Source organism: Rissa tridactyla, chromosome 25, assembly GCF_028500815.1.
Source record: "Rissa tridactyla isolate bRisTri1 chromosome 25, bRisTri1.patW.cur.20221130, whole genome shotgun sequence".
NCBI lineage: Eukaryota > Metazoa > Chordata > Aves > Charadriiformes > Laridae > Rissa > Rissa tridactyla.
Window position 1 is genome coordinate 1698277 of NC_071490.1, and position 70777 is coordinate 1769053.

The following is a 70777-nucleotide window of genomic DNA, read 5'->3' on the forward strand; positions in this document are numbered from 1 at the left end:
CTCTCTCAGGAGAACCACTGGCTGTGTTACTCCCTGACCAGTTGTGCAGAGGAGCTGCTGGAGGTCTTCTCTCTTGAGCCCCATGGCCCCTGGCTCTGCTCTGGTGTCAGCCCGTGGGTACCACCGCAGTTCCTCTGTGCTGGGCTGTGCTGTCCTTTCGTATCTCCACAGGCGCTCCTCTGGGACCGTGCGGGGACCCCCGGTGCATATCATAGAATCATAGAATCATAGGGTGGGAAGGGACCTCTGGAGATCAGCTAGTCCGACCCCTTGCCAGAGCAGGGTCACCCAGAGCAGGTGGCACAGGAACGCGTCCAGGCGGGTTTGGAATGTCTCCAGAGTTGGAGACTCCACCACCTCTCTGGGCAGCCTCTGCCAGGGCTCTGCCACCCTCAAAGGAAAGAAGTTCCTCCTCATGTTTAAGTGGAACTTCCTATGCTCAGGTTTGTGCCCATTACCTCTTGGCCTGTCCCCGGGCACCACTGAAAAGAGCCTGGCCCCATCCTCCTGACACCCACCCTCTAAGTATTTATAAGTGTTGATAAGGTCCCCCCTCTGCCGTCTTTTTTCCAGACTGAAGAGACCCAAATCCCTCAGCCTTTCCTCATAAGAGAGGTGTTCCAGTCCCCTAATCATCTTGGTAGCCCTATCTATGCTTGGAGGGGACCACCTGGCTACCCCATCACAGGGCATCCCATCGAGGACACACTTGGACACCGTTATGGCAGGTTGACCTTGTGCAGCAGCCCAAAACCCACCCTGCTTTTCAGCCGCTGCCCTCTCCTGGAGGACTGGGAGAGAATGGAAGGCAAAAAGTCTCATGGATCGAGATAAGGACAGCTTAAACAGAAAATAAATACATGAATAAATAAATAAGGTGTGCATGGATGCAAAGCCAAAAGAGGAATTCACGCACTAATTCCCATTGGAGGGAGATGTCTAGACACTTCTTGAAAGCAGGCCCTCAACGTCTCACGGGAAGACATACGCCATAACCCTGCGCGACTTACGGCATGGAACGTCCCCTTGCTCTGTTCAGGCTGGCTGTCGTGGCTGTGCCTCTGAGCGCTGCCTTGCCCACTCCCAGCCTCCTGACTTTTGGGGCAGGGAGTGTTTGAGAGACAAGGCCTTGACACTGTGTGAGCACTGCTCAGCACTAACCAGAACACCCGTGTGTTAATAGCACGATTTTAGCCACCAATGCAAAGCACAGCACTGTACGGGCTGCTGTAAGAGCTCCATCCCAGCCGTACCAGTACAATTCTGCTTGGTGTGAGGATCTGGCCTGGGGATAGGGAGGGGTGGAAAGGATAAAAGACAATGAGGACAAGACAAAGAGAGGCAGAAAGGAGCTTTTCTAAAGAGTTTTAGGGGTGGAGGGGAAGGGGGAAATCGCCATGACAGTGGATCAGCGCTAGATCAGGAGAAAGCACTGACCAATCTGACCTAACCGTAAAGTTCTCCCTGCTCAGGGCAGACCATGATGCTCAAGACCTCCAGAGGTCACTTCCACGCCATACCCCTGTAGGGGGAGAGAATGGACGGTGGGTGCGATGGTAGTGAACACTGGTGCGTGTTGAGGATTTGCTGACATTTGTAATCCCTGGTCAACCCTGTCCTCAGGATTACACAGTGACTGAGTTCATCCCCAAAAGGAGGATGGGCACGAGGCACCAGGAGTCCAACTAGCACAGGGGTACCACAGAAAATTTCTCAGAAATACTGCCGGGCATGCCAGAATCACAGGGTAAGGAGTGTTGGAAGAGGCCTGCGTAGACAGCCTAGTCCAATCTCTTGTTAAGCGAGCTTGGCCACCTGGGGCAGGTTGTCCAGGACTGGGATTGAATATCTCCACGGAGGGAGACACCACAATCTCTCTGGGCAACCAGTTCCCGTGATCAGCCACCCACAGTCAAGAAGTGTTTTCTTACGTTCAGATGAAATGTCATGTCTTTCAGTTTGTGCCCGTGGCCTCTTGTCTTGTTGCTGGGTATCCCTGAGAGCCTGACTCCCTCTTCTCCATGTCCTCCCATCAGATATTGATGGACTTTGACAAGAACCCTCTTGGAGCCGGCTCTTCTCTAGGCTGAACAGTCCCAGCTCGCTCAGCCTCGATTCACGTGAAGGGTGCTCCGGTCCATTAACCATCTTTGTGGCTCTTCATCGGACACACTCCTCTAAGCCCATGTCCCTCCTGTTCTGGGGAGTCCAGCACTGGACACGGCACTGCAGAAGTGGTGTTACCAGCGCTGAGGAAAGAGGAAGGCTCACCATCCTCATCCTGCTGGGAATGCTATTCCTAATGCACCCCAGGAAGCTGTTGATCTTCTGTGCCACAAGGCCACACTGGGGAGAATGACCTCCCTTGACCTGCTGGCCACACTCTTCCCTGTGCAGCCCACAATTCCATTGGCCTTCTTGGCGACAAGGGCACATTGCTTGCTCATGGATAATTTACCGTCTACCAAGACCCCCAGATCCTTTTCTTCAGCTGCTTTCCAGCAGGTCCACCCCTAACCTATACTGGTGCCTGACGTTCTTCCCATAGAAGCTGAAAGGAGCCTAGACAGAACGATGAAATGGCCAACGGAAAATCCCGTACCACAGATGTCATGCTCAGGGTACAAATGGGGTTAGCCGGGGGGTGGGTACCCACTATCGCTGCTCGGAAAGGTACTGAATTGCACCAGCAGCTGCATGGCCCTGGCTGCTGGCTGGGGTTAAACCACACCACCTCTGCTGTTTTTGTGGTAATGAGCCCTCAGGTGCCAAATTCCCGAACCGCAGATCTCTAAAGACTGAGCCAGCCTCGAGAGAAGTCCAAGTCAGAAGCAAACCTCCAGCTTTCTGAGGGTGTTTAGCAGGCCCTGCTGAACTCCCTCACTGGAGGGGCCATGGAGGGAACGAGCTGTCAAGGGTCCTGTCCCCGGGGGCTGGAGAAGCAGGAACTTGGAGACACTTGGTACAGGAGGAAATGTAAATGTGGAGATCACTGATGTGATCTGATGTGCCCTGATGTGCTTCCCCAAGCAGGATGGCTTACCCACCTCCCCTAGAGATGGGGCTCTTCTGACTTTTTTCGGAAGAAATAAACCATCCATCTTCTTCTGCAAATTACTCCTAATGTAACTCCTTATTGGCGCAGCCTATTTCCTGCCATTTTTCCTGGGATATTTTTGTTGTTTGCTTTAATCCTGTCTTGTTTTTATTCCATTTTTTTTCTACTTGTGATAATGATTTCCAAACCCAAACGTCATTAGTCGTACCACTTCTACATCGGTCCCTACCAGTCTTGTATGACCCAGAAACTTTGAGAAGCCATAATCTTTGTGCATTTCAATAAAATAAATTACCCTGCACTGACTTGTCTGTCCAAAATGCTTCCTCTGAGGCCTTCTACGGAGCTGCAGGGGCAGTGCCTGTCTCCAGAGGAGGACAGGAAAAGAGTGCCAAGCACAGCCCCGTGGCCAAGGAGGATGCCCCTTGCTCTTTCCAAATTTGCTCTTTCCTCCTCCACGCTCTCCGTCTGAGCCCTTCTGTTAGTTTAAGGCTTGAGCGCTCTTTTAGCTTGCCGACAGTCCTGCTGCACGGCAGCAACAGGCGCTGGGTCCTTCTGTGACAGAGATGGACTCCAGAAGAGAATTTCCATCATGAAATGGGATTTCCTTCGCGCAGCGCCTGAAGGCTTCCGTCTTCTGCCAGAGTTGCTCTCCAGAACATGCTCTAGAAAGTGCCCCGGCGAGGAAAACACCAGGCAAGTGCCAAAGTGTGTGTGTGTGAAGGGTGTAGGCACAGAGCAGTGTCCTCGCACACCCACACCTCCGGGGAGAGGGGTGAAGGAGCGGCAGAGCAGGGTCTGGTCTGTGCCTTTGTTGGCTAGCCACAGCGGGGAAGGTGCCCCATGGTGGTGGTCACAGCCCAGCCCCTTGCAGCCACTGTTGGCAGCGCGGGGCTCCCCCCGGCTCAGAGAGGCGGTTTGTCCCCCCGAGAAGGGCCACCAAATGCCTGGCTCAGAAGTCCGTCTTTGCCTCGTAAAGAGGAGACTTAAGCACGGACACGGTGTGCATGGGGGGAGATGAACCCGAGCAAGCGCAAACGCAAAGGCGGGGTGGGGGTCGCCGTCCTCTCCCCTCCAGACGCCGGGGTCCTCTCCAGCTGCTAGGGAAGGGGAGGGCCCAGACACCTGGGCTCCCTCCCCCAAGCTTGACCATACTCCTCTGCCCCCCCAGTTAAAAGCAGCTGTTAATTACTTGGGGGGGAGGGTGTGTGTGTCACCAGGAGTGCCCCCCCCAATACCTCCTGGGGGTCCTGCTGTGTAGGGGAGGTGGGGGGTGTGTGTCCTGGGGGGACCCAGGCAGGGGGGGCGAATCCCCACCATGGGGCTGAAGGGACATTGGTGAGGTGTAAGGGGACATATGGGTCTCAGAGGCCCTTTGGGGGGGCTATGGGGGGACTGAGGAGGCATTGAGGGGGGTCTAAGGGAACCCAGCAGGGACTGAGGTGACATTTGGGGGGACTGAAGGAGCATGTGGGGGCTGAAGGGGACATTGTGGGGGGCTGAGGGGACCCAGAATGAGTTTAATGGGACACGGTGGGGGCTGAGGGCACATTAGTGGGGGGCTCTGGAGGGCTGAGGGGACACTGGGGTGCTGAGGGGGACCCAGGGGGGTTGAGAGGATGTGGGGGGACACTGTGGGGGCTGTGGGTGCCTGGGGATGTGATGGTACCCAGGGGGGCATGAGGAGGAGGGGACCCAGGCGTCCAGGGGGGACCCAGGCATCCAGGGAGTGACTCCTCCTCCCCCTGCAAGGGAAACTGAGGCACACACAAGCCCTGGGGGTGGGGTGGGGGTGTGTGTCCTGGAGGGACCCAGGTGTCCGGGCATCCCCCTGTCCCGGTTTGGGGATTGCCATGGGGTGAGGGACAAATTTGGGGGATCCCAAAATTTAGGGGGGGGGCACAATTGAGGGCAGCCGTACATGAGGGGGGTGTCCCAGAGATTGAAGGGTGGCCCTACTTGGGGGGTACCCCAGGGTTTTGGGTGGGTAAAGGGTCCTGTAGGGGCTGGGGCCATGTTTTATGAACGTAACCCAGCAATTTATCAAAGTCAGTGGTGAATGTGGCAGCGCTTTACGAGATGGGCCATGGAGGTGATCCGAGGGCGGGAGCCCCTCTCCTAGGAAGACAGGCTGAGAGAGCTGGGGGTGTTCGGCCTGGAGAAGAGAAGGCCCTGGGGAGACCTTCGAGCCCCTTCCAGTCCCTAAAGTGGCTCCAGGAGAGCTGGGGGGGCTGTTTTCGAGGGCACGGAGCCATAGGACGAGGGGTGATGGCTTTAAACTAGAGCGGGGCAGGTCTGGATTAGCCGTGAGGAGGAAGTTCTTCACGCTGAGTGTCCTGTAGAGCAGGTATTCTTTATTAGCAGCGCTGGGGTCCCACTGGGGATTCTCCACCGTAAGTGCTCCCACAACGATCTTATTCTGAGCGGTTTAGATTTACAAAACTGTTACCTAGTCATTCGTTTTCCCTAAAGCATTAACATAAGCACGCCCACTCCCAGAACCAATTGCACAAGCATGAGGCAAGTTATTTCGCGGTCTTTGCTTCCACCTAGTATCCATTTTCAGGAATTGCAGTCACTCTGGTGGCCATATACTTCATCTGCTGGTTGTATCTTCCTCTTTGTCAGTTGCCCTCCCGATGAACTTTCCTCTTTAGCAATCCTCGATGCATGCCTGCTACTGATTTGTTTACATAGGTGACTGATTACTACCCGTTTGGCAGCACTTGCCTAAACCATCACCTAAACCCATCACCTTGACAGGCTGCAGGATTGAGCCTTGGTTCCTGACTCTAGGGCACGCGTTTTTCCAATGTCCTCACTCTTTGCAGATCACGCCCTGATCTTCTGCTAAACGAGTTCCCCTCCCAATTCCTCTGTAGCCTCCTCTACTTCCCCGGGCGCCGTTCATTCTTCCCGCAGCAGCTCCGGTCTACGCGGCAATTAATCTCCCTTCTCTTTGATGCTCCCTCTCCTTTTCTCTGTTATTCTAGATGGTCCAAGCTACTTACAGCAGTGTTCCCAAGTCCCTCGAATCTGCTCCTTCTAAATTTTGGTGTTTCATTCATATATCTGGGGCAGATTGTCCCATAAAAATAGAGGCCAATCGCACAGCCTCCTCCGACTTCTTGGGGTCCAAGTTCGTCTATTTCCTAGCAGTATTCTTTAATTGTTCCATAAATGCAGGTGGCGATTCATTTGGTTCTTGTTTAACCTCAAATAATGTCTTTTGGCATAGCATGTCTCATTTCAAATAACAAGCATCTCTGATACGTGGTTAAGAGCCCCCGGGGTCCCGGTTGATTTGGGTCCCAGCCCGGGTCCGTAGTAGGAAAATTCTGATCCACTGTTCCCTGCAAGTCTCCATTAGTGTGTGCTCCAGCGGCAGCGGGAAGTCGCAGCCTCTGCCAGTCGTCTCTCCCAGTGCCAGAGCTCAAGGGGGGGCACCAGGCTCTGATGTGCACCTTCCTCCAGAAAGAGCAGAAACTCCTACCCGGAGCTCAGAGCGGGACACTGCAGACAGAGGCAATGCAGGCTTCCCGGGATGGCGGGGAACCCCATCCAAAGCCATAGCTGCCTCAGGATTTGGGGACAGGACCAGAGGACCACAGCTATGCTGGGCTGGAGGTGTCAGGAGAAGGGAGAAAGCAGACAACAGCAGCCCAGAGCTGTGTCACAGAGGGGTAGAGAGTTGGGCCATCCATACCTCACGCTCAGTTTTCCCTACGAGCTCTCTTGCACGGCTACAGGAGGGGAGGGGAGGGGAGGGCAGCCATCCTTACTCTTGAGGTCTTGGATGAAGGCCACTGGCTTCATCATGTTGCCGCTGGTGGCAAAATCCTGGATCATGTCGTTCTGAATAATGCACAACATGCAAAAGCCTCCTTGGTGACCGGGAGCAGGAGAGGAGAAGCTAGGATGTTGGGGACAAACCCAGTGTCGTCCTCCAACCAGGACGCCCAGGAGAGATGGAGGCAGTACAGGGGCCAGGGGATCTCTGGTCCCACACAGCTCAGCCACGCTCAGTTTTCCCTACGAGCTCTGTGCTACCGTAGAGCTCTGGGGCATCCTGGGTACCCAGGGACCAGCACACGCCACTCACCCCAGTCGCAGTCCCAGCCACTGCAACCTCCCCAGAGGAGACAGCATCCACGGGGATGGAAACCGTGTCACCAGCACTCGCTGGAGGAGCCCACAGCTCGGCCCTGAGGGGCACATCCCACCGGAGCGCTACAGATGCCGCTGCAAGTCCCGCGTGCTCCCCTTGATCACAGCTTGGAGCAGTGCCCACCAGACCCCTTTCAAAGCCACCCATCAACAGCACCACCTGCCTGTACGCAGCCTTCTGCCCTGCCCTCAGGCAGTCCCCACAGACAGGGGCTCTTTGGGACCCCCAACTCAGCCCCCAGCAAGCCAGCAAACCCCCATGGCCCCATGTTAGTCCTGCCTACACCCAGCAGAGTCAAAGCCTCCCCACACACAAGGACGCAGAGCTCAGGAACACTGCTACAGCCCGGAAAAGCGAGCCGTATGCAGGAACGACCTCTCCATGGAGAAAGGGGCAGGAGGGAACAAGGAAGGCGCATCCTGACACCCACACAGCCCTCGGCAGGGCCCCCTGCAGAGGTGCTGAGTGCGGCACTGGCAGCAGGACAGGCGGGTGCTTCTCGTCCCTCCTCACCACCGGCATGGCCCCCCGGCCCTGCCGCCCACCGAGCCAGCCCTCCCCACTCACGGCTGCCGCTGTGCTCCTTGGAGAGCAGGGAGTCGGGGAGCGGTGGCGTGGGGGTCAGGCACGGCACCGTGGAGCTGAGGGAGCTGGTGTTTCCTCTGCTCTAGGCTGCTCTGTGGTCTCAGGGCCCCATATGTTGGATCTGCTCTGGTGTCTCCTGTCAGTGAGGACAGAGGGATGCTCTCCGAGCACACTGTGCTCTTCACACAAGTTTTCATGGCTCGCACATGCCTACACTCCGTGAGCGATGTTTACTTGCATAGGACAATTTGTCTTGTCACTCCAAACTAAGCCCTGGAAACCCTCCCTCAGCTTTTGGCTGCAATAGAAAAGGCTGGAAACACTGGAAAAAGGTGCTCAGTCCTCAGCACTAGAAGCTGCATGGGATCAAAATCCCAAAGAAGCCAAGAGTTTGTCTCCAGCACAAAGACACTTGACAGCACTTTGTCTTCACAGGCTGAGGTGTCCTGGACAGACACAACCATCTGAAAGCCTTGGAAACAAAACTCTTCAGTACAGGTTTGATACATGGTCCCCTGAAAGGCAGGACATAGATGGAAACCAGGGAAACAGCTGCTCTCAGAGAGAAATACAGATCAATGCTGCCATGCGGCACTTTACATCCTCAGGACAATTCCTGTTGATAGCTAGGAAGTGGAGAGAATGAAGAATTAGCGTTGTTCCAGCAGGAACACCAGGACCTTGAGGAAGCTGGGGTTGCCTCTCACCCCACCCAAAATGACTGTCCAGAGCTCCTCCGCACTGCAGCTCCCCACTGCATATGGGACGTGGCTTTTGACTGCTGGGCATAGGAGTTATTTCAGTTGACAACTTCATAGCTAGGAAGGTTCACCACCTCCAGGGTAGACAACAGCAGGAACAGAATTCTCCTGTGAGCTAACGTCTGCACTTCTCAAAGCCTTCCAAATATTTCATCAAAAAGAAAAAATTACTTGCTTAGAAACAAATGGACACTTTTCCAAATGCTGGGTGATTCAAGGGTATGGCAAGGAAAGAAAAAAAGAAACAAACAAACAAAAAGGTAAAAATAAAGAAAAAGCATCAGTTTCATGATGGTGTGAAGAAACAGGAAGATGCAAGGCTCTCATAAAAGTCACTTCTACACAGCTGTGGAAAACCTTCAAGAAAATTCTTTCAGTTAGAGGTGCAATCTCCACTATCCACTCTACATCGTCTTCTTCCCAGGTGCCAATATCCTGACAGCCCTGCGGGACATGCCCAGCTCCAGATCAGCCCGGTGACGCAACAACACAGATTCCATTCCCCAGGCTCCCACGGCCTCTAGGATGTCATTGTGCGTTTCCACGACGACCCTGTGGTCTCTCCAAGGCCAGCTGGCAGCTGGCACCACACCCTGTCTTGCCGGGTTTCTGCCTGCCATCGAGGTACGGCAGCAGCTCCCGCTCCTCCTGGTGCTCCTACCCTGCGGGTAACCCCCCAGCCGGCTCTGCCCGCCAGTGTCCCCCCCATCACCCCTCTTGGCTTCCCCCAACAGAGAGGTTGCCTCTGCGGCTGCTGATGGCATCGCAAGTGCCCAGCGTGAGCTTCACCGCCCCCGCCACGCCGTCACCGGTCACTGCCAGCGTGCTGCCGGGGCACTCCAAGCCTGCCCAGGCCCAGCCCAGCACCCACCAGCTGGCGCGCGCCAGCGTCTGGCAGGGGGTGCGCGGGCCCCTGGGTGTCCTAGGGCAGCTGGGGCACATCCCCCACGGGGTGCCACTTCCCCCTGTGGCTGCTCCCTGTCCTCGTGCCTGCAGCTGGGGACAGCAGGTGGTGACAGGGATGCTGGTGCCCCACCAGCCCATGGGGTTGGGGCCATGGGCCGTGGCCCACCAGGAGCCCCTGTCCACCATGGCTCAGCATTGGGGGCAGGGCCTTCCTATGGCCCACACCCTGAGCAGCAGCATCAAGAAGCCGCTGGAGGCCTCTGAGAATGATGTGGTGGTCATCAAGGGCAGTGGCCCCGACACCAGAACAAAGCCTAAAGGTGAGTTTTGGGGGGTGGCAGAGCCCGTGGGCGGGCATCCGATGCCCAGGAAATCTTGCATCGCCATGGGGTCTGGCTGGTTTTGATTGCTCTGTCAGCAGGGGTGACCATCCTGGACACCCCGGAGAAGCCCCTGGTCCTGCCTGAGCTGGGGCCACACAGCTTTGCCGAGGCCTTTCCCGAGCTGGCAGGGGACAACCTGCACTTTCAGGATGAGCACAAGCACTTTCAGGAGTTCAACGTGGACATCACCGACATGCTCGCCTGGCTCGACACCCTGGAGGGCGAGGACACCGTCCCCGATGCCCTCGACATCTCCACCGGTCTCACCAGCACTGCCTTCCCCAACCAGCCCTGCCAGTTCTCCGAGTACGGGGCAGAGGGTGACTGCCCTGAGGAGCAAGTGGTGGTGGCGATGCTGGGAGAGGCCTACCCCTTCTTAGGGGTGGCAACGTCCCCCTTGATGGACCCCAAGGGGACACAGGGCGGGCTGGGAGCGGTCCTCCCCGCCTGGCTGCCACTTTGTCCTGTAGAGACTTGTGGGGACAGTCCCATGGAGAGTCCCGTGAAGGATCGTCCAGAGGGTCCTCCAGAGAGTCCTCTGCTGAACTCCATAGCTGCCCCCCAGCACCATCCGCCCCGCAAGGCCCAGCTGGTGGAGGAGGCACTGCACAGACAGCCCCGGGTGCTTTTGAGCCGCTTGCCGCTGCCGCCGGGCATCGTCCCCCACGGGGTAGTGCCCAGATCAGGGAAGGCGGGCAGAAAGCAGGCGAAGCGCCCCGTGCCAGAGGGCACCCCAAGAATGGAAGAGACCTCCTCACGGGACAATATCCCACCCAAGAAGAGAAAGAAGATGGTGGTGTGCCAGGTGCTCAAACACTCAAAAACCCTGGGCGAGGGAAAGCTGATGGGGGACGGTGCTGCAGCTGGTAGCAGCAGGCAGCACGTGGGCAGCAGCAAGAGGAAGGCATGCCACGGCAACAACGTGCCCACCAGGCGATCCCGAACCCTGGGGGATAAGCGAAGTGCCCCACACCCCCCCAACCGCTGTTGATGGGTTGATAGGGAAGGTGGGGAGCACAAATCCCTGTGGCATGCGACCCGCACCCAGCCACTCCAGCCCCAGCCCTCTACCACGTCTCGCTTTCCTTCTTAAGTCATTAAAGGTTTGGTGTTTGTTTCACATTGCTTCTACCTGCGGCCATTCGTGCAGCGGGAGGTGGGGGGGTTAACGCAGCCCCTGCCCCACACGTAGAGCTGCCCCTCCACCTCTTCACCCCAGGATATGAGGAACCCCCCCAAGATTCCAGAGGGAAAACCAGCAATGTGCTTCAGGACAGAGACAGAGGAAGAGAAAAAGAGGAGCAGGGACAGAGGGAGAGCAAGGGGAAACACAAAAGGGCCAGGAAGAACGGCAGAGAAAGAGAGGGGCTTGGAAACTAGAGCAGGGGCAGGGAGCAGGATACAAGAACAGCCCGAAGAGAGGCACAGGCAAGCAAAAAAGCGAGACCAGTGAGGCAAAGGCTGTGGGGGCACAGGCACGGGGAGGGACCTGCACGCAGCAGAGGGGTGACACGGCCCCCAGGCCCCAGGACTCAACGCAGTTCCCACTCTTGGTGCCGCCAGGAGAATGTTACAGTTCAGACGCTTCTGTCTCTGCCTCTCTCAGCTCTTACGATGGTCAAGCTTCCCAGACACACAGCCTCACACGCCCGCACACACACTGCATGGCCGTGCCGCACCTTTGGTTCCACATACAGACCCTGCGGTGCGTGGTGGCCAGCTGGCCTGCTGAGGACTGCTCGCAGGGACCCTTCCTCACCCGCAGGGGCCGGCGGCCTCTTGTCTCCGGCTGGGGGCAGCTTCCAGATGGATGCCCTTTCTGTCCTTCTCCAGCCGCTTTACCTTTTCCTGATCCTTCAACTGCAGCCTCAGCTGCAGGCAGCCAACGACATCCCTGGGGGACGTCATCAGTGTTTTCCCATGCGATGAAAATAAAGAGATTTCTGGACGTGCATGAATAGCAAGCAGAGAGCTATTGACCTTCCAAACCAGCAGAACTCGATTTGCATTTTTTCAGTGCTCCCTCTCAGGCTGTGCATTTAATCTCCCTCATCTTTCATGAATTTCCACATCTCCTAACTAAACCGACCATGTCTGAAGTCACCATTCCAGCAGCGCTGGGGGTGTGCAAGGAGGCCAGGAGGCCCCCCCAGTGCCTCAGGACAACATGTCTCCTCACAGGCCTTGGTGGCAGAGGTGTCATTGCTGTGCCCAAGGGGACAAAGACTTGGGTTCTCTTGGTGACTTCCAGCCTTGCCAGCGCCCTTTGCCATCTCCACCACAGTGTGTCCTACGCTCTCCCACAGCTGCTTCTTTTTCCCTGCCGGCTGGAGACACCCATGTCGCTTCCCCACCTTGCTCTCACCCTGGCAGTTCCAGACACTCACCGACGTCTGTCCACCCTCACACTTTGTTCCATGACACACAAAGACATGGACTCATCTCAGACTCCTTCTGCATGACTTCTCGTACCACAGCCCTACCCTTGGAGTGATATTTCTGCTTCCTCATGGCCACTCTCCACCTTCCAAGCTGCGCTGTGTGGCAGTGTTTCCCTCTCCTGCAGTTCCCAACCTCCAAGGAAAGCTCCACCAGCTGGGAAACAACCTTCAAGCAGCCATCCCAGCCCATCAGCCTTCTGGTGGCCTTTCACCAGACCAGACAGAAGCAGGCTCACCATGATGTCCCAAGGCTGCCAGCCTTTCAGCTTCTTGTATAGACATGACCAAGCTGCGTGCCTGCTGCTGTCCCTTCACGTACTAATGTAGAAGAGACATGAGACCCAAAATATAAGTCCCCTTGCTGGAGTGAGCCTGGGTCCTTCGGCAGAGGGCATCTCCCAGTCAATGTGCCACCCAGGGGCCTTCTGCCGGCCTGTCAGAGACACTGGCAGATGTGAGCTTAAAAGCACAGAGCCCAGCCATGAGCCAAGGGCTGACTTGTCAGCTCTCTCAGAAAGAAGGGACCTCACAGTCCCTTTCCCAGCCACATTCCTGCTGTAGCCGGTCCCCTCCAGAGGCAGAAGTGACCTCACAGCCCCTTCACCGCCATTGCCTTCCTCCTGGATGAGTTCCCGAGACACAATTGACCCCATGACCCCGTACCCACCCATCACCCTCCTTGTGGCCCAGTCCCTGAGCAGATAAAAGGGAGCTTCTCTCATCAAATTTATCTCACAGATTTCCTGCCAACGGTTTGAGGGGAGAAACGTTCCTCAGAGGAGCTGCTGTATTTATACTGGTGCATTTTGTATCTCACCTTCTGCCTGTTTCTTCTTCTTCCTCCATCTGTTCTGTCTTCAAAGGGCTCTCCAAGGAAAAGATTCCTCGAATCCTAGGACGGCGCAGGTTGGAAGAGACCCCTGAACTGCGTTGTTCTGGGTCTGGCTGGGAGGGAGTTAACTTTCCCCATAGCAGCCCCCAGACTGCTGCGCTTCCTACTCGTGCCTAGAAGGGTGTTGGTCCTGCACCAATGTTTTGGCTATTGCTAAGCAGTGCTCGCGCCACGTGAAGGCTGTCTCTCCCACCCCCTCTGAAGGTAGTACACTCGGGGTGGGCAAGTGGTTGGGCTGGGCCCTGAATTGACCAAAGGGATATTCCGTGCCATATGACATCATGCTCAGCAAGAAAAGCTGAAAGAAAGGAGGGGGAAGGAGATGATATTCGTTATTAACACAATTGTCTTCCAAAGAGATTGCTATATGTATAGAATCGTTGCCTCCCAGGAGGTAGCTGATATTGTCTCCTGACAGGAAGTAGAGGAAACAATCTCATCTGGTTTTCCTCTCCTTCTGCGTATGGCCTTTGCTTTTTGCTTGCTTCTTTTTTTTTTTGTCCTCACACACACAGACTGTCCCCCTCTGTCAAGCTACTTTTATCTTTACCCATGAGTATTTTCACCTTCTTTTCTCCCTTTGTCATGCTGAGGAGGAGCGGGGAGAACCTCCCATGGCTTGGTGTGCACCTGAAGGCCAGCCATGTGTAACCCACCACAGTCATCTTGCCCAACTCTCCTGCTACCAAGAATGCTAACTAGGTGAGATTCTGCAAGGGCTCCCCACAACTTGGCATCACCCACAAAGGAGGGGAAAGTGCATTTTCTCCCATCATCCAGAGGGATAATAAAAATGTTCCCTACTTCTTGTCAAGGGCTGGTCTTTGAAGGATGCCACTAGCAATTGGCCGCCAGGAGGACTTTGTAGCACAGATGACATCTCTCCCTCAGCAATCAGCCAGCTTCCCACCCACCACACCGTCCACTTCTTCAGCCCGGCTGGCAACAAGCTGGCTCTAAGGAGACTACAGAAGACCACGTCAAAGGCCTTGCTAAAGTCCGGGTACACAACATCCCCTTCTTTTCCCTCCCACTTGTCTTCTGCGACCCCTTTCTTGTCCTTCAAATGCCTGCAGATGGCTGCAGGAGGGCTTGTTGTATCACCTTCCCTGGTGAGGCTGACCAGTCTGTAATCGTCCCCATCCTCCTTCCTGCCTTTTTGAAAACTGTCTGCCTTCTCCAAGGCCCCAGGAACCTCTCTGACAGCTCTGGCCTTTCCAAGGTGTTGGAAAGAGGTGTCACAATGACACTGGCCAGCCTTCTCCATCTCCCTGACACCAACAGCCTTCTCACTATGACACGCTGCCAGAGGAGTGCCCAGGACACAATTCTAACCTGTCCAGGCCCTTGGGGCCACTTCAAAAGAAAACCATAAGGGATTTCTTCCAACAAGCCCACAACTCTAATGGCATCTCTCTGCAGCTGACAGCTTTCCTAAGCTGTTTTTGTCAGTTCCTCCCGACCCCCAATCCTTTCTTCTCCTCAGGCTGGAGATGAGAGGATTGAGCAGGGGTGAGGTGTGTGTTGAAAGAGGGCTTTGTTAAACTCTCTCCGAAGGGCTGTTCTGGGCATCCCACTGACAGTGAGGAGGGTGCCGCAGAAAGGAGTGGCTCCAGGGAGACGAGAGGAGCCGGTGGAGAAGGCCTTCTGCCTGCCCCTGCTGGGCAGGAGAGCTGCCCCCAAGTGCCGCTCTGATGCACTCACAGGATACCAGCATGAACAGGAAGGGCAAGAATGGGTCTAAAAAGCAGGTTATGAAAACAAAGTCCATGAGTGTCATGGTTTCACGTCAGGAGAGTTTCAGCATTGGTGCAAACCCACCGAATCATAGACTCATAAACAGGCTTGGGTTTTAAGGGACCTTTAAAGATCATCTTGTCCAACCCCCCTTGCAGTGAACAGGGATATCTCCAATGAGACAGGTTGCTCAGAGCCCTTTCCAAGCTGACCTTGAATGTCTCCAGAGACTGGGTACATACAACCTCTCCAGGAGACCTGTTTCAGTGTTTCAGCCGCACAAGAAGAAGTGGTCCAGTCTGTGGGGAGCACAACATGTATCTGGGACAAGAAGGAAATGATTGCTGTAGATGACAGAATCCCCCTAGCCAAGGTGCAGCCGCCTTCTGGAGACAACCCTTCCAGTTCCCAAGCCTTGCAGAGAGCAGGGGGCGGCTTACAGCCCAGTACTCCTCGTAGGATGTGGCCACCAGCAGGAAACACTGCGTACACGCCAAAGGTGCAGGAAAGAGCAGTAACCATTGCTGTGAGCAGAGATTGTGCTGTCCCCAGTCGGGGGACAGTCAGGGTGCTGGAGCTGGAGCAGGTTTCCAAGTTTTCCAGCAGCATCAACATGACGAGGAGGGTGTTCCCAACCCCAGTCACGGGGTAGGTCATGAGAAAGAGAGGAGGAAGAGACTTTTTCTGAAGGTTGAGGACACCTATTACTTAGGGTACTTGCTTCCCTGTTAGGTGCTTAAAAAAACCTGTGATCGACATTCAGAGAGGTGAAACATGGAGGGTGTGTGCCTCCGGCTACATTCCTACTCCCTAGACATGCTCTGTGCTTTGTGAGAGGTGAGAAATGCCATCTTCTAGAGGGCGATGCCACTCAGGCCTGCAGAACCCTTTCTGACTGCACAGGTGAGATGCCCCACAGAGGCGCTTCTGTCACACCGTGTAATAAAAGGGACAGGCCATGAAGAGAGGGGAGGGTGAGGTGGCACACAGGCTGCTCCTGGAGACACACCCAGCACTGTCAGGGCTCTGGCAGGGCTGTTCAGAGACACGAGTCCTTCCCTGGCACGGGCAGAGCAGCAGACTCCATGGCCTCCTCTTGCCACTCCCGGAGGCTGGCAGCACCTCAGCCCCGCGCTGTGTCTCCCTGCTCGGCACCTCTCTGAGGTGCCCCACGGCGTGAGGAATGGACACAGGGACCTGGGGTCAAGGAAGCCCACCCCAGGGCTGCATTCAGGGGGTTTCCCAGGGGACGTTACTCTCCGAGTGAAGTCACCTCCAGCCACTGTCTGCCCCACAGGCCTTCATGGAGGCCCCACCAACATCTGATGGTGTTTGTGCTCACTCAGGTTAATCTCACCACATGCACATCATGCTCATGCCTGTGGTTATTATTAGCCAGCTGTGTGCCCAGGTCAAGAACAGAGAGGTTGAGGAGGAAGAAGTACATGGGTGTGTGGAGGCAGTGGTCACGGGTGATGGCGGTGATGATGAGGCCGTTGCCCAGGGGGCCGTTGCCATCTTCCTAAGTCACCGTTACACATGATGGAGCCCTGCTTTCCTGGAAAGTGCTAAATATCTGGCTGCCAATGGGAAGCAGGGGATGAATTCCTTATTTTCCTTTGCTTGCACGCACAGCATTTGCTTTACCTGTCAAACTGTCTTTATCTCAACCCATGCGTTGTCTCACTTTTACCTTTCTGATCTTCTCCCTCATTGTACTGTGGGGGAGTGAGTGGGCGACTGTGTGGTGCTTAGCTGCTGACTGGGGTTAAACCACACCATTTACTCAACTCTGCTCCTGGCTATTTGCTGTGTGAGTGGGCTCACTGTTGTTTGTGTGGTTTTGGTATGACTGTATGTACATGCTTGGCCGGTCAATTCAAAGTGGGCTTGGAAGGAGGAGGAGGAGGACACGGGGCAATGGAGAGACGCAGGGCTGGGAATGTATGGACCACTCATGCAACCTTCCCATCAGATCAGCCACAGAGTGGAGAAAGGATGGGGCCAGTTGTGTTGCTCATGGTCGTGTAAGTGCTGCTCTTGGTGGGGTGGCTGTAAAGGTGCTGGTGCCTTTTGGAGTTGGTTTGTGTCGGGTTGGCTGTGTCCATCTTCTTTCCTTGCAGGTACCTGGATTTAGTGCTTTCCCTTTGGGTGCCTCCACTTTGGGCAATCCCTCACCTTGTGAGGCTCCAGTCACTGACCACCCAAGGCGCACACAGTCCATGCCTATCTCGCAGGCTCTCCAGGCAGCTCCAGATCCTTCTCCTGGAGTATGTCCTCTGCCCTGTCACACGCTGGGACAGTGCACTATGACAGTATCTCAGTGACCATTCACCATCTCCACCGTCAAGAGACAACAACAGATGAGTCCTAAGTCCAACCCTTATTCTCTAACAGCTTCCACTGTGACAAAGAGCTTTTTACTCGGGCCCTTTTGGGGTGAAATATCGGGGCCTGTCGTTGACATCAGCTTTGGAAGAACAGCCAAAACTTGAGGAACTGCACAGGGAAGATGTCACTGTATTAGAGAGAGGCTACAAAAGAGTCAGCTTTCAAATTGCGCTAGAAAAACATTTATACAGGTTTCAGGTGACAGAGGGAGATGGGCTCATGTCTCAGGAGAATGAGCTAAATACAAACAATTATTTAGGAATGTAATAACCATAAACAACACTACAGGAAATGCTAGCAAATAAAAAAAAACACACAAAAAAAGAAGAAAAAACAATAAACAGAGTACAGGCCTGCATTGGGATACTGTAGATGTCATTTGTGGACAGTGATGGAAAATTTATCAACATTGACAAACATCCAATAAATGACTTTCCTAATGGACTCCTTGAGCTCCTGGTTCCTCATGCTGTAGATGAGGGGGTTCACTGCTGGAGGTACCACTGAGTACAGCACTGCCATCACCAGATCCAGCGATGGGGAGGTGATGGAGGGGGGCTTCAGGTGAGAAAATATGCCAGTACTGATAAAGAGGGAGACCACGGCCAGGTGAGGGAGGCACGTGGAAAAGGCTTTGTGCCGTCCCTGCTCAGAGGGAATCCTCAGCACGGCCCTGAAGATCTGCACGTAGGACAGGACAATAAAAACAAAACATCCAAAAACTAACAAAGCACTTAATATAAGAAGCCCAAGTTCCCTGAGGTAGGCATCTGAGCAGGAGAGCTTGAGGATCTGGGGGATTTCACAGAAGAACTGGCCCACAGCATTGCCCTGGCAGAGGGGTAGGGAAAATGTATTGGCCGTGTGCAGCAGAGCATAGAGAAACCCACTGCCCCAGGCAGCTGCTGCCATGTGGACACAAGCTCTGCTGCCCAGGAGGGTCCCGTAGTGCAGAGGTTTGCAGATGGCAACGTAGCGGTCATAGGACATGACAGTGAGAAGATAAACCTCTGTTGCAGCACAGAAAACAAAGAAAAAGACCTGTGCGGCACATCCTGCATAGGAGATGGCCCTGGTGTCCCAGAAGGAATTGGCCATGGCTTTGGGGACAGTGGTGGAGATGGAGCCCAGGTCAAGGAGGGCGAGGTTGAGGAGGAAGAAGTACATGGGGGTGTGGAGGTGGTGGTCACAGGCTATAGCGCCGATGATGAGGCCGTTGGCCAGGAGGGCAGCCAGGTAGATGCCCAGGAAGAGCCCGAAGTGCAAGAGCTGCAGCTCCCGTGTGTCTGCCAATGCCAGGAGGAGGAACTGGGTGATGGAGCTGCTGTTGGACATTTGTTCACTCTGGGCATGGGGGACTGTTGAAAGAGGGAAAGACCTTGGCAAGTTAAGGCAGACTTCTTTGACCCCACCTCATTCTGTTTCCGAAAAGATCTCCCCAAAGGGACTTCTCTTCCTTTGGTATAATTTAATTCGGCTCCTTTTTGTGAGATCAGCTTTGTGCTACTGAGGGCACTTTCCTTGCAGGGGCAGAAATCCTTCTCTTTCCCATTGCCTTTCGCCTGAACACTGCTGAGCCCTGAGGGACAAAAGTGCTCTCTGTGCCCTAGTGCAGAGTCAGGAGAGCTGCTCTGCACACCAGTGACCTGCTGGGCACCACCCAGGTCTCCTGTGCTTACACCTCTCTCCATTGGACAATGGTCCCCCTGACAATGTCCTTGAAGAAGAAAATGGACTATTGTTACTGTTTGGGGAAGGGTCCAGTTTCAAAGTCGGTTTCTCCCATCTGCTTTCTCTTTCCCTGTGCAGCGGAGCAGAGAGGGATGCAGCCGGGTGGAGTGGCTCTCTGCTGCCTGGAGCTGCCCCTGCCAGGAGCTGCTGCTCTGTGCCCACGTCTCCTCCCTGTCCCTGCTCCCAGAGCGCATCCCACGCGCTGGGGGCTCAGCTCTGCCCTGCAGACCCCTCCTGGCAGCTGGGCACTGCCCAGGGGCACCTCCCTCTTTGTGGCTCCTCAGGAGGAGAGGAGAGAAAGCCCGATGCTGGAAGCAAAGGTGCTGCTGGTGCTGTGTGTAGGGAGAGGGGTGGGCGAAGGCACTTTGTGCGGTTTCTGGCAGATCTGCTGATCCTTTAGTGTAAGAGTTTAGTGATTTATTAAAACTAGACAGCTGCTTTCCCTTTTCCCTTCAGAGAAAGCTGTAGCACAGACAATGGAAAGGTCTTCATCTTTAAGGTAGACCTGCCCTGGGCTTCCTCTATAAATGCTGCCTCTGCCAGTGTTCTGGGGGTGATCTGGAGCGGTCGGCAGCCCTGACCCATGCAGCACCCTCTTGAATGCAGTAGGACCCTTCCCTGACAGCAGTTGCTCCTTCCACCCGCAGCTTTTCCCTTCAGAATCTTCATGGAGAGGTCCCTGCGCTGGACGAGAGCTGACCCTGGCAGGAGATATGTCCCTGCCCCAGCACACAGTCCCTGGGTGCAGGGACCCAGCTCGGAAGGACAGCCCTGGGCACCCCTGGCTGCACAGCCGGCTTTACACCCTGCAGACGTCCCTGGAAGAAAGGCAGCCGTCATGCCCTCTCCCTCTGACAGTGCAGCAGAGAATCCCTGCTCAGGAGCACGTCCTCCTCCTCTATGCTATGGAAACTGTGAGAGTTACTCTGACAGATCCTACGAGGGAGGAACCAGCTCTAGGAGGTCCCTCCAGAAACTGCATCTTTACTTCCCTGCAGCTTGAGACTTACCGTGTCAAGGGCTGGGAAGAATCCACTGCCAGCGAACTCTCAGCACCCTCCCGCTGCTGACTGCCTTTAACCTTGCTCTGCCTCACTCCCCTTTGGTGCCCGCAGGCAGCGCCCGCAGCCCTGCTCCTGGGCAGAGCTGTCTCTCTGCAGTGCTGCCCGCTTGCCACGAGCTCCCTCCATGCCAGGAGCCCAGCCCAGCTCAGGCACAGAGGACCAGCCCAAGGCAGCCCTTCTCTGCCCCCTCGGGGCTCCCTCCAGGTGTCTATGGGGCTCCAGGGAACCTGCTGGGAAACAGGATGAAGCAATCAGTAAGCTGGGGAGAGGCTCTTCCTTCCTGCGCTGTCATTTCATGTATTGGCAAAACAGTGAGTCTCAAGAATCATATTTTCTCATCCCATCATTTGTCAGGACACCCAGACAGGGATAGGGAGTAATCGCATTTATCCCTCCTGCTGAGGGAAGGAATTCAGCTGAGTCAATCAAGGCATCTCATCCCGGCTCTGTAGCCCTGGGGCCAGAAGGGGACTCAGCTCCCTCCCATGCCTGCTACAAACCCACAGGAGGTGGGATTCTTCTTGCCTCAGTTCAGGTGTGCACAAGATGAGCACCTGCAAGTGAGCTGTTTGTGTCCACTCCCTTGCTAATTGATGGAGAGTGAGGGAGTTGTTCAGGTGGGAACACCTGGTGACATTTGAGGTGACACCAGAGTTTGCCCAGGATATGTGCAGGTGACTGCAAGCTCTAATGCAGCAATGCTGAGACACAAGGCAGCATCTGGGGGCAACATCATGGAGCCTGGTGAGGAATTTCTTTGGTAGATGGAAATGAAAGTAGATGTTACATTTTGGACAGATAAAACCTTCAATATTCCTTACATCCACAGCACCTACAGAGGTAGTCATCTGACCAAATGCAGCTAAGTCCCTCTCTTTCTCTTCTCCACCAGCTGTATTTCCTAGATCTCTGCTGACTGTAGTGGCAGGTGTCTCATGGACCTTCCCCCGTTGCTCAACCTAATTCAGGACAGCTCCTCAGTGGCCACATACGGCTTGTTGTGCCACCTGAGATGCCAGCGCCCCCCAGAACAACTGCAGGTTGCTGGCAGGGACAGCAGAGCACCTACAGGAAAGCCATTCCTGATCAGAGCAGGTGCATGACAGAGACCCCAGAGAGCATTGCAGACAGATTTGGTTCCTTTGGGCAAGCCTATGTGGCAGCCCAGGCAGGTTTGGTTTCTGTCCATCAGCAACCGAAACGCACCACTGCAGTGAGGCCCAGTCTGACCCATCTCCACCCAGTTGATGCAGAGCAGGTCATGAACAAGAAGCCCATCACACTGAGGGCTCAACTCATTTGGCTGCACCCGGACTCTGCTGGGTCTTCTTCCAACAATCCTTTGCTGAGCCCCTCGGTGATATAACCAAGGAAGAGGCAACTGATTGTCACAGTGCTCCTCGATCACAGCATCTCCACACCCAAGGACATTTTCAGCAGCACCTTGTCCTCCTGGAGATCAACTTCCCCTCCAGCACAGCCCTTTGGGAGCAGCAAAGCCTTTTCCTGGCAGGGCTACGGAGCCCAGACCTGCTTTTCTGGCCTCTGGGTGAACAGGATTTTCACTTTTGGTGCTTTCACATTGCTGCCCTTCGTCCACTCCAGCATGTCTCTGGTCTCAAGCAAAGCATTGCACATACTGGGGCTTGGGGACTTGGTACTTAGTGACAAGGCTGAGCATGGCCCCACTGCTCCAGCCGAAGTGATGCAGTGCACCAAAAGTGCACCAACACCCTCAGCCTGGGGCACAGAGCCGAGGAGCTGGAGTCCTATGTACTACCACAGAGTTTTGATACTGGTGGAAGAAATGGCGAGGAGTGCTGGGAAAGCTCCGGCTGCTAGTTGTAAGAGACGGACTGTAAATTCCCTGCTAAGGGGCAGAATGCCCTCCAAGCCTTCAATGGAAGGCCTCCAACACTCGCAAGGAAATAAATAATGCAGGCCTGGCCTTCAAAGAACTGATAAGGCTCACAGTTCTGGCACCGGAAAGTGTGGGAGAACCGTCTTGTGAAGACAAGATAGCTCTGCCACTCGTGTGGTGAGCTTGCTAGTTCTCAGTTCTCAAGGCCATTGTGTCTGAGACGTGACCTTTGCTTCATTATCCATGAAATACATATGAAAGCGCACACCCCTGCATATGCTAATGAAGATTATAGAGATCATGCTAAACATGTATGACTATAGTTCTCTCCCCACCCAAATGATGCTACACATCAGCCGGGAGGGGGAGACGTCTGAGATGGAACTGCCCCATAACGAGTGGGGTGGGCCGTGCTAATTCGGCAAACATAAAAGGGGAGGGAGACAAGTATGATGGGGGTGGATTTACAGAAGGTTGCTCCTACAAGACTTCCCCTGAGTTTTGGCTGGCTCAATGCTGAAACTGGGATTGGTGAACTCTTCATCTTTTCCTGCTGTCTTTTCTTATGGAGCTCCTCTATGGGATGTGCAAGAGGTTGGGTGAGTCCTTTGTGGGTGAGGATCAGAGGAGAGGCCTCTTAGTGTGCCACCCTGGTGGGAGACAAAGCACCCGCAATCAGTATAAGGAAGCGGAGAAAGGCTTATTCAAGAAACCCAAAGAATTGCCAGGTCTTATTGGGGATTTTAATGACCGTGGCACGCACTGGAAGGGGAGCACAGCAAGACGCACACTGTCCAGCAGGTGTCTAACCCTAACCCCACCCTGCCCGAACCATAACCTAACCCTGCTCTGAACATAACCCTGACCTTATCTTAATCCTAACCCTAATCACTGCCTGACCCTAGCTCTACCCCAACCCCAGGTCATAACCCTCAACTCTAACTGTAACCCGCACCCCAACCTTACCCTAACCAAACCCCAACCTATTTGAAATCTAACCCTAAACCACATGAACTCTAGCTCTAATTTAAGCCTGAACATGAACCTTAACTAACCCTGACCTAACACTTATCTTAACCCAACAGCACGTGTGTAATGAAATCTGTATCATCCTATCAGGCAATGATTACCATAGTAAGTTTGTCACAAAAGAAACAAACTTGAGCATAGTGGGAGCACAACTGGGATGGACAGACAAGCTGGTATCACCTTGTCAGTGCTGTCTCAAGGCCTGAGCAGTCGCCTTTCGCTTCCTCATGATCTGGAGGCTGGAGGCACCACTGTGTGTCACCCAAGTCAGACCCTTGGGTCAGATGAACTGTTTTTCAGTTCTCATATACTGTGTTCCTTGTTTCTCCATTGACCCTGACAAGAGCTGAGTTACCTAGATATCCAGGCTGCAAACGGCATATTCCTCATGCAATGACCACTTGACCCCACCTCAAACTGAGATTCTTAAACATCTCTCAGCTGAGTCCCTTCTCCATAAGAAGCCACCTGCTGTTGTGGTGCTGCTTGATTGTAGCTGACACCCTTCAGGTGTGCCCAGCAAGAAGCCCTTCTGCTCTGGGAAGGGGGGCAATGTGAAGGGAAGGCTGAGTTCCCCAGGCAGCAAGAGCACTGCTCTGCTTCTGTGAGGGCTTGCAGGGTTGGGATCAGAGCGAATGGGCCCTCGCCTGCATTTGTAAGCTGTCAGAAATCCAAGCGACAGAGCAGCAGGTTTGGGAATGCTGAATGATTCGGGACTTATTCAAAAGTTATAGATGCCTGACCTGTGCGGGAAAATTGGGTGTCATGGGGATATCACACGCTTTTAGTCACTTTCTTCTCCGTATGATTGAAACCTGCATAAAGCAGTTTTCTTGCTTGCACAAAAATGTCTTTTAGCACCCTGAAAACTGGTAATTTAAGCATAACCTGCTGCTTCTCTGTCTTGTTTAAATGTGCCATGGATGCATCAGTGTCACTGGATTCTTTGGCAGAGAGAAGCCTGTGTTACTTCTGATGGGATTCACCCTTCACTAGGCAAAAACTGATGATTCAGATCTAAGATAGTCTCCCAGATCTTTGTGTGTGGATGCAGTGTCAGGGGATGAGCTCTCCCATGTGAGGAGAGCTGGGATTAATCTCTCTCACTAAGGTCTAAGAATCAAGTCATACCTTGCCTTGCTTTGGTTTGTTTGCCTCTCCTTGCCTAGCCTTGCCTTGCTTTGTCTTCCCCTTTTTCTTCCTTCCCCCCTTTTAACCCTATTCCTTCTTAATGTTCTTACATTAAATGCACCTCTTATGAGATCTGGACAAGGAACGTAAGTAAGGCTGTCCTTAAAGGCACTAGTATTTGTCTCTTTTCTTCCTTTTCTCTCATCTTTCAATAGGTACTCTATTTAATAAAATCACCTCTAAAGGAGAAAGTCAAGTTTCTTTTACCCATATGACAATAAAACCCCCAGTCATTCAGGCTCAAGGACTCTGTTCTCTCTCTTTACAAACCTCCCCTCCGCAAGCGACCCACGTTAGATTTCCAAACATTCATGCCTATCTTGGTCGAGCTCTCCTAATCCTGCAATGGCGTGTATGCTGATGTTTGTAGTCTTTCTCTAGGCTTGAAGTGTATGTGATGGTGGACAGGCCACCAGCATCCTCTGAGAGCCTGTTGTTTGAATTGCTCTGTGCAGGAAAAATGCCCCAAAGAAAAGGCCTGGAGAATCACACCGGTGGATCTGGATTCATTCTTCTGGGATTTTCTGACCACTCCAGCCTGCAGGGCTTGTGCTTCACAGCATTCCTGGTCATCTACCTCATGGTCCTCACAGAGAACAGCGTGATTGCACTCATCACAGTGGTGGACTCAAGCCTCCACAGCCCCATGTATTTCTTCCCGAGGAACTTGTCCTTCCTGGAGATCTGCTACACATCAGTCACTCTGCCAAAAATGCTGGTGGTTTTCCTGCTGGAGGATGGCAGGACCTCCTTCCTTGGCTATGCTGCCCAGCTGTATTTCCTGGTGTTGCTGGGCAGCATCAAGTGCCTTCTCCTGGCTGTCATGGCCTATGACCGCTACATAGCCATCTGTGACCCCCTGCACTACCCCCTCATCATGAGGAGGGGTCTCTGCATCAGACCGGTGGTGGGGTCGTGGGTGGCTGTCGTACCAGTGCAAGTAGGACAGACCTACCAGGTGTTCACTTTGCCCTCTGTGCATCCCATGACCTTCATCGCTTTTTTTGTGATGTCCCCCCTCTGCTGGAGCTGGCCTGTGCAGACACATTCTGGAACCAAGTGACACTGTACACCATCATCCTGGTATTTGCAATCTTTCCCTTCTCCTTAATAGTTATTTCTTACATTAAAATTATCAGGGCAATTCTGAAAATACCTTCAGTTCTGGGCAGACACAAAGCCTTTTCCACCTGTTCCTCACACCTCGCGGTGGTGACACTCTTCTATGGCTCGGCCACAGTCGTCTACTTAAAGCAACGGTCAAGGGATTCCGTAGACACCGACAAATACCTTGCCCTGTTTTACACAATTTTTACCCCAATGTTTAACCCTGTCATCTATAGCCTGAGGAATAAGGAAGTGAGAATTGCCTTGAAGAGACTCCTACGGACAAAGTGGTACTACAGAGTACGTAAAATCCTCTCAAATAGTCCCAAAGAAGTCCCACTGGGGTACATGGTTGCCTGAAGAAAGGCATCTCATACCTGCTGAAACAAAACCATGTGTCCGGCCTGGCTTTCATCCTCCTCAAGAAGGGGAAAGGTGTCCTGAGGCATTCCTCCTATGTCGTGTCCCACCTTGATATCTTTGTACTCTAAAGCATCTTCAGCGCCTCTGAGTAGTTTAATTCAAACAGCTACTTCAAGCTGTGTCTGACCAAATAATGTTAAAGGGAAATAGTCAAAGCATGGTCAGTAGCCATTGATGCCCAGAAAGTGAGACAAGTGGTGAAGCGACGACCAGCCTCACGTTTGAGAAATCGCTTGCAAGACCCCATGGGCTATCTTCTACAGCATCCCTGCATGGAATCACCTTAAAAGTGTTCAAAGATATGAAGGGCTTCAAAGCATCTCCCCCTGCTATGATGTCTTGCTCTGAGTTGTGTAATTCTTGACTAACCTGACATAAAAATAAAAGATAAAAAGGTCACCAGGAGGACAGTCCAGCACCGGAATGGGGTCCCAGAGAATGGTGGAGTTTCTGTTTGTTGTGGTTTAACACCAGCCGGCAACTAAGCACTACACAGTCACTCACTCACTTCCCACCAGTGGGATGGGAGAGAGAATCAGAAGGGTAAAAGTGAGCAAACTCCGGGGCTGAGATCAAGCAATTTAATTGGTAAAGCAAAAGCCGCACACTTAAGCGAAGCAAAACAAGGAATAAATTCAGTACTTCCCATTGGCAGGCAGGTGTTCGGCCACCTCCAGGAAGGCAGGGCTCCATACCACGTAATGATTACTTGGGAAGACAAAATGCCGTAACTCCAAACATCCCTCCCTTCCTTCTTCTTCCCCCAGATTTATATGGTGGAGCATGATGCTACGTGGTACGGGATATCCCTTTGATCGGGGTCCACTGTCCCAGCTGTGTCCCCTCCCAACTTCTCGTGCACTCCCAGCCTACTTGCTGGTGGGGTGGTGTGAGGAGCAGAAAAGGCTATGGTGCTGTGTAAGCCCTGCTCAGCAATAGTGGAAACATCCCTGTCTTATCAACGCTGTTTCCAGCACAAATCCAAAACACAGCCCCATACCAGCTACTGTGAAGAAAATCAACTCTACCCCAGCAAAAATAAGCATTTATGTGCTGAATCTGCTTTGCCACTCTGAAACTGTCTCTGAAAAACTAGCCCAGTGGGGGTTTTTAGCCCAAATGCATATGCAGCACTGAAGTGTGTTTCCGTATTGCCCTGGTTTAGGCCGAGTTGGCCAATGACCGACGACAGATGCTCTCCCCCAGCTCTCACTCTGAGGAGAGGAAGGAAAGAAAGAGATTTATGAGTTTAGAAGGAACTAATCTACTTTAATTAAATACTTGTAATAAAATAAAAAGGAAATAATGAAATAGATACAATATATAGAAAACTGTATCAAGCTCCCAGGATGATGTCACTGTCAGGCACTGGGGAGGGCCCAGACTGGACTCAATGACGGACAGGAACTGGATTCCAGGTCTGGAGCCAAGAACGCACAGATCGGGGTCAAAGGCAAATTAACACCGAGCATTCCGCCACCTGAGGAACCTGAACGTACACAAGTCCACATGGTGGACAGACAATTCCCTGTCCTCTCTCTGCCTAGCCGAACAAGGTAACTTAGAGGAGAGGGGGCTGTAGGAGCATGTTTCTGCCCAGCGAAGCAGGCGTGTCTCCCCACTAACTCCCCCACCTTCCCAGGTACCCTTAAAGATAAGTATGAGGCTCTGCAAGGGGAACTCAATCATGACGAGGAAGATAATTCAGTGTCCACAGAGGTGTCACCAAAGTTAAATCAGACTACACCTCCCATCAAAACATCTTCAGTTAAGGAAAAAAGACCGGTCATTGTTGTAGGTGACTCCCTACAAGGAAGGGAACGGAAGGCCCAATATGCAGAACTGACCCACTTCTCAGGGAAGTCTGCTGCCTCCCTGGGGCCCAGGTTAAAGATATAAAAAGAAAACTTCCCTCCCTGGTAAGACCCTCAGATTATTACCTACTACTAATTTTTCAGACAGGCAGAGATGATCTGTTAACAAGAAACACAAGTGCGATCAAGAGAGACTTCTGGGCCTTGGGATGACTGGTTAAAGGGTCAGGACTGCAAGTCACGTTCTCCTCGGTCCTCCCAGTCACAGGGAAGGATGAGGAAAGCAACAGGAAGAGCTGGAAGATCAATACTTGGCTCTGAGCCTGGTGCCAGTGGCAGGACTTTGTTTTTTTTGATCACGGGATGGTTTACACGACACCAGGCCTGCTCGAGACAGATGGGGTACACCTGTCTCAAAAGGGGAAAAGTATCCTTGCACAGGAGTTGGCAGGGCTCATCAAATGGGCTTTAAACTAGATTTGAAGGGGAAAGGGGATGAATCCAGCACCAGAGAGGCAAGGGTCTTTGATGGCTTAGAAACTATGGCTGCGCCTGGGAATGGTCAGGTAGAAGTCAAGCCTTCTTCCAGCAAAAAGGTGGCAGGACCAGTAGCCCAGCTGAAGTGCTTCTTGTCCTGGGTTGAGCAACACAGGACTAATTTATCTTCTAATGTCTGGGAAAACGTCACTCTTAGAAGATTCTAGTGTCTGAATTCGTGAAAATATTTGCTTTATAGCCAGCTAGGCTACGTGGGATTCAAGGCCTCGGTGTTTTCAAGCCTTGGCAGGTGCAGGTACGAGGAGGAGCGAGGCCTGGGCATTTGACCCAGGCTGGCCAACAGGATTATTTCATACCATGAACGTCACATTCGATACAAATGAGAAAGTTTGCTGCGTCGTTTCTCTCTCCCTTGATGGCTGTGGTCTAGAGAAAGTCCTTGCCCTGGTGCCGGACCCCTGAGCCCTTCCCTCCCTCCTGAAGCCGTTGCTTTTGCAGTGTCCAACATTTACTCTCCCCTGCTGGGAGTGCACAGCTTCCTACTGATAGAATTGGCTGAGTATAATTCTTGTACATCTTATATTAGTATTGGGATTAATACTGGTGCTTTAACATTATTGTTAATTATTTAGTCTTATCCTATTAAATCTATTTATATTTCAACCCTCATGTTTCCTTGCTTTCCCTGATTCCCCTTTCTGTGTGGGGAGGGGTCACTGGGTGATAGAATAGTTGTCCAAATGACAAGAAATTGTTATGGGTTTTCTGAAAACATAACACGTCTACACTAATGCACGCAGCATGGGCAACAAACAGGAGGAGCTGGAAGCCATTGTGCAGCAGGAAAACTATGATGTAGTCGCCACCACAGAAACGTGGTGGGATGAGTCGCACAACCAGAGTGCTGCATTAGATGGCTACAGACTCTTCAGAAGGGACAGGCAAGGAAGGAGAGGAGGTGGGGTGGCTTTGTATGTGAGGGAGTGTTAGGAATGTCAGGAGCTTAATGATGGTGACAATAGGGTTGAGTGTTTATGGGTGAGAATCAGGGGGAGGGCCAATAAGACAGATATCATGGTGGGAGTCTGTTATACACTGCCCAACCAGGATGCAGAGGTGGATGAAATACTGTACAAGCAGCTGGGAGAAATCTCATGATCGCTGGCCCTTGCCCTGGTGGGAGACTTCAACCTACCCGATATCAGCTGGGAGCACAATACGGCTGAGAGGGAACAGCCTAGGAAGTTCCTGGAGTGTGTTGCGGAGAGCTTCCTGACACAGCTGGTGAGGGAGCTGACAAGGGAAAGAGCCCTGCTGGACCTGTTGTTTGTAACTGGAGAAAGACTTGCGGGGGATGTGACAGCTGGAGGCCATCTTGGGCATAGTGACCATGAAATTATTTTCAATTCTCAGAGGAGCAAGGAGGGTGGTCAGCAGAACTGCCACCATGGACTTCCAGAGGGCAGACTTTGGTCTTTCCAGGAGGCTGCTTGACAGAGCCACTTGGCAGGCAGTCCTGAAGGGCAAAGGAGTCCAGGAAGGCTGGACATTTTTCAAGACGAAAGTCTTAAAAGTGCAGGAGCAGGCTGTCCCCATGTGCTGTAAAATGAGACATCAGGGAAAAAAGACAGCCTGGCTGAACAGAGAGATACGGTTACAACTCAGGAAAAAAGGAGAGTTTATGGTCTTTGGAAGAAGGCCACTCAGGAAGGCTACAAGGATGTTGTAAGGCTATGTAGGGAGAAAATTAGCAGGGCCAAAGCCCAACGAGAACTTAAGCTGAATTTGGATGTTAAGAACAATAAGAAAAGTTCCTATAAACACACTAGTAACAAAAGGAGGACTCGGGAGAATCTCCATCCTTTATCCGATGAAGGCAGTAACATAGTGACAAAGGATGAGGAAAAGGCTGAGGTACTTAGTGCCTTCTTTGACTCCTTCTTTAGTAGTAGAGTGGGTTGTTCCCTGAGTACCCAGACCCCTGAGCTTGTAGACAGGGGCAGGGAGCAGAATGAAGCTGCCATAATCCAAAGGGAGATGGTGAGGGACCTGCTCCAACAGCTAGACATACACAAGTCTATGGGGCTAGGTGGCCTCCACGCGAGGGTACTGAAGGAGCTGGCAGAAGTACTCACCGAGCCACTTTCCATCATTTACCAGCAGTCCTGGTGAACCGGGGAGGTCCCAGTTGACTGGAGGTTAGAAAATGTGATGCCCATCCACAAGAAAGGACGGAAGGAAGATTTGGGGAAGTACAGGCCTGTCAGTCTGACCTCACTGCCTGGGAAGGTCATGGAACAGATCATGCTGAGTGCCATTATGTGGCACATGAAGGACAACCAGGTGATCAGGCCCAGTCAGCATGGGTTCATGAAAGGCAGGTCCTGCCTGACAAACCTGATCTCCTTCTATGTCAGGGTGACCCGCTTGGTGGATGAAGGAAAGGCTGTGGATGTTGTTTCCCTGGAGGCTAGTAAAGCCTTTGACACTGTTTCCCACAGCATTCTCCTGGAGAAACTGGCTGCCCATGGCTTGGACAGGTGTACGCTTTGCTGGGTAAAAACCAGGGCGATGGCCAGGCCCAGGCCCAACGAGTGGTGGTGAATGGAATTCAATCCAGTTGGCAGCTGGTCACAAGTGGTGTTCCCCAGGGCTCGGTATCGGGCCAGTTCTCTTTAATGTCTTTATCAATGATTTGGACGAGGGGATTGAGTGCACCCTCAGTAAGTGTGCAGACGACACCAAGTTGGGTGGGACTGTCGACCTGCTTGAGGGTAGGATGGCTCCAGAGGCAGATCTGGGCAGGCTGTACCGATGGGCCGCGGCTAATGGTATGAGGTTCCTCAAGGCCAAGTGCCAGGTCCCACACCTGGGTCACAACAACCCCATGCAGCGATACAGGCTGGGGGAAGAGTGTCTGGAGAGCTGCCTGGCAAAAAAGGACCTGGGGGGTGTCAGTTGACAGCTGGCTGGATGTGAGCCAGCAGCATGCCCAGCATGGCTGAGAAGGACAATAGCATCCTGGCCTGTATCAGGAATAACGTGGCCGGCAGGACTCGAGAGGCTGAGGGCCCTGGGCTCAGTGGTGCAGAGACTGAGGACAGTACAGGAGTAGCCTGAGTGTGCTTGAGGGCTGCTGGTGGAGCCGGTGGAGCTTTCCTTTGTAGTGGAAAACAGCATGAGAAAGAAATAATGCCCCAACATGCAGCTGGGGAGGTGCAGACTGGACACCAGGAGAAAGAAATGTCATTCCAAGGGCAGTGCTGTGGTGCAACACGCCACCCAGAAAGAGTCTGGATCAGCCCAAGGCTTTGTGTTTCAGGGAAGAGCCAGGGAGGATGGTGAGATCTCAGCAAAGGAAGGTGGCAGCAAGGTGGGGCAGCCGGGTAGATGACTGCAGCCTGCAGGGAAAGAGGCAGAGGTGATGGCACACCATAGGACAGCCTGTGGTGGAGATGACACAGGGATGCAGCAAAGCTGAAAGGCCCCTAACAGAGTCAACCTTTTCATGTCTTGGGCTATGGCTGTTGTCTCTGCCACTGATGCCTACGAGGAGTCAACTTATCCTTCCAGCACTGGGGTCTCATTGCCTCCTCGTCCATACTTCAGAGCCTGGGAGGTGTCATACCATAGTGCTGGCCTTGGCATTGCACATCTCCACACCACACTGTGCCAGGAAGAGCCCTGAGGAAGGAGTGAGGGACAGGATCTCCCTTCCTGGGGGCTGGGGGTCAGGCCTTGGCCCTTTGGGCGATGGGGTCAGGCCTTGGCCCTTTGCACTAATGAAACACATCCAGGGTTACTCAGCATCAGAGCCACCTTCACCTTGCTTTTCTCGACCTGTCGTCACTGCCTCCAGTTTCTGCTCTAACCGGACCCTGGGGACAACATCTCAGTGGTGTCCCTCAGTGGGACCCATTAACACTCCAAGAAACTTTGGAGTTTGAACCTGACTTTGACTTCTTGAGAGGTTTTTTCAGCTTCCTCTCAGTGTCTGAGGCTCGTGGACTCAGCATCAGTCCCACCAGAGGGGTCATTAAAACTCCTTGGGCTGGTCCTCTGCGTCTGAGCTGGGCTGGGCTCCTGGGATGGAGGGAGCTCACAGCAAGCGGGCAGCGCCTCAGCGAGACAGCTCTGCCCCCGAGCAGCTCCTCTGCCAAGCGCAGCAGGTCTGAGGGCACTGCCTGGGTGTCTCAGGGAGATGAGTGAGGCAGAGAGATTGCTTAAAGGTGTCAGGATTGGGAGGATGACTGAGAGCTCACTGGAGGAGAAATCCTTGCAGCCCTTGGCACAGTAAGCCTCTGGGTGCAGGGCAATGCAGGTGGAGTTCCTGGAGGCATCTCCTAAAGCTGGCACAGCCACAGCTTATGGGATCTGTAAGGAGGCGGAGGGGGAGGAGGGGTCTTGTTATGAAATGTGAATAGCCGTGAAGCCAGGGTGTGCAGGCAGGGGTGCCCAGGGCTGTCCTTGAGCAGGGTCCCTGCACCCCGTGGGTCTGTGTGCCGGGGCAGGGACTCTGCCGGCTGCCAGGGTCAGCTCTCAGCCTGCCCAGGGAGACCCCCATGGGCATGTGGGGAGAAGCTTTGGAGAAAGAGCAACCGCTGGCAGGGGAGGGTCCTGCTGTTGAGAGGGTGCTGCGTGGGTGAGGGCTGCTCACAGCTGCAGATCACTGCAGGACGTTCCCTGGAGATTTTTCAAGAAGCACAGCACGGCAGGGGCTACCTGCAAGGGAAGGATCCTGTTCTTCCAATCTTCTACTCCGGGTTGTCTGGGTGGGCGATGGGACAGAGAAATTCATCTCTCAGTTGAGGAGGGGGCACTGAAATTCCAAATCTGTTTCTCTTAGAAGTGAATAATCCAGGGAGGATTGGAAATCAACAACTGAATCTCTGCCCCTGCAACGATACTGCCCTCAGCAGCACAAAGCTGATCTCACAAAAAGATATGAATGAAATTATTCTGAGGAAAGAGAAGTCATTTGGGGGAAAACTTTGGGAAATGGAATAGGATGGGCCCAAAGAAGTCTGCCTTAACTTGCCAAGGTCTTCTCCTCTTTCAACAGTCCCTCATGCCCAGAGTGAACAAATGTCCAATGGCAGCTCCATCACCCAGTTCCTCCTCCTGCCATTGGCAGACACACGGGAGCTGCAGCTCTTGCACTTTGGGCTCTTCCTGGGCACCTACCTGGCTGCCCTCCTGGCCAACGGCCTCATCATCACCACCATCGCCTGTGACCACCACCTCCACACCCCCATGTACTTCTTCCTCCTCAACCTCACCCTCCTTGACCTGGGCTCCATCTCCACCACTGTCCCCAAAGCCATGGCCAATTCTCTCTGGGACATCAGTGATATTTCCTACTTGGGATGTGTTGCACAGGTCTTTTTCTTTGTTTTCTGTGCTGCAACAGAGGTTTATCTTCTCACTGTCATGTCCTATGACCGCTACGTTGCCATCTGCAAACCCCTGCACTACGGGACCCTCCTGGGCAGCAGAGCTTGTGTCCACATGGCAGCAGCTGCCTGGGGCACTGGGTTTCTCAATGCTCTCCTGCACACGGCCAGTACATTTTCCCTACCCCTCTGCCAGGGCAATGCTGTGGACCAGTTCTTCTGTGAAATCCCCCAGATCCTCAAGCTCTCCTGCTCAGATGCCTACCTCAGGGAAGCTGGGCTTCTCATATTAAGTTGCTTTTCAGCTTTTGTGTGTTTTGTGTTCATCGTGCTGTCCTATGTGCAGATCTTCAGGGTCGTGCTGAGGATCCCCTCTGAGCAGGGACGGCACAAAGCCTTTTCCACGTGCCTCCCTCACCTGGCCGTGGTCTCCCTGTTTGTCAGCACAGGCATTTTTGCTTACCTGAAGCCCCCCTCCATCTCTTTCCCATCCCTGGATCTGGTGATCACAGTGCTGTACTCAGTGGTGCCTCCAGCAGTGAACCCCCTCATCTACAGCATGAGGAACATGGAAGTCAAGGATGGAGTTTTGAAACTATTTTAATGGTGTCTACTTCAGATTAATAAGGTGGCCATTATACCACTACGGCTCCAACTGTACATCAGGAAAAAGCAGGACTAACTAGTCTTCATATTTGTCTTTCTTATTTCGTTGTGTTTTTTCAATGTTTTGTTGTTGTTGTTTTGTTTGTTTGTTTGCTTTATACCTGTGATTTTCTTCTTGGTCTCCTACATGTTTTTCTCTTGACCCAAATACCTAAGGTATGTATGGATCTGCGCTCCCTGGTTAGATAAACTCAATAAAGAAGCCAGCAGAAAATTATTAGTTTCTGCTTCCATCTCTTCACTTCTCCTCCGGAGCTGGCCGAGCAGCCCCAGCATGCAGGAGGGGTTCAGGAGGAAAATGCCCATCTGCTCCATGGAGGATCTGCCCTGGGGGCCCTTGGGGCTGCCCCGGCTGCCTCGCTGGGCACTCTGCCTCTGCTGTCTGCGAGTCAGGGCTGCTGCTTCCCTGGAGCCATGGCCAAGGACAGCAGCAGGACGTGGCCTTTCCAGTGCTGGTTTCTCCTCACACCCCCACTGTCCTGCTGTGCCCTTGCCTTTGTGTTCCCCCTAAGGTCTCGTGTACCTTGTGACCGTCCTGATGTCTCTACAGCGGCATCCCTGTGGCTGCAGGCAGGAACAGGCCATGTGAACCACTGTGTCAGAGGGGGCCTTCCTACTGGCACCACTGTCACTAACGGGACTCCTCAAGGCAGCGGTAGAGGTTGGATGGCTCTTCCAAAGCTGGTATCAGGAACGCACCCAAGGAACTGTTCCATGAAAAGCTCTCTTGGTGTTCTGGGGCTCTCCACAGACTCAGGGGGACAGGGTCAGAGTTGCAGGGGAATCTGTTAGGGACCAAGGGCTGGGCCTAGAATCATAGAATCATGTAATCATAGAATCTTCATGGTTGGAAAGGACCTTTGAGATCATCCAGTCCAACCATACACACACCAAAAAAAAAACCAACCCGCAAACAAACAACCTACAATCTCTGCCCTTCAGAGCATGCCCTGAAGTGCCAAATGTAGACATTTCTTAAATACCTCGAGGGATGGGGACTCAACCACCTCCCTGGGCAGGCTGTTCCAGTGCCTGACCACTCTTTCAGTAAAGTCATTCTTCCTGATATCTAATCTAAACCTCCCCTGCCGCAGCTTCAGACCATTTCCTCTGGTTCTGTCGTTATTCACCTGGGAGAAGAGGCCAACACCCCCCTCTCTCCACCCTCCTTTCAGGTAGTTGTAGAGGGCAATGAGGTCTCCCCTCAGCCTCCTCTTCTCCAAGCTAAACATGCCCAGCTCCCTCAGCCTCTCCTCATATGCCCTGGTCTCCAGACCCCTCACCAGCCTGGTAGCTCTCCTCTGGCCACGCTCCAGCACCTCAATGTCCCTCTTGTACAGAGGGGCCCAGAACTGAACACAGCACTCGAGGTGAGGCCTCACCAGAGTACAGAGGCACGATCACTTCCCTGCTCCTGCTGGCCACGCTGTTCCTGATACAAGCCAGAATGCTGATGGCCTTCTTGGCCACCTGGGCACGCTGCTGGCTCGTGTTAAGCTGGCCATCCACCAGCACCCCCAGGTCCTTTTCTGCCGAGCAGCTTTCCAGCCACTCTGCCCCAAGCCTGTAGTGTTGCTTGGGATTGTTGTGACCGAAATGCAGGACCTGGCACTTGGCCTTATTAAACCTCATACAGTTGGCCTTGGCCCATGGATCCAGCCTGTCCAGGTCCCTCTGTAGAGCCTTCCTACCCTCCAGCAGATCAACACTCCCACCTAGCTTGGTGTCATCTGCAAACTTACTGAGGGTGCACTCAATCCCCTCATTCAGATCTTTGATAAAGATATTGGTGGCACATGTCCAAGAAGAGTGCAAATGGCTTTTGATTGTCCTTCCTGGTACTGTCCCACTTGTGGTGCGGCTGATGGCCAATGCTATCCTAGAGAGGAACTTGGAGTTGCCAGCAGAGCTCAGGGGATCTCCCAGAAAAGCATGTGAGTCTGGGTGAGCAACGAGTGGCACCTCATAAAATGACTGACCATCCAAGGTGGAGTGTCCTTGAAGGAAAGGTGAACCTGAAGAGCCCATGGGCTAACGAGGCCCCTGCAATGCCAGGAGGCAGCAGGCCAAAGGGACATAAGACTAAACAATGGTTCAGTCCACTGTCCTGGAAACCCTGCGGGATTGATCTAGTGCAGCCCTTCCCTGCCCTTTGTGAAACTGAAGACACCCCTTGGTCCTGCCAAGCCCTGTCCTTGGCTACTGAGCAATGAGGGAAGATGGAAGGGGGCTTAGCAGCAGTGATCCCTTTCTGGCAAGTTCTGCTCCTCACCCCGACCAGCATGGCCAGTGCAGGGTCACCCCATGGCCTCAGGGCACCACAGCCCCCTCCCTCTGCAGAGCAGAAACAGCAGCTCAGGGCCCTGCAGGGAGCACGGGGTGGGAACCAGGAATGTCCAGCCAGGCCAGCCTGGACACGCTCACCTGGGGAAAGGCTCTCTGGGGAGAAGGGGTGTCCCTGGAGAAGGGCAAGGGAGCATTTCTGTGCTTGCAGGGAGGAATCCTTGAGAAGGAGAAACCTCTTCCTGCAGGCCCCCACTCTGGACAGGCTGCTCTGTGCCTGGACCAGGACTCCTGTGCTGGCCTGGGGAGAGGGGCTGGCACTGAGGGGACACAGACCATCTGTGGCCCAGGCACTGGGGGAGGCCACCAGAACAGGCGGGCTGAGGGGGACAGAGCCCTGAGGGCTGCCAGGGCACTTTGCCGGGGGGATGTCTCCCCACCCTCGAGCACACCTGTCCCATGCGGTTCCAGCATGGTGGGCCCATCGAACCATTACTGGGGCAGCAGGGCCAGCCTCCCCATTGCTCTCCAGTTTCCCCGTCACTTACTCCTCGCTCAGTCACATCCCTCTAAACTACCCAGGTGCTGCTTTGAGCTTCAGGCAGTTGGAAGAATGCCCTGGTCTTTCAGCAGGCTAAGAATCTCTTCAGCAAAATCCTTCCATGTGTTTATATCTATCCTGTCCCACCCATCTCTCTCCCATACTTCGAGTGAGGTTATCCCTTTTGGACGGTGACCCTCACTGGAGGAGGTTCACCAGGTTGAAGAAGCCCGTGTCCCTCACCGTCCTCACACAGGGCTTATGTGCTAGGCCCCAATCCTCAAAACCAAGAAATTCCAAGTGAACTCAAGAAAACATGTTTCGGCATCAAGGGCGCATGACCCTGGCACAGGCTGCCCTGAGAGGCTGTGGAGTGTCCATTCGTGGAGATACTTAAAACCAGCCTGGACATCTTCTTACGTGACCTGCTCTGGCTGACTCCCTTTAGGGCAGGGGGATTGATCTAGATGATCTCCAAAGATCCCTTTCAATCTACATGATTCTGTGAGGACATGGCAGTCCAGCAAAAGGCTCTATGATTAGAGTAGATGCTTGTGAGGTCCCTTCTGCCTGAGAACCCCAGTCCAGCAGCAGGCCAAGGTCTGGCATGTTGATTGTGAGGTCACTGCTGCTATAACAGCAGGCATCTGCTTTGGATGCTCATTTTGGGGTCACCCCTGTCTCTGCAGGTGGCAGGCCAACCCCAGGCTCAAGGCTGGGTTCGGTGCCTATGAGGTTCTTTCTCCATGAGTACCTGACAGGCCAGCAGCAGGCACATGGTGTGGATGTTGGTTATGAGGTCAGTGCTGCCAGAATCTCTGATAGACCAGAAACAGGCAGATCTCTCTGATACTGCTTTGGAGGTCACTGCTGTCTGAGTGCCCGATAGGCCAGCACCAGCCTCATGGATGAGCTCGGTGCTTGGGAGGTCACTTCTGCCTGAGTCCTTGATAGCCCCGCAGCAGGCGTATGGCCTGAATGCCAGTTGTGAGGGTGCTGCTGCCTGAGGACCTGAGAGACCATGAGCAAGGTCAGAGGTGTTTGAAGCCCTGTGTTCCAGAGCACCCCTTAGGCCAGCAGAGGGTTGATGACCGGCCTTGGTTCTTGTGAGGTCCCAAGTATGGGACATGCCAGCAGCATGGGTATGAATGCAACACACAGTATGGAACACGCCAGCACGTATGGAACATGCCAGCAGCTAGAGGTTGCTTGTGGGATCACTGTGGCCTGGGCACATGATTGTCCATCAGCAGGCTCACAACTGGGGTCTGTGTGTGTGAAGTCATTTCCTTCTGCATACCTTTTTAGGGCAGGATGAGGCTTGTGGCTGTGTTAGGTGCCTCGGAGGTCTCTTCTTCCTGGAAACTTTCTGGACTCTTCTGTAGGTGGTGGGACGTCCACACTAATGGTCCCAAGGCTTCTGCCAGCTTTTACTTTCTCAGCAGTGAAATGTCTCAGCATTTCTCTTCCCTGGCTTGAGGTTTCTGGGCTCACTGGTAAGGCATCCGACAGAGCCAAGGTGCCTGGTCATGAATAGTGAAATATTTATTAATAGAAAACAGTGATTTAACAAAGTTAGCAGTGAATGCGACAGTGTTTTACGAGATTCGATGACAAGGTACACCTGATTATTTACTGCATAGAGGCCGGGGTCAGACAAGCTCTCAGGGAGACCCTCCCGTTGAGTCATGAGGCTCAACTTGCTTTCGAAACTCCTTCTCGGAGAGGAGTCTGGCTGCGGCTGGATCCAATCCTAGTCCCAGACTTGGTCAACGGTTTATGTCTAAAGGATTATATATGCGCAATCAATCCTTTACATCACTTAGCTAAGATTTCAAAGTTTAGCACTCTATTAGTCACTTACTGAGAATCCATTGCGGCAAGGAATCTCTCAGCCTCGAGGAGACGAACCTTAAGTGAGCGTCCCCGCTCAAGGGGAGGTCCTGTCATGCAGCCCGCTGCCGTGCAGGAGAGCTCCAAGGGCTCTTGCTCTGTCCACTGTTTATAGAGTAAGAGAATTGACCTATCGTCATATTTGCATGGGAGCAAAATATCTAGGCCCCCACTCCAGACAGTGTTTTGACTGTTACCAGCCATCCCCCAAAGTCCAGGTGCAACTCATCACAACTCCCACTGATGGTTATGGCTTGAGCAGGAGCCAGAGGGGCAGGGAAGGGGGAGAGCACAGCACCACAAGATGTGGCATGCAGGGGTGTGGTTTAGTGGTGGACCTGGCAGTGTTAGGTTTACAGTTGGACTCAATGATGTTAAAGATCCTTTCCAACATAATTGATTCTATGCGTCTGTGGTTCTTTTGAGCCTCAGGACTCTGTTTCATCCTCGCCCCTTCTTTGGGAGGCCAGGAGGTGTCACAGAATTTTCCTACACCTGTCATTGCTCCCCCTCACATCCCTCTGTCCCAGGAAGAGCCCTGGGCCACAAGTGAGGGACAGGATCTGCCTTGCCAGGGCCTGGGGCTGAGGGCTTGGCCTTTCTGCTGCATCAAACAAACCAAGGGTTTCTTCAGCTTTACAGCCACCTGCACTCTGCCTTTGCCCACCTGCAATCACAGCCTCCAGCTATCTGCTCTAACGAGTCCCTGGGGAGGCTTTGTCAGGAATGGCCCTCAGTGGGGCTCATTAACGCTTCCAGGTACTTTGAGTTTGGCTTCTGATTTCTTGAGCACTCTGTTCAACCTTCTCTCAGGATCTGAGGTCTATGGACTCAGCAGCAAATACACCATGGGGCTCATTAAAAGACAGAAAGCCTTAACAAGGTATTTCTCCTTTTGTAATTTTCTTCAAGTCTTCAAGACTTGTACAGCTAATTAGAGAGGTTTCATAGCGTAATTAAGTAGGAAGATTTCAAAGATGCATCTTTTATGTTGAAGGATATATTTTATTACTTTTCACTTTAAAGAAGAGGTGATAGAAGCATTCTCTGATTGATATTGATGCAGAGTGTTTCCTCAGGAGGCCTGGGCAGAAAGGAAAAGCAGTCCCTTGACGTCCATTGCTGCATGGACAGCCTTGCTCCTCACCTCCCCAACCTCACCATTTCTGACATTGGCCACCTGGGACTTACATCACTGCTCCTTGCACCAGACTTCTCCACTGATCTCTGCAGCTGGAGGTTACAGCTCCATTGCACCATCTCCCACCTGAGCTCCTTAGAGACATGGCTGCACTCAGGCACAGGAGAGTTTTTCCCATTCTTCAGAAAAGTAAAGCACAATCGGTTTTCATAAATAATAAATCGTATTCTGTAATCACACGCTAAGTACAAGCTACCACTAATGAGGTTGCTTTTCTACAAGGGATAATCTTAGGAGAAATATTTTAGGTAGTTAGATAAAAAAAGATAGATATAAACATAATTAAAGATCTGGATAAGGAGACAATTAGACTGTTGAAAGATAGTCAAGCTGTTCAGTCTCTGAAGGTGAAAGCAGCAGCATAGGTGAGAGGTATCTGAATGAACAAAGAGTAAATGGAGAAGAAAACTGAAGAATTATGGAAAGGGCCTTTGCCTAGACAGTCTGGATCTGAAAAGGTGACTTCAGAAATGGTCACTGTATCAGGACAAGTATATGAACAATCAGAGAAACTGACTGCACTGTATAAGAGGGAGAATAGTTGTAATGGCATCACAGGGAAGATCAATATTTCTTCGGAATGTCCTTTCTGAGAGGTCATGGGATTGGCAGAGGTCTCTTGTGAGAGAGGACAAGCAAGTGGTGCACCCGTCTTTGGAAGAATCCAAAAGTGCAACCCAGGGAACCCCAGGCTGCACAGGCTCACATCGGTGAGGAGCGGGCCATCAGTTCGAGTCCTTTTGGGTGATATTTCTGGGCACCAACAACAGAATGTGTCCAAAACCCATCAGCATGGACTTACCAAGGATAAATCATGCCTCGCCAACCTGATTGACTTCACGATGAAGTAACTGCCTTTGTGCATGAGGGCAACTCTCACCACGTTTGTCAATAGCAATAAATTGGGAGGATCGTTTGTTTACCAGTTAATTTACCAATTCTCAACACAGGCAAAACAGGCCCAACTTGGGAAAATTCATTAAATTTATTTCCAATTGATTGTAACAGAATAGGACAGTGAGAAAGAAAACACAACTAAAAACACCTTCCCCCCTCCCTCCCTTCTTCCCAGGCTCAACTTCATTCCTAACTCTTCGTTTCTGAGCTTCCCCAAATGTGGCTCCTTCCCACTGACTGCAGTTCTCCACAAACTGCTCCAGCGTGGATCCTTTCCACGGGGTACAGTCCTTCAGGCATGGACTGCTGCAGTGTGGGTCCCCCACAGGCCACAGGTCCTGCTGCAAAACCTGCTCCAGCATGGGCTCCTCTCCGTGGGCAGCAGGTCCTGCCAGGAGCCTGCTCCACCGGGGTCCTCCATGGGCTGCAGGTCTAACTCTCCTAAAGGAAAAAGGCCAGCCCGGCACGGCTTCTCTTCTGGACCAGACCACAAGAAGTCCCGGAGGATGGCTGTTTCCTACGCCCATGGGACTTGAGAAAACTCAGTGTTGATAATACTCCAGTGTTTTGGGTATTGCTGAACAGAGCTTGCACGGTATCAAGGCCTTCTCTAGTTCTCACTCTGCTCCCTCCAGTGAGTAGGTGGGAGGTGAGAAAGAAGCTGAGAGGGAACCCAGCCAGGACCGCCGATCCAAACTGACCAGAGGCATATTCCATACCATATGACCTCATGCTCAGCAATAAAGGCTTGAGACAGAGGAAGAAGACGGTGAAGTTTTTGTTGTTCAAGGAGTCTGCTGCTTGGAGACTGGCTGGCCATCAGTTTACTTGTGGGAGGTGGTGAGTGATGGCATGTGTTTTGCTTGTTGAGGTTTTCTTAATCTCTTCTCTTCGCTTATTAAACTGTTATTGTGTCAACCCCAAACTTTTCAGACTTCATTTCTTCCTTGTCCCACTTGGGAAGGGGGAAGAAAGTGTGAGTGACTGTGTGGCTGCTGGGCTATTGGCTATTGGCCAGAGTCAACCCACCACAGCAAGGAAATTTCTGATAGCTGGGAGCAAGTTCAGCGGTTGGCCACCAAGATGCTTAGGGGCTGAAGAGGAAGGGCCTTGTTTAGCCTGGAGAAGGGAAGGTCTCGGGGACCTCATACCAGCTGGACTGTCCCCACGGGGAGGTTTTCAGGGCCAAGAAAGGAGTTGAAAATAAGAGTGTTGAACTAGCCTAGCCTTTAAATCATTTCACATGGGATGGTTCTGCTTCCCACTTTCAATCATTGGCACCCAGAAACCTCAAGTGCTTTTCTTCCTCTCCTCCCAAAACCTGACCAAGTGATATGGAGAAAGCAAGCAGAAAGGCCCTAGGCCTCTGTGAATTAGCTGGGGTCTGGCACTCGGAGGGCCGTTCAGTGAATGTCAGTTATTTCATGGTACACCAGGTAAAGAATCAAGCTGGGAAGTCAGCCTGCAAGACCAAACCAACAAGGTCCATGGACAGGCAAGGCTGTGTCTGGAGACCTTTACACCTACAGCATAGATCAAGCTGGGGCTGAACCTCAGGCCTGGGCTTAAAGGGACTCCTGGGCTGATGGACAGAGGTGTGGGTGGAGGCCCCATGTGAAGCTGGTCAGGGCCATGAAGGCCTGTGGATGTTTTCAGGGCCCTGTCACTGTTTCCATGGGAGCCCACCTGCCAGTGCCCTCAGTAGGCCTCCTTCCCTACTGTCCAGGGTCTGTGCTCTGCTGCTCTCCTTCCCTGTTTCCCTGGAGATCTGGGAGACCACAATTTTACGGTCACTACAGCCAAGGCTGAGACTGGTCTTCGCATCTCTGACCAGCTCTTCCTCTTTTGGGAGTACCAGCTCCACTTGTGCCTCAGACTGTGTGGCCCATTTGGCAGCTGTGCTAAGAACCATCAGCATGGACTCACCATGGGTAAATCAAAGAAAAAAGCAGCCTACAGAAGGTGGAAGCAAGGACAGGTAGCCTGGGAGGAATACAGAGAAAGTGTCTAAGCAGCCATGGATCACGTTAGGAAAGCTAAAGCTCAGATAAAGTCAAATCTGGCCAGAGGCATCAAGGGCAACAAGAAAGCTGATTTTCAAAAAGGGAAAAAAGGAAGATCCAGGCAACTACAGGCCAGTCAGTCTCACCTCTGTGCCTGGCAAATCACGGAGCAGATCATCTTGGAAACTATGCTAAGGCACCTGCAAAATAAGGAGGTGATTGGTTACAGCCAACATGGCTTCACCAAGAACAAATTGTGTCTGGCAAATTTGATGGCCTTCAATGACCGGGTTATAGCATTGGTGGATAAGGGAAGAGCAACTAACATCATCTGCCTGGACTTGTGCAAAACATTTGACATTGTCCCGCATGACATCCTGGTCTCTAAATTGGAAAAACATGGGTTTGACCAATGAACCACTTGTTGGACAAAAATCTGGCTAGATGGTTGCACTCAAAGGGTTGCAGTCAATGGCTCGATGTCCAAGTGGTGAGCAGTGACCAGTGGTGTTCCTCAGGGGTTAGTACTGGAACCAGTGCTATTTAACATCTTTGTTGGCAACATGAACATTGGGATTGAGTGCACCCTCAGCAAGGCCGCCGATGACACCAAGCTGTGTGGAGCAGTTGACAAGCTGGAGGGAAGGGATGCCATCCAGGGGGACCTTGACAGGCTTGAGAGATGGACCTGTGTAAACCTCATGAAGTTCAACCAGGCCAAGTGCAAGGTCCTGCACACGGGTCGGGACAATCCCAAGCACAAATACAGGTTGTGTGGAGAATGGCTTGAGAGCAGCCCTGAGGAGAAAGACTTGGGGATGCTGGTGGATGAGAAGCTCAACATGAGCCAGTGATGTGCACTCGCAGCCCTGAGAGCCATCCGCACCCTGGGCTGCGTAAAAAGCATGGCCAGCAGGGGGAGGCGGGGGATTCTGCCCCTCTACTCTGCTCTGGTGAGACCCCACCTGAAGTACTGCGTCCAGCTCTGGAGTCCTCAACACAGGAAGGACATGGACCTGTTGGAATTGGGGTTGTTCAGCCTGGAGAAGAGAAGGCTGTGTGGAGACCTTATAGCAGCCTTCCAGTATCTGAAGTGGGCCTACACGAAAGCTGGAGAGGGACTTTTTACAAGGGCATGAATTGATAGGACGAGGGGTAATGGTTTCAAACTGGAAGAGGGTAGATTTAGATTAGATATCAGGAAGAAACTTTTCACTCTGAGGGTGGTGAGACCCTGGCCCAGTTGCCCAGAGAAGCTGTGGCTGCCCCATCCCTGGAGGGGTTCAAGGCCAGGCTGGACGGGGCTTGGAGCAGCCTGGGCTGGTGGGAGGTGTCCCTGCCCATGGCAGGGGTGTGTGAACTAGATGATCTTTAAGGTCCCTTCCAACTAAAACCATTCTATCATTTTATGAAATCATGCCTTGCCAATCTAATTGCCTTCATGATGACATAACTGCACTTTTGTGTGAGGGGAACTCTCACCATGTTTTTAATTTACCGGTTGCTGTCATGTGCAAAACAGACCCAACTTGGGGAAATTAATTAAAAATGACAGTGAGAAATAAAACACAATTAAAACCACCTTCCCCCCTCCCTCCCTTCTTCCCAGGCTCAACTTCATTCCTAACTCTTCTGCCTTTGCCCCAAGTGGCACAGGGGTTTGTGGAATGGGAGCTGCAGTCAGTTCATAACACTTCGTTTCTGAGCTTCCCCAAATGTGGCTCCTTCCCACTGACTGGAGTTCTCCACAAACTGCTCCAGCGTGGATCTTTTCCACGGAGTACAGTCCTTCAGGCACGGACTGCTCCAGTGTGGGTCCCCCACAAGCCGCACGTCCTACCAGAAAACCTGGAGAGGCATGCTGGAGTGGATGTCAGGTGGACACAAAGTGATGAATGGGGTTCCCACAACTAGAGTAGAAGCTGCAGTCCCTGAGGCCAGAAACAGGCCTTGGCTGCACAGCCCTGGCAGGAGAGGGGTTTGCTGTCCCAGGTTTCTCTGAAGCTCTGTGGGACCTGTGACAGAGGTGGAGCTCATCTCCAAGAAGGCCAAGGTGCTGCTGAGAAAGTCCCTGGGGGAGGACAGCTTGTGATCTAGCCACACAGTGGACATCGTCCTGGGCGCTGACTGGCTAGATAGTGGCTCTGCAGAGAAGGACCCTGGGGTCCTGGAGGACAAGCAGCTGAGCATGAGCCAGCAATGCACCCCTGTGGCAAAGGCCAACAGCCTCCTGGGCTCTTTAGGAAAAGCATTGCTGGCAGATGGAGGGAGGTGACCCTTCCCCTCTACTCGGCTCTGGTGAGGCCACACCTGGAGCGCCCACGCCCTGCACAACTTAGCTCTACACTGATGTTTTCCTCTCCCAGGCTTTTACCAGCCCATCCCAGCTGTTCCTCGGCTCTCCCCAGACCCTTTGCCCCCTCCTCTGCCCAGCCAAGCACAGCTGCCTGGTCTGGGCTGGTCCCATGGCAGTGCCCACCACAGTTGCTGCAGAGCTCTTGGCGCTCATCCCCAGCCCCAGCTCCTCTGAAGGGCACAGCAGCTCCTGTGGGGCAGACAAGGAGCTCAGCCTCCCCATCAGCCCCAGGCCAGTGCTGGCCCCATGGGAACAATTTAAACAGGCTAGTCACTCTCTGCCCCTCCTGCTATCCTATTTAGGTGAACCCACAACCCTGACTGAGTTTGCCCCCTCCTCTGCTCCCATCAGCCCCACTCCCCAGGACAGCACGACACTCCTGGCCCTGGGGGTCCTCAGGCAGCCCCCACACCTCTCCCTTTCCCATGCCTACTGGGTCCCCACTGACTTTCAGGGGACTGCAGAGTTCTTGTTTGTGCATACCTCAATTTAGTGTTTTGCTTGTGGGCGACTTCACCTCTGTGGGTGTTTCACCTTCTGTGTCTTCATTCACCCACAGCTCAGGGCACGGGGCGAGTCCCCATCCTCTCCTCACACATCCAAATTCATTTCCATAGAATCTGCTGTATGCTGTAGGTCCTGACACATATGAAGCACTCTGAGAAGTTAATCAGGAGCTCATGCGCCATCTCCACTACCAGTGGACACAAGAAGAGAGCCTTTAAAACCAGAACATTTGGTCCAACGGAACCCAATAGTACAGTGAGCTTAACCCCAAACACAGGGAGAACACAGGGAGAAGAGACTCTCTGAAAGACCAGTTCCTTGGATGTTTTATTGGCAGCACCTTTGGAGGAAGCACCTAGCCTCCAGGCACTGCACCTGGGAGATGCCTTTTTACTGAAGAGCTGCTATTAGACAGGTCACCTTTGACACAGTGTTGTGCAAGGGTCAGAAACAACTGGATCAAACCTCAAGACAAGTAGTACAAACCCGGAAAATTATATATAAGCAGGATTATTGCAAGAGAAAAAAGCAAGCTTATTGCCTAACATAAAGTCTAGGAAACTTGCGGAGAAGGGAGACAGGTTATTTTTGGAAAAAGAACTTCCATTGAGCCAGTTTCCTTAGGGCATCCTTGAGCTCCTGGTTCCTCATGCTGTAGATGAGGGGGTTCACTGCTGGAGGCACCACTGAGTACAGCACAGCCACCACCAGATTTAGAACTGTGGAGGAGATGGAGGGGGGCTTCAGGTAAGCAAAAATGCCTGTGCTGACAAACAGGGAGACCACGGCCAGGTGAGGGAGGCACGTGGAAAAGGCTTTGTGCCGTCCCTGCTCAGAGGGGATCCTCAGCACGACCCTGAAGATCTGCACATAGGACAGCACAATGAAAACAAAACATCCAAAGCCTAAACAGGCACCAACCACAAGAAGCCCAGCTTCCCTGAAGTAGTAGTCTGAACAGGAGAGCTTGAGGATCTGGGGGATTTCACAGAAGAACTGGCCCACAGCATTGCCCTGGCAGAGGGGTAGGGAAAATGTACTGGCCGTGTGCAGGAGAGCATTGAGAAACCCAGTGCCCCAGGCAGCTGCTGCCATGTGGACACAAGCTCTGCTGCCCAGGAGGGTCCCGTAGTGCAGGGGTTTGCAGATGGCAACGTAGCGGTCATAGGACATGACAGTGAGAAGATAAACCTCTGTTGCAGCACAGAAAACAAAGAAAAAGACCTGTGCAACACATCCTGCATAGGAGATGGCCCTTGTGTCCCAGAGAGAATTGGCCATGGCTTTGGGGACAGTGGTGGAGATGGAGCCCAGGTCAAGGAGGGCGAGGTTGAGGAGGAAGAAGTACATGGGGGTGTGGAGGTGGTGGTCACAGGCGATGGTGGTGATGATGAGGCCATTGGCCAGGAGGGCAGCCAGGTAGGTGCCCAGGAAGAGCCCGAAGTGCAAGAGCTGCAGCTCCCGTGTGTCTGCCAATGGCAGGAGGAGGAACTGGGTGATGGAGCTGCCATTGGACATTTGTTCACTCTGGGCATGAGGGACTGTTGAAAGAGGAGAAGACCTTGGCAAGTTAAGGCAGACTTCTTTGGGCCCATCCTATTCCATTTCCCAAAATTTTCCCCCAAATGACTTCTCTTTCCTCAGAATAATTTCATTCATATCTTTTTGTGAGATCAGCTTTGTGCTGCTGAGGGCAGTATCGTTGCAGGGGCAGAGATTCAGTTGTTGATTTCCAATCCTCCCTGGATTATTCACTTCTAAGAGAAACTGATTTGGAATTTCAGTGCCCCCTCCTCAACTGAGAGATGAATTTCTCTGTCCCATCGCCCACCCAGACAACCCGGAGTAGAAGATTGGAAGAACAGGATCCTTCCCTTGCAGGTAGCCCCTGCCGTGCTGTGCTTCTTGAAAAATCTCCAGGGAACGTCCTGCAGTGATCTGCAGCTGTGAGCAGCCCTCACCCACGCAGCACCCTCTCAACAGCAGGACCCTCCCCTGCCAGCGGTTGCTCTTTCTCCAAAGCTTCTCCCCACATGCCCATGGGGGTCTCCCTGGGCAGGCTGAGAGCTGACCCTGGCAGCCGGCAGAGTCCCTGCCCCGGCACACAGACCCACGGGGTGCAGGGACCCTGCTCAAGGACAGCCCTGGGCACCCCTGCCTGCACACCCTGGCTTCACGGCTATTCACATTTCATAACAAGACCCCTCCTCCCCCTCCGCCTCCTTACAGATCCCATAAGCTGTGGCTGTGCCAGCTTTAGGAGATGCCTCCAGGAACTCCACCTGCATTGCCCTGCACCCAGAGGCTTACCGTGCCAAGGGCTGCAAGGATTTCTCCTCCAGTGAGCTCTCAGTCATCCTCCCAATCCTGACACCTTTAAGCAATCTCTCTGCCTCGCTCACCTCCCTGAGACACCCAGGCACTGCCCTCAGCCCTGCTGCGCTTGGCAGAGGAGCTGCTCCGGGGCAGAGCTGTCTCGCTGAGGTGCTGCCCGCTTGCTGTGAGCTCCCTCCATCCCAGGAGCCCAGCCCAGCTCAGACGCAGAGCACCAGCCCAAGGAGTTTTAATGACCCCTCTGGTGGGTTTGATGCCGAGTCCATGAACTTCAGACACTGAGAGGAAGCTGAAAAAACCTCTCAAGAAGTCAAAGTCAGGTTCAAACTCCAAAGTTTCTTGGAGTGTTAATGGGTCCCACTGAGGGACACCACTGAGACGTTGTCCCCAGGGTCCAGTTAGAGCAGAAACTGGAGGCAGTGATGACAGGTTGAGAAAAGCAAGGTGAAGGTGGCTCTGATGCTGAGTAACCCTGGATGTGTTTCATTAGTGCAAAGGGCCAAGGCCTGACCCCATCGCCCAAAGGGCCAAGGCCTGACCCCCAGCCCACATGAAGGGAGATCCTGTCCCTCACTCCTTCCTCAGGGCTCTTCCTGGCACAGTGTGGTGTGGAGATGTGCAATGCCAAGGACAGCATAGAATCATAGAATCATAGAATTGCTGAGGTTGGAAGGGACCTTTAAGATCATCAAGTCCAACCTTTAACCTACCCTGACAAAAGCCACTTCTAAACCATGTCCCTCAGTGCCCCATCTACCCTTTTTTTAAACACCTCCAGGGATGGTGAATCCACCACCTCCCTGGGCAGCCTATTCCAATGTTTAATAACCCTTTCAGTGAAAAAATGTTTCCTAATATCCAATCTAAACCTCCCCTGACATAACTTAACCCGTTTTCTCTCGTCCTATCACTTGTCACCAGGGAGAAGAGGTCAGCCCCCATCTCTCTACAACCTCCTTTCAGGTAGTTGTAGAGGGTGATGAGGTCTCCCCTCAGCCTCCTCTTCTCCAGGCTAAACAACCCCAGCTCCCTCAGTCGTTCTTTATAAGGTTTGTCCTCCAGACCTCTCACCAGCTTTGTAGTCCTTCTCTGGACACACTCCAACACCTCAATGTCCCTCTTGTAGCAAGGGGCCCAAAACTGAACGCAGTACTCGAGGTGGGGCCTCACCAGTGCCGAGTACAGGGGGATGATCGCTTCCCTAGTCCGGCTCACCACACTATTCCTGATACAGGCTAGGATGCTGTTGGCCTTCTTGGCCACCTGGGCACACTGCTGGCTCATATTCAGCCGGCTGTCAACCAACACCTCCAGGTCCTTTTCTGCCGGGCTGCTTTCGAGCCACTCTGCCCCAATCCTGTAGCGCTGCATGGGGTTGGTGTGACCCAAGTGCAGGACCTGGCACTTGGCCTTGTTGAACCTCATACCATTGGTCTCAGCCCATCGGTCCAGCCTGTCCAGATCCCTCTGCAGAGCCAACCTACCCTCAAGCAGATCAACACGCCCGCCCAGCTTAGTGTTGTCTGTGAACTGACTGAGGGTGCATTCGACCCCTTCATCCAGATCATTGATAAAGATATTAAAGAGAACCGGCCCCAGCACCGAGCCCTGGGGGACACCACTTGTGACTGGACACCAACTGGATTTAACTCCATTTACCACCACTCTCTGGGCACGGCCATCCAGCCAGTTTTTTACCCAGCGCAGAGTACACCTGTCCAGGCCATGAGCAGCCAGTTTCTCCAGGAGAATGCTGTGGGAAACAGTGTCAAAAGCTTTGCAAAAATCCAAGTAGATAACATCCACAGCTTTTCCCTCATCCACTAAGTGGGTCACCTTATCATAGAAGGATATTAGGTTTGATAGGCATGACCTACCCTTCACAAACCCATGCTGACTGGGCCTGATCACCCTGTTCTCCTGCATGTGCCGCGTAATGGCACTGAGGAGGATCTGTTCCATGACCTTCCCAGGCACCGAGGTCAGACTGACTGGCCTGTAGTTCCCCGGATCCTCCTTCCGGCCCTTCTTGTGGATGGGTGTCACATTTGCTAACCTCCAGTCAGCTGGGACCTCCCCGGTTGTCCAGGACTGCTCATAAATGATGCAAAGTGGCCTGGCGAGCACTTCTGCCAGCTCTTTCAATACCCTTGGGTGGATCCCATCCGGCCCCATAGATTTGTGCACCTCCAGGTGCTGAAGCAGGTCCCTCACCGTTTCCCTTTGGATTACAGGGGCTTCATTCTGCTCCCCATCCCTGTCTTCTAGCTCAGGGGTCTGGGTGCTCAGGGAGCAACTGGTCCTACTGCTGAAGACTGAGGCAAAGACTGCATTAAGTACCTCAGCCTTTTCCTCATCCTTGGTCACTATGTTGGCGGCCCCATCTACTAGAGGACAGACATAATCCTTAGTCCTCTTCTTCTTGCTAATATATTTATAGAAACTTTTTTTGTTGTCCTTGACAACAGAAGCCAGGTTTAGTCCTAGCTGGGCTGTGGCCCTCCTGATTTTTTCCCTACATAGCTTCACTACCTCTTTGTAGTCCTCTTGAGTGGCCTGCCCTTCCTTCCAGAGGCCATAGATCCTCTTTTTTTCCCTAAGTTGCAACACTAGCTCCCTGTTTAGCCAGGCCGGCCTTTTTCCCCGACGGCTTGTCTTCTGGCACATGGGGACAGCCTGCTCCTGTGCCTTTAAGACTTCCTTCTTGAAAATCATCCAGGCCTCCTGGGCTCCTTTGCCCTGGAGGCCTCCCAGGGGACTTTGTCAACCAGGCTCCTGAAAAGCCCAAAGTCCGCCCTCTGGAAGTCCAAGGTAGCAGTTCTGCTGACCCCTCTCCTTGCTTCTCGCAGAATCGAAAACTCTTATCATTTCATGGTCACTGTTCCCAAGACAGCCTCCAACCCTCACATCCCCCACAAGACCTTCCCTGCTTACAAACCACAGATCCAGCAGGGCACCTTCCCTAGTTGGCTCTCTCACCAGCTGTGTCAGGAAGTTATCCCCAGTACATTCCAGGAACCTTCTAGACTGTTCCCTCCCTGCTCTATTGTATTCCCAGCAGATGTCCGGCAAATTGAAGTCCCCCACAAGGACAAGAGCTCGCGATCTTGAGACTTCGCCCAGCCATTTATAGAATATTTCATCTGCCTCCTCATCCCGATTGGGCGGTCTATAACAGACTCCTACTACGATATCTGCCTTGTTAGCCCTGCCCCTGATTCTTACCCAGAAACACTCAGTCTCATTATCACCATCATTTAGTTCAAAGCATTCATAACACTCCTTAACATACAGGGCCACCCCCCCGCCTCTCCTTGCTTGCCTATCCTTCCTGAAGAGCCTATAGGCATCCATGGCAGCACTACAGCTATGTGAGTCATCCCACCACGTTTCTGTGATGGCGACTACATCATAATGTACACATTATGATGCTGCACAATGGCTTCCAGCTCCTCCTGTTTGTTGCCCATGCTACGTGCATTACTGTATGCCACCCCCAGACTTATTCCTAAGGAGCCTGGTTACGCCCCCTATCTTTTCCAAGTCTAGTGCCAGCATGCCACCTTCAGGCTTTTTGTAGCAAGCTTGGATCTATCCCCATCCCCCTTCGAATCTAGTTTAAAGCCCTGTCAATGAGCCCCGCCAACTCCTGCCCTAAAACCCTTTTCCCCCTCTGAGACAGGCTTTTGCCATCTGTTGCCAGCAGGCCTGGCGTCCTGAAAAGCAGCCCATAATCAAAGAACCCAAAGTCCTGCCGATGACACCAGTCTCTGAGCCAGGCATTGAACAGCTGGCATTTCCTGTTAATCTTCTCATCAATCTTCGCAACTGCTGGCATAGAAGCAAACACTACTTGTTCTCCTGATCCCCTCACCATCCGTCCCAGGACCCTGAAGTCTTTCTTCATTGCCCTCAGGCTTCTTCCTGAAATTTCATCATTGCCTAACTGAAAAATCAATAAAGGGTAGTAGTCAGTAGGCCTAACTAGGGTAGGGAGTTTCTGCTGGACATCCTTAACTTTGGCCCCAGGGAGACAGCTGACTTCCCTACAGATTGGGTCTGGTCTACATATGGGACCTTCCCCTCCCTTCAGAATCGAGTCCCCCACTACATGGACTCGTCTTTCTTTCATAACTGAGGATGTTGTTATACGAGGCGTAATCCGTCTTGGCCTCAGTGACAACTCCAAGTTCAGCAAGCTGTTGTCCTTCTCATCCTCCGGTTCCCTTTGCAGAACATCATATCTGTTCTGCAAGGGCACCTGGGATGGTGTGGGGGTTACCTGGGTGGCACGCCTGGCACGCCTGCCACGCCGGACAGGGACTTGTTGCCACTGGCCCCTGTCCTCTCAATCTCCACATTCAGCCACGCTGCTAGAGGGTGGGGAGTGCTCTGTATGTGGAGCTCTGTCTGCCTGAGGTGCTTCTTTCAGGGAAGGCAGGATGCGACTCCAGTTATCTATCTCCTGTTCACAATCCCTTATACTTCTCAAACGACTTACCTCCTCACGGAGCTCCATCAGGAGGTGAAGGAGTTCCTCTACCTGGGCACACCTCCCACAGGTCTGCTCACCACTGCCATTCAACACCGGCGCAAGAGCAGGGCACACCCTGCAGCCTGACACCTGGGTGGCAGCATGTTCCCACGCAAGCTCTGTCTGAGTGGCCACATCGGAGCTGCTCGGTGCAGAGCTCAGGGGTAGCATGGCCTTCTGCCGAGTTCTTACCATGACGTCCTGGTCAGGTCGAGAGGTTTCCAGTGACTTACTGTTCAAAGAGCTGCGTCCTGTACGACCGCTCTCGCCGCGGTGACACCCACCAGCTGCCTGTGTGCTGGGTGTGCAGCGGCCGGCCGCTGCGCTCCGGGACAGTCCGTTTAGAACTGCCGCGTGTGTCGTTGTCTGCACCCCCGCCGCATCAGCAGCCCGTCCCTGAGCTGCCGGTTCCGGCACGAGGCAGCCGCTTTTCCCAGCCACGAAAGCCCTCAAAAGAGCCTTTTTGCCGGCCTTACCTGCCGCAGTCCCCTTCCCCAGTGAGGCCTTACCTGTACTGGAGCTGGTCTCCTCGGCGACTATGGTACGACACCTCCCAGGCTCTGAAGTATGGACGAGGAGGCAATGAGACCCCAGTGCTGGAAGGATAACTTGACTCCTCGTAGGCATCAGTGGCAGAGACAACAGCCATAGCCCAAGACATGAAAAGGTTGACTCTGTTAGGGGCCTTTCAGCTTTGCTGCATCCCTGTGTCATCTCCACCACAGGCTGTCCTATGGTGTGCCATCACCTCTGCCTCTTTCCCTGCAGGCTGCAGTCATCCACCCGGCTGCCCCACCTTGCTGTCACCTTCCTTTGCTGAGATCTCTCCATCCTCCCTGGCTCTTCCCTGAAACACAAAGCCTTGGGCTGATCCAGACTCTTTCTGGGTGGCGTGTTGCACCACAGCACTGCCCTTGGAGTGACATTTCTTTCTCCTGGTGTCCAGTCTGCACCTCCCCAGCTGCATGTTGGGGCATTATTTCTTTCTCATGCTGTTTTCCACTACAAAGGAAAGCTCCACCGGCTCCACCAGCAGCCCTCAAGCACACTCAGGCTACTCCTGTACTGTCCTCAGTCTCTGCACCACTGAGCCCAGGGCCCTCAGCCTCTCGAGTCCTGCCGGCCACGTTATTCCTGATACAGGCCAGGATGCTATTGTCCTTCTCAGCCACGCTGGGCATGCTGCTGGCTCACATCCAGCCAGCTGTCAACTGACACCCCCCAGGTCCTTTTTTGCCAGGCAGCTCTCCAGACACTCTTCCCCCAGCCTGTATCGCTGCATGGGGTTGTTGTGACCCAGGTGCGGGACCTGGCACTTGGCCTTGAGGAGCCTCATACCATTAGCCTCGGCCCATCGGTACAGCCTGCCCAGATCTGCCTCTGGAGCCATCCTACCCTCAAGCAGGTCGACAATCCCACCCAACTTGGTGTCGTCTGCACACTTACTGAGGGTGCACTCAATCCCCTCGTCCAAATCATTGATAAAGACATTAAAGAGAACTGGCCCGATACCGAGCCCTGGGGAACACCACTTGTGACCAGCTGCCAACTGGATTGAATTCCATTCACCACCACTCGTTGGGCCTGGCCATCGCCCTGGTTTTTACCCAGCAAAGCATACACCTGTCCAAGCCATGGGCAGCCAGTTTCTCCAGGAGAATGCTGTGGGAAACAGTGTCAAAGGCTTTATTAGCCTCCAGGGAAACAACATCCACAGCCTTTCCTTCATCCACCAAGCGGGTCACCCTGACATAGAAGGAGATCAGGTTTGTCAGGCAGGACCTGCCTTTCATGAACCCATGCTGACTGGGCCTGATCACCTGGTTGTCCTTCATGTGCCACATAATGGCACTCAGCATGATCTGTTCCATGGCCTTCCCAGGCACTGAGGTCAGACTGACAGGCCTGTACTTCCCCAAATCTTCCTTCCGTCCTTTCTTGTGGATGGGCATCACATTTTCTAACCTCCAGTCAACTGGGACCTCCACGGTTCACCAGGATTGCTGGTAAATGATGGAAAGTGGCTCGGTGAGTACTTCTGCCAGCTCCTTCAGTACCCTCGTGTGGAGGCCACCTAGCCCCATAGACTTGTGTATGTCTAGCTGTTGGAGCAGGTCCCTCACCATCTCCCTTTGGATTATGGCAGCTTCATTCTGCTCCCTGCCCCTGTCTACAAGCTCAGGGGTCTGGGTACTCAGGGAACAACCCACTCTACTACTAAAGAAGGAGTCAAAGGCGGCACTAAGTACCTCAGCCTTTTCCTCATCCTTTGTCACTATGTTACTGCCTTCATCGGATAAAGGATGGAGATTCTCCCGAGTCCTCCTTTTGTTACTAGTGTGTTTATAGGGACTTTTCTTATTGTTCTTAACATCCAAATTCAGCTTAAGTTCTCGTTGGGCTTTAGCCTGTCTAATTTTCTCCCTACATAGCCTTACAACATCCTTGTAGCCTTCCTGAGTAGCCTTCTACCAAAGACCATAAACTCTCCTTTTTTCCCTGAGTTGTAACCGTATCTTTCTGTTCAGCCAGGCTGTCTTTTTTCCCTGATGGCTTGGAATCACGGAATCACAGAATTTTCAGAGTTGGAAGGGACCTCTAGAGATCATCTAGTCCAACCAACTAATCCTGCCAAAGCAGGATTGCCTGGAGCATGTTACTCAGGACTGCATCCAAACAAGTCTTGAAAATCTACAGAGAAGGGGACTCCAGAACCTCCCTGGGCAGCCTGTTCCAGTGCACTGTCACTCTCACCGTACAGAAGTTTTTTTCTCATATTTGATCGGAACTTCCTATGTTCCAGCTTGTGCCTGTTACCCCTCGTCCTGTTACTGGGAACCACTGAAAAGTGTCTGGCTCCATCCTCCTTAAACCCACCCTCTACACACTTGTGAACATTAATAAGGTCTCCCCTCAGCCTTCTCTTCTCCAGGCTAAAGAGTCCCAGCTCTCTCAGCCTTTTCTCCTAAGGGAGATGCTCCAATCCCTCAGTCATCTTTGTTGCCCTACACCGGACTCTCTCCAGTAGTTCCCTGTCTCTCTTGAACTGGGGAGCCCAGAACTGGACACAGTATTCCAGTTGTGGCCTCACCAGTGCAGAGCAGAGGGGGAGAATGACCTCCCTTGACCTGCTGGCCACACTCTTCCCTGTGCAGCCCACAATTCCACTGGCCTTCTTGGTGACAAGGGCACATTGCTGGCTCATGGATAATTTACTGTCTACCAAGACCCCCAGATCCTTTTCTTCAGAGCTGCTTTCCAGCAGGTCCACCCCTAACCTATACTGGTGCCTGACATTCTTCCTCCCCAGGTGCAGGACCCTACACTTGTCCTTGTTGAACCTCATGAGGTTCTTCTCTGCCCAGTTCTCCCTGGGGCAGAGAAGAAACTAACCCTCTTGAAATTATTCATATAATTAACAAGATCCTCGTATTGTGTTATATCCAAATTCCCTGCGTTTAATTCAGAGAAACTGTACATGTTGTATTTCTCAGACTGGCCATCGGAGTACTGCATTCAATCACAGGAACTAGACACCACCACCTAATTTGTACAAGAACTAAAGAAAAGCCCAGATGACTTGAACTTTTGCTGGTTGTTGATCCCAATTGGGTTTAGACACTTTAACTGTTCTAGCTTTCAGGAGATGCAGATTTGCTGCAAGAAGATTATTCACATCATTGATTTTCATTACCTTAAATTTCATAACAAATTATCATCATTTTTGCAGGACATACTGAAAGGATGAAAAAGACAAGTTGATGACAGAAGTCACTGGCCTCCAGACACAGCTGAAAGCCTCAGAGTTGGAAAAACAGCAATTAAAGGTGAGTTGCATGAATCATCCTAGGCAAGATAATGAGAACAATTATGGTTAGCTAGAGCAAGCTTTTCAATATCTAAACTAATACTTAATGACAAAGTAAATTTCTAAACATTATGTTCATGAAGTCTATTTTGTTGTTAGTGAATATGCTGTTCATGGGTAAATTTTTTAATTTTTGTGTCTCTAGAGAACATGCTTATTCTCTCATCATTCAGCCTCTTAAGAAAAATGCAAAAAAAGCTGTTGTTGGTGTGTATTTCCTAAGTTCTGGATAAAGGTGGTACTCCTTCATTCTTTTCATTATGAAGAAACAAAAAAGCTGGGAACTAGAAAACTTTGCTTTCTTTTCTTCAAAACTTTTTTGAAGAAACTGAGGATCTGAAATATAATTACAGTGAAAAAGTGAAAAAAAAATACTGTCTTAGAAGAGAGATTAAAGCAGTTTTCTGAAGGGTTTAGTGTTCAAGTGGACAGTCCAGGCAACATTTCTGTTGATCTATCGTCAGTATTGATACAAAAATAAATTCTGGGGCAGTTACATAATACTGATTTATTTTTCTGTTTTTATCTCAGAACGATACAAGTCTACTAAAGTTGTAAGAGTTCAGCACATACCTAAAAGAGCAGAACTGGATTAGTCAACACATTATGGTCAGTATTTATATACGCCAGCCAAAATAAAATTGAGTTTTACCTCTCTCAACTGCTTTGCAATGTTATATTTTAGTTCAGAACAGTAATTAAGGTAATACACGGGTGTCAGGTGAAGTCGAAACCTTGGACTTATCCTAAGAGTTGAGAAACTCTTAAAATGTGCTAAGTATGCAAAGTTCCAGATCAATAAGAACGTGTAATTTGTTCTTGCTATCTCGTGCTATCATACTTCTTAATTATGGGCTTGGGGCCAGCGTGCTGGATGTCTGTTCTTACATCCCTAGTTATTTTTACCTCAATTTGAGAAAATCCAAGGACAAAGAAATGAAAATAAAGTTATAGCATTTCAGTCAAACTAATGGTATTTTTGGAGATAAATGATTTTTCATTTTGTATAATTTTATATAGCTGGGTGTATACTTTTATAGCACAGACGAAATAAAGCTAACTCATATGATCATGCATTCTCACCTTTATTATTTATGTGTCATCTTACTTAACATGCCCTTGATGAAGTGTCCTAATTGAAATGAAGTCTGAAAATGGGTATTACTAAGCCGAGTCACGTCTCTCTCTAATTACGAAGGATCTCCAAAACAGAACTAGTATACTTTCGATTATTTACTCTTTTTGTCCCAAAATAGTGGAAGTACCTGTAGGATATGGCTTAATTAGGTTTTCAAGTAATAGGATAATGCTGCAGCTTACCACTTAACACAGTGAAAAGTTTTCCCCCAAAAGAAACTGTTACAACTTTTAAAAAAAGCATCAAATCTCAGGATCAATTCCGGTCCCACCTGAAATATGTCCTTTATTGTCAAGAAACAACTAGATCCTAAATCTGAATCCTACCTGCAACAGTGTCATAATAATCATATTTATAGAAGTGCAACCTATGGGACTTTTAAAGTTGATTGCATTAATTAGATAAGCTATTAGGACCAGCCAGTGTTAGACAACATTCTACACTTAATTATAACAGTTCCCAGAAATTAGTTCAAAAGTTAAGGAATTTTCAGAACTGAAAACAAACACGCTGGAAGCTAGGGCTCTGCTCTGGATGTCAGATCTCTCGTTATATAACGAATTTTACAACCCTTTGAGCTCTGCCGCCCAGCCAGTTCTTCACCCAGCACACCATGAACCCACTCATCCTGCAGCTGGACAACTTGTCCAGAAGGATGCTGTGAGGAACAGTACCAAAAACCTTACTAAAATCCAGAAAAACTACATCCACTGTCTTCCCTTCATCCATGAGGTGGGGTGACCTTATCATAGAAGGATATCAAATTACTTAGGCAGCACTTTCTCTTTGTGAACCCATGTTGACTGTGCCTGATGATTGCATTATTCTTTAAATGCCTTTCACTAGTATCCAGTATAATCTTCTCCGTAATTTTTCCAGAGACTGAGGTTAGGCTCACAGGTACGTAGTTCTCTGGGTCTTCTCTCATGCCCCTTTTTGCAGACCGAAATAACAGCGGCTAGCTTCCAGTCAGCGGGGACCTCCCCAGACTCCCCAGACTGTTGGTAGATGATTGAGAGGGGTCCTGCCATGAGATCCACTAACTCCTTCAGTGCTCTTGGGATGAATCCCATCAGGCCCCATGGACTTGTGAACATTAATCTGATACAGCTGATCCCTGACAATTTCAGCATCCACAAATGGAAAGTCACTGTTCCCACAACTCCTGTCCCTCCGACTCACGGGACTGGGCAGCCCGAGGTCTATCAAGTACTATTAAAGACTGAGGCAAAAAATGTATTGAATGCCTCTGCTTTTTCTTCATCCCTGTTAGACCATCTTCAACAAGTATCAGTCCAATATTTCCTTTAGACCTCCTCTTGCTATTAACATACTTAAGAAAGACCTCCTTGTTATCTGAAACAACACTGGCCAGTTTCAACTCTAATTGAGCTTTGGCTTTTCATGTCTTCTCCCTGCATATACGAACCACAGCTTGGTAATCTTCCCACGAAACCTGACCTTGCTTACAGAGACCATAAAGTTTCTTTTTCTTCTTGAGCTCCATGAGTTCTCTGTTCAGCCGAGCTGGTCTTCTGCCCCGATTGCTTGACTTAACGGCACAGTGGAATTGCCTGTTCCTGTGCTTCTAAAAGGTAGTTGTCAAAGACTGACCAGCACTCACGGACTCCTAAGCCCTCAGAAGCAGATTTCCAGCTCCCTGAATAGCTTAAAGTTTGCTCTCCTGAAGTCCAGTCTTATTACGCTGAAAATTTTAAATTCAACCATTTCATGATCACTGTGGACAAGGCAACCACTTACCATCACATCCCCCATGAGTCCTTCTCCATTCACAACTAGCAAGTCTAGGAGGGCATCTTTCCTAGTTGGCTCACTGAGTACCTGTGACAAGGTATCTCCTACAAACTTCAAGAATTTCCAAGACTTGATTGTCACAGCAGTATGATATTCCCAGTTGATATCTGGAAAGTTGAAATCTCCCATAAGGACAAGGGCTACTGATCCAGAAATTTCTCCTCATTGCCAACAGAATAACTCATCAGTGCTTACATCCTGGCTGGGTGATCAGTAGTAGACACCCATTACAACATCTCTTTTGTTTTCCATTCCTCAAATCCTTATCCAGAGGCTGTCAACTACATCATCACTGACTGTAAGGGCTGTATGACCAAACCTCTCCCTTACGTCCACTGCAACACCTCCACCTCGCCTGCCCTTTCCAGCCTTCCTGAACAGCCTGTAGCCCTCTGTCACAGCACCCCAGTTGTGGAACTCATTCCACCAAGTCTCACTAAAACAAATATCATAGCTCTGGGAGCCGACAAATACTTCCAGTTCACCCTGCTCGTTTCTCATACTGCGTGCGTTGGTGTACAAGCATTTCAGATACGCTCCTGAGCCCTCTGTGCTCCCAGGAACAGCATAAATGTTCCCACTAGCACTGCCACCCTCCCACGATCCCTGACAGCCCTTGGCTTACCTACTGCAATCCTGTTGGTATCCCCATCCAGCACTGATTCTGGTTTAAAGCTCTCTCAAAGTAAAGTTAAGAGTGACATCAAAAAAATTGGAGAAGGATCACTGACATATACTGTGTTAGATTAGAGGCATTCTTCCAACTGGATAACTTACATAGCCAAAAGGGAAGAAATCTTCACTAAACTTTGCAATCTTCCAGTGAATACAGGAATCGTTTAAACCTTTTTTTCAGGTTGTTTGTTGGGTTTTCAATCCAGCCTGGCCCATAGATAGGATGGCCCCAGAGCTTCCAGGGGGATAAAATCAGCAGTTTACTGAGGTAATCATACCCTGTAGAGCATGGAAATCAACTGTGTAAAAACTAGTGCTTATGGGCCAGAAGTCAGAAACGAGTCGGACTGCACCAGAAGTGGCACTGCCCCACCTGCAGTAGACACACTGGACCAGAAATGATGATTTCAAGACAGAAAACACAACACAATCCATCAAAACAGAAAAAAAAAAAACAACAGACAAAACATTGTACACAAAACAAAGACCCCTGTCTAAGCCCTAAAATGGTAAACAAGCTGAAAAAGAGGACTCTCCACAAAAAAAGACCATGCAGAACATGAGATAACGTAAAAATAACGTAACCCCTGGAAGCCAGGGCCAACACACCCCGACCCTGTACATAACAGTAAAACCTGGGTTAAACACTCCTGGGGAGAAAGGCTGAGGCTCTCGGAGACTTTGAACTGGCCAGCCATGGCCACCGGGCTTCAGCTCATCACTTCTGTGTCAGATGACCCTGTCCTCCCTGTGAGACCCCTCAGAGCAGCTGTACCCAGCTCCAGGGGGGCGGATACGGCCTCGGCATTATGGCGAGGTGCTTCCTGGGAGCAAGATCTCTCACGGGGGCACTGGGAAACCCTCCTCAGGCCTGGATGCCCGAGAAACATCTCTGCACTGCTCCATATCTCACCAAAACCAGGGACAGAGGAAGGCTGCTGTGGTGGCCTCCAAGAGAACCAGCTCACCCTCTTCCCTCTGGGCCTCCATCCCACTCCCCGTCCCCTTTTGCTCTTCTTCCACCTCAGCCCTGGAGGCCGTCGCTGTTCCGTCCTTCTCCGCCTCCTCGTCCTGACGCTGTCCCCTGCCCTCCATCTCTTTCCCGCTCTCCCCCTGCTCCTCACCGGGATTTCTCCTCCCTCCACTCCCTGCCCGGCTCCCCCCTGCTCTCCCCGTTGTCCCTCTGTCCCTTCCCACTCCTCTCCACCGCTCTCTCCCTCTCCACCCTCCTCCTCCCGGCTCCACCGGGGCTCCGGGGCCTGGCCCTGGGCCGGGGCAGCCCGGGGGAGGCGGCCCTGGTTCCTGCGGGGGTCAGAGGGCGGGAAGGGGCACCCCGGGGCACGCTGGGAGCTGTAGTCCCGGCACCGGGCTCCTGGCGGCCATCTTGTGTCGGGCGCTGCAGCCTCTGCTCCCGCTGCGGCCCGGTCGTGTAATTGCTGTGATTTTCGCTCTCTAGAGATCACACATGCTCTTATTTTTCTGACCACCAGTCTTAAATAACACACACAAAACCTACACTAAGCCCATCATGAATCAGCTAAAAATTCTGAGTCGTAAATTGTAGCCCGATCCTTTAGCACCATCAGTGCTGCTCACCTTTCCTTTCTGAAGGGGGAGATTACTGACCTTAATGGTTTATGTCCCTTCAGCACTGACCCTTCAGCCGAAGTCTGCTGAAATTTACAGAGACAGGCTTGCTATGGCTGGGTAACTATAGAATGAAATAATTACCTCGGCGTCGTTCCTCCTTCTTAGAGACCTGATTTATAGAAGGTTCCTGCATCAGCTGAAAAGGCAATGGATGTTTTGGAATCTTCTTCAGAGAATCAAATGGCCTAAAGACAATCATAAATGAGCCGAAAAAGGCTAACGTGAAGACTGTGTATTAAGTGTATTTTTATTAACGGAGCTCTCTACCCATTAGAGTACAAACCACCTCATGATGCCTGCAATATCAATTCACAGTGTCAAGGGAAAGTGGTTGGAACAGCATTCATGCATACATTTACATCTCATAATCCCATCTTGAACAACCACCTAAACTAAAACTAATACAGTCCAGTAACTGAGTCATGAACATCAGAGGAAATGGATGACTTTTCCACAGTGAAAGTAAGCTCTCCAGTGAGGGCATCTCTACTTTTCTCCAAGCATCCTTAGCCTTTATTTTACCTACAGCAAATTCTCTAATGACAAACTTGCTTACAGACAGTTGCAGCTCTGCAGGGGTAAACCAGCCTGATGCACTAAAGTGCAGTTCGTCACACCTTGTCTCTGCCACTCCTTCATCCTCACAGCCTTCCCCTGCTCCAGCGTGGGGTCCCTTACTGTCTGCAGGGCTGCTTCTCTCACGTTTTCTCAATCTTCTCTCCAGCTGCTGTGGCCTAACAGTTTTTTCCCCTTCTTAAATATAATGTCACAGCGGCACTACCACTGTTGCTGATGGGCTCAGCCTTGGCCAGCAGTGGGTCCGTCCTGGAGCTCTATCAGACATGGGGGAAGCTTAAGCAGCTTCTCACAGAAGCCACTCCTGGAGCCCCCACACTACCAAAACCTTGCCACGCAAACCAAATACAGAATTCATTCTTCCTGACCATACCTACCTCATTTAGGCACAGCTGTACAGCTACAAAGAGCCCTCGTTTGCATAGCTCTTGGCAGCGTTAGCACTTTCCTACTCTGGCTGCTCGTGCCCACTGGCAGTCGTTACCCACGCTTTCCTGAGCTTTCCCTCCCCTGTGTGCCCCAGTCAGTTGTTGGGCTTACGCAACTGTGGGAGCCTTTTCACATCGTTTGTCTGTTCACAGCTCTTGCCAGTGCTCTCCACCTTGATCCCAGTTAGCAGTTTCATTCTGCACTTAGTTGAAGTCATCCCTGTCGAAATCACTTTATTCCAGTGCCAAAGTCCAAGTGGTCAGGCATGCGGTATTTTCCTTTGCAGTTAGTCTTCGGGCCATCCGCTGATACTCGAGTTACAGGCAAGCTGATAGGCTCCTAGTGAGACGAGAAGACTTCGAGTCATTTCAATGCCTTCATACTTCTTCCCCAGCTTGGGTGTCACCACCACTGAGCCAGCCTCGTACTGTTTGTGCCCATGGAGTCGCTGGCACCTGCTTTTCATGTACACGTCTGCAACCCTTCCCACTGGCAGACCCATGGCGTACAGTACAGGTGATTAGTCCATCCAGTCCAGTGGTTGTGGGTTTTGTTCTTTTTTTTCCCCAAGGAACCACCAGTCACATGACCTTCTAGTCCTCTCTCTTGAATTCTGTCTTGTATCTGCCTCCCTTCTCTTTGGCTTCATCTGTACCCTTAGTACTCTTTGAGGGATGGCATCCTTCTATTTTAAGGTTGCGTCTCCTTTTCCTTTCTGTGCTTCCTTTTCTGCTTTACTCCTAAGTTCCCAGGTTTTGGTCTATCAGTGCTCCGAAGTGTTCATCTCCAAGTCACTGATGTCACTCAGTGTTGTACCCGCGACCCCATGTCCCGGGGATAACAGTATGCTTGACTGTTTTCCAGGACTGAAACTTAATTTCCCCCCTATTTTTGTTCAGGGCAGCCTGGGACCTGAATGAGAAGGGAGGTGTTAATTAGGGACACAAGTGTAGACTGTTCTTTCTGCTTGAGCTGTGGCAGTGGACATCATGGAAGCAAGAAAAAGCAAGGAAACCCGTGTAACGAGGGTGACCCATGTGAGCAGTTAACGGTGAACAGTGTACTAACAGGAAGCAGCACGTTTCTCCATCCAAAGACAGAGGCACAGTAAGAAACACACTGGGCACAAGGATTTTGGTTAAAAAACAGTCAAAGAACAAGGCCTGTCTTTGTGTTATCAAAGACCACAGTTCCCATGGAAAGAAGCTGGGTACTATCTAAGCCCCGCCATTTGGTTTTTTCCATTTTACATCAAGGAAGCGGCAGAATGGGAGATTCTTTGAAAGGGTCAGAATTTCCGTACTACATTCTGAAGCGATGGAGACAAAGGAAGATATTCAAGCCGGACAGGTCCCAAAGCACCATGTCGCTGATCTCACAAGCTGGAGGAGCGGCTGGCAGCCATGGAACCTATAGTGGCTGGCAACTGCCCTCGTCGGTTCAACAAGCCCGGAGCAGGTACCACCTCCTTCGTTTGAGTGTATTTCACTGCCAGTTGGAGTTTTGTTTGAAAAAAGAAGCAGAGCTAAGGTTCTGAAGGTGTACTTTTTGAAAGAAAACTACTGGATAAGAATACAATTTGCCTCAATGTTGATAGCTTTAACATTTTAATGTATGTTCTGTTGGTATTAAGCGAGTGGAGGTTGGAAGCAAGAGGTGAGGCACAAGAGCTGAAAATGGCTGCAACTGGGAATGACCACTATTTCCATTTTTATCCCCCCGACGCAAAGCTAAGTGCTGTAGATTTTAGAGTGATTTGTATCCTTGATGTACTTGATATATCCGTATTGAAAGGGAGGTTTATTATGTAAAGTTAGAAGTTGGTATGTCATGCTGCCTGGTTATGGCAGCATCTGTAGGTCAAATATCTGATTTTTGGAAGCAGTGAGAAGAGCTAACGGTCATCTAAACTATGGAAAATTTCTCCCATGAACTGGGCTCAGATATTAAGGAACACACAAGTTAAAAACCATGCATAAAGATCACTCATGACTTTCTTATTCAACTGACATTATATTGATTCTGAATAAATAGACCATGTTTGTAATTTCTGCTTACAGCGACTACCTGACTTTCTGCAAAATCAGTTATCTAAAACAGAGCCCTTCAAAATGGGTTTATTCTTCAAAGAAATATTTATATTCCACCTGGTGAAGATCCAGGGGTGAGTGTAGGGCTCTTTGTTATTGCCTCCATCTCAGCACTAGGGATTTAGGTGTTAATGCCTGGGCGATGGGCTTTGGCTCCAGACCCCACCATGTCTCAGAGGATGGCCCAGTCATACTGACTATGGTCCAAAAGCAGCGTGTTTTTCAGATGCTGCTCCTCGACCCGTCTGATAATGTCTGGAACTGGGTGAAACTTGCCTTCAACTATTCAAATATTTTCAAGTGTGACTTTGTTTTCCTCTAAAACATTACTCCAAAACTCATTAAGAAATAACCGGCAAACTGGCATTTACAGCTCTCAGCCGGGATGTCTTTCATATCCAGGATATAAACCCCAGTTTATATTTGTTGCTGTACTGTTATACCTGGACTACTGAATCATAGAATCATAGAATCACAGGGTTGGAAGGGACCTCTGGAGATTATCTAGTCCAACCCCCCTGCCAGAGCAGGGTCACCCAGAGCAGGTGGCACAGGAACGCGTCCAGGTGGGTTTTGAATGTCTCCAGAGTTGGAGACTCCACCACCTCTCTGGGCAGCCTGTTCCAGTGCTCTGCCACCCTCAGGGTAAAGAAGTTCCTCCTCATGTTTAGATGGAACTTCCTATGTTCAAGTTTGTGCCCATTGCCTCTTGTCCTGTCCCCGGGCACCACTGAAAAGAGCCTGGCCCCATCCTCCTGACACCCACCCTCTAAGTATTTATAAGTGTTGATAAGGTCCCCCCTCTGCCGTCTTTTTTCCAGACTGAAGAGACCCAAATCCCTCAGCCTTTCCTCATAAGAGAGGTGTTCCAGTCCCCTAATCATCTTGGTAGCTCTCTGCTGCACCCTTTCCAGCAGTTCCCTGTCCCTCTTGAACCGGGGAGCCCAGAACTGGACACAGTACTCCAGGTGCGGCCTCACCAAGGCAGAGTAGAGGGGGAGGATGACCTCCCTTGACCTGCTGGCCACGCTCTTCTTGATGCACCCCAGGATGCCATTGGCCTTCTTGGCCACAAGGGCACATTGCTGACTCATGGTCATCCTGTTGTCCACCAGGACTCCCAGGTCTCTTTTCACAGAGCTGCTCTCCAGCAGGTCAGCACCCAACCTGTACTGGTGCATGGGGTTGTTCCTCCCCAGGTGCAGCACCCTACACTTGCCCTTGTTGAACTTCATAAGGTTTCTCTCTGCCCAGATCTCCAACCTGTCCAGGTCTCTCTGTATGGTGGCACAGCCTTCCGGTGTGTCAGCCACCCCACCCAGCTTGGTGTCATCAGCAAACTTGCTGAGGGTGCACTCTATCCCCTCATCCAGGTCATTGATGAATATATTGAACAGGACTGGACCCAGTACTGACCCCTGGGGAACACCACTCGTCACTGGTCTCCAACTAGACTCTGTGCCCCTAATCACAACCCTCTGAGCTCTGTCTTTCAACCAGTTTTCTATCCACCCCACTGTCCATTCATCTAACCCACACTTCCTAAGCTTCCCTATGAGGATGCTGTGGGAGACCGTGTCAAACGCCTTGCCTAAGTCAAGGTAGACCACATCTACCGCCCTCCCCTCATCTATCCATCTAGTCATGCCATCGTAGAAGGCTATCAGATTAGTCAGACATGATTTCCCCTTGGAGAATCCATGCTGAGTACTTCTGATAGCTTTCCTTTCCTCCACGTGCCTTGAGATGACACCCAGAACGAGCTGTTCCATCATCTTTCCAGGGATGGAGGTGAGGCTGACCGGCCTGTAGTTCCCCGGCTCTTCCTTCTTGCCCTTTCTTGAAGACTGGAGTGACATTGGCTTTCCTCCAGTCCCCAGGCACCTCGCCTGTTCTCCAGGACTTTTCAAAGACGATGGAGAGCGGCCCAGCAATGACTTCTGCCAGCTCCCTCAGCCCTCTCGGGTGCATCCCATCAGGGCCCATGGACTTGTGAATATCTAGATGATCTAATTGGTCCCTCACTCGCTCCTCCTCAACCCAAGGGAAGTCTTCTTCTTTCCCTGTTACTTTATTCAATGCCTGGGACTCCTGAGGGCTGGGCCGAGCAGAAAAGACCGAAGCAAAGAAGGCATTCAGTAACTCTGCCTTCTCCACATCCTCCGTCACCATGACTCCTGCCTCATTCAGCAGTGGGCCTACAACTTCTCTGGTCTTCCTTTTGCTTCCAATATACTTGTAGAAGCTCTTTTTGTTGTGCTTGATGTCCCTAGCCAGGTCTAATTCCAAGGCGGCCTTGGCTTTCCTTGTTTCATCCCTGCACACTCTGGTGGCATTCTTGTAATCCTCCCAAGGGGTCAGTCCCTTCTTCCACTTATTATAAACTTCCTTCTTCCACTTGAGCTTTTTCTGAAGCTCCCTGCTCAACCATGCAGGTCTCCTGCGTCCCTTGGCCGATTTCTTTCTCTTAGGGATGCACCGATCCTGAGCTTGGAGGAAGTGGTCTTTGAATATCCACCAGCTTTCTTGAGCCCCTTTGCCTTCCAGAGCCCTAGCCCACGGGATCTCTCCAAGCAGTTTCTTGAAGAGGTCAAAGTTAGCCCTCCTGAAATCCAAGGTTGTAATTTTACTTCTTGTTGTTGTTTTGTGCGTAGTACCCATGATCCTGAACTCAATCATTTCATGATCACTACAACCTAGGGTGCCCCCAACCTTAATGTCCCCCACCAGTCCCTCTGTGTTTGTCAGTACCAGGTCTAGAAGTGCTCCTCTCCTTGTTGGCTCCTGTACCACCTGTGTCAAAAAGTTGTCATCAATGCACTGGAGGAGCCTCCTGGACTGTGCATGCCTGGCTGTGTGGTCTTCCCAGCAGATATCGGGGTGATCGAAGTCCCCCATGAGAACCAGGGCCTGCGATTGCGAGGCTACCTTCAGCTGTCTGTAGAAAGCCTCATCAGTTTCCCCATCCTGATCAGGTGGCCTGTAATAAACACCCACAACAGTGTCCCTCATATTTGCCTGTCCCTTAATCCTCACCCATAAGCTCTCGACCCGCTCTTCATCCGCCCCTAGTGAGAGCCCGATGCATTCCAAATGCTCTCTCACATAGAGTGCAATTCCACCACCACGCCTTGCTGGTCTGTCTTTCCTGAAAAGGACATAGCCATCCATGACAGCATTCCAGTCATGCGAGTTGTCCCACCACGTCTCAGTAATTGCAATGAGATCACGGCCCCGCAACCGCACACAGACCTCCAGCTCTTCCTGCTTATTCCCCATGCTGCGTGCATTGGTGTATAAGCATTTCAGAGAGGGAGTTGTGTGTGTAGTTTTGACCCTTGAGATGTGCTGTGCCTTCTGGCTTTCAGAAATACTGGCACACTGGCCCACGAGCGCTGAGCAACTACACCCTGGCACCTCACCAGCAAGCCCAGTACCATCCCCACCCCCCTTCAAATCTAGTTTAAAGCCCTCTCAATGAGCCCCGATAACTCTTGTCCTAGAACCCTTTTTCCCCTAGAGGTCAAGGTATTCCTGCCTGTTACCAGCAGGCCAGGCGTTTTGTAGATCAGGCCATGATCAAAGAACCCAAAGTCCTGCCGGCAGCACCAAGCTCGAAGCCAGGCATTGATCTGCTGGCTCCTTCTATTTAGCCCCTCATCATTCCCCGCAACTGGGGGAATAGACGAGAACACAACTTGTGCTCCTGATCCCTTGGCCAGGCGTCCCAGGGTCTTGAAATCTTTCTTCATTGCCCTTGGACTTCTTCTTGTTACCTCGTCGCTGCCTACCTGAAAGAGCAAAAGTGGATAGTAGTCTGAGGGCCATACCAGGGAAGGAGGCATCCTCTTCACATCCTTGACCCGGGCCCCAGGGAGGCAGCAGACCTCCCTATGTACCGGGTCCGGCCTGCGTATTGGGCCTTCTCTTCCCTTCAGTAATGAGTCACCTATGACAAGGACCCGTCTTTTCTTCTTTACCGCAGAGGTTTTGATGCAGGGGGAGGTCTGACTAGACCTTGCTGACGGCTCCAGGGTAGGAGAAATAGGAGAAATATTGTGCTCGTCATCATCCAGGTTCCTCTGTAGAGCACTGTACCTGTTAAGTAATGGCACCTGGGAAGATGGGGTAGTCATCGGGCAGTCTCGAGTGCAGCGCCTGTTGCGCCGCGCAGGAACTTCCTGCCATTGCCCCCTGTCCTCCAGGTTACCGCCTTCAGTTGAGGTGAGAGAGGATATGGAGCTCTCTGTTGCAGGGGTTCTATCTGCCTGCTGGGTTTCTGTCATGGGATGCAGGATTCTACTCCAGGAATTTATCTCCCTCTTGCATTCCCTGATGCTCCTCAACCTACTTACCTCCTCCCTGAGCTCCATGACTAATTGGAGAAGATCCTCTACCTGAGCACATCTCCTACAGGTATGCCCATCATTGCCATCCGACACTGGCGTAAGAGCAGGGCATACCCTACAGCCCGATGTCTGTGTGGTAGCATGTTCCCACAAGAGCTCCGTCTGAGAGGCGGCATCAGACCTGGTGGTTGTGGAGCTCATGGACACCACAGTCATCTTGCGAGTAGTTACCATCACTACCTAGCCGGGTTAGCAGTCTTTCAGCTCTATCCTGCACGAACTGCTGTGCAGACAGCTGTGATTGGACTGGTGTGTCACACCCTGCTTGGCCGCCCCCTTCTCCAGCCCAGGAAGTACACTCTCATTGTGGTGCACCTGGGTGATACCTCAGGTCACACCCAGAGAACACCCACTTGCAGCTCATTTGCTCAGTCACTGCACTCCCAAATGGTTTCTTTTATGAGGGGGGAGAGTGGTCCCACCCTCTGCTCGTTCACACCTGCCGCCGGGGGTGGTGGCTCCGCCCTCGACTCCTCAGCTGTCCCCGCCCCCCAGAAGGGCCCGGTACCGGCTCGGGCTGGCCCCTTTTCCTGGCTTTAAAAGCCTCAAAAACGAGCCCCTGGCCGTTTCTTTGCCGCGATTTCCTTCCCCAGCACAGACTTACCTGCACTGGGCAACCTGGGCCGGTGTCTCACTGCCCTCAGAGTAAGGAATTTCTTCCAAATATCTAATCTAAATTTCCCCTCTTTCAGTTTAAAATCATTACCCCTCGTCCTATTGCTACACTCCCTCATAAAGAATCCCTCCCCATCTCTCCTGGAGCCCCTTCAGGTACTGGAAGGCTGCTATAAGGTCTTCCCAGAGCCTTCTCTTCTCCAGGCTGAACCCCCCCAACTCTCTCAGCCTGTGCTCACAGCAGAGGTGCTCCAGCCCCCTTATCATTTTGGTGGCCCTCCGCTGGACCCGTTCCAACAGGTCCTTGTCCTTCCTGTACTGAGGACTCCAAAGTTGGACGCAGTACTCCAGATGGGGCCTCAGCAGAGTGGAGCAGAGGGGGAGAATTACCTCCTTCAACCTGCTGGACGCTTGTCTTTTGATGCCGCCCAGGATGCAGTTGGCTTTCTGGGCTGCGAGCTCACATTGCTGGCTCATATTGAGCTTCTTGTCCACCAGCACCCCCAAGTCCTTCTCCTCGGAGCTGCTCTTCAGCCATTCTCCACCCAGTCTGGATTTGTGCTTGGGATGGCTGTGACCCAGGTGCAGGACCTTGCACTTGGCCTGGTTGAACTTCATGAGGTTTGCACGGGCCCACCTCTCCAGCCTGTCCAGCTCCCTCTAGATGGCGTCCCTTCCCTCCAGCATGTTAACCGTGCCACACAGCTTGGTGTCATCGACCAATTGGCTGAGGGTGCACTCAATCCCCCTGTCCATGTCACCATTTAGTCTGTTTTTATTGTTGTACTTGCAATATCTGAAAACTGTTTTCTCCTGCAGTAAAAGTATAGCAACATCTCCTGTTTCTGGGAGAGACAACCTTTA

The 70777-nt window shown here is 51.9% G+C and overlaps 3 protein-coding genes and 1 pseudogene across 3 annotated transcripts; 2 read left to right on the forward strand and 2 right to left on the reverse strand.

The window, feature by feature from the left end:
* Positions 1 to 17697: 17697 nt before the first annotated feature.
* On the reverse strand, positions 17698 to 20335 carry LOC128901396 (olfactory receptor 14A16-like). The gene is made up of 2 exons (XM_054183353.1): positions 20228 to 20335; positions 17698 to 18680 (listed from the first exon to the last, which is right to left on the reverse strand). Exons 1-2 carry the CDS (start codon positions 20241 to 20243, stop codon positions 17698 to 17700), a joined length of 999 nt encoding a protein of 332 aa, XP_054039328.1. The 5' UTR covers positions 20244 to 20335.
* Positions 20336 to 24658: 4323 nt separating this feature from the next.
* Positions 24659 to 25665, forward strand: LOC128901397 (olfactory receptor 10AG1-like; annotated as a pseudogene).
* A 7841-nt stretch (positions 25666 to 33506) lies between these two features.
* On the forward strand, positions 33507 to 34629 carry LOC128901398 (olfactory receptor 14J1-like; the record flags this gene model as incomplete). The annotated part of the gene is made up of 2 exons (XM_054183355.1): positions 33507 to 33968; positions 34612 to 34629. Coding segments are annotated over 2 exons (480 nt in total), but the record flags the coding sequence as incomplete, so codon positions are not given.
* An 11543-nt stretch (positions 34630 to 46172) lies between these two features.
* LOC128901500 (olfactory receptor 14J1-like) lies at positions 46173 to 47280 on the reverse strand (the record flags this gene model as incomplete). Its single annotated transcript, XM_054183543.1, has 2 exons — positions 46173 to 46181; positions 46393 to 47280. Coding segments are annotated over 2 exons (897 nt in total), but the record flags the coding sequence as incomplete, so codon positions are not given.
* Positions 47281 to 70777: the final 23497 nt, after the last annotated feature.